Raw genomic sequence first — 72,089 nt, 5'->3', positions numbered from 1 at the left:
AGATTGGAGTAGGGCTTCATGACAATTGTAGAGTATGAGCCTCATTTGCATAAGTTGGATAGGCATGCATCTTCTATTATGAATACTAAGTATGAGAGAGTTTACTGCTTTGTTAGAGGGTTAAGAGTTCCCATTCGTATAGCTACTTAGAGTTTAGTTTTTATGACTAGGTCTTTTCTGAGGTTTCAAATCACTCTAGCGTGATAGATGAGATACACCATGAGGATCATGGGGGACGTGATAAGAGGACTAAGTTTTAAGGAATATTTAGTGGGAGCCATCATAGTTCTGAACCCAGAGATAGTGTCTCTCAGGGTTAGTATCCTCCAAATATATCCTATCAGTCTCAAAGCTAGGCTAGTCAACCTATTTAGGTGGCACTTCAGATTACTAATAGAGGTCAGTCTAGTACTATTAATTGCCCTAGTAAGGGCAGTGGTTAATCTTTGAGAGATTCATCTTTTGGAAATTCTAGTTGTGGTGGTTACTCTGGGTCATCGAATTTATTGGTTCTAGTTCAGCACATGTATCCTATTTTACTTGTGGACTTTTTGGTCACTATTTATGAGATTTCCCTAGTCTTAGGGATACTGTTACTTCTGCTAAAAGTGTTCCCCCTATTAAAGATATTTATCCCTCAGCTAGAGGTAGTTCTCATAGTCATAGAGGTAGTTTCCAAGGTACTTAAGGAGGTTCTCAGCTAGGTAGGACAAGAGGTCGGTCAGGTGACTAGCTGGGTGGTAGGCGTGGTCAGTTATATATAGTACCTTCTATACCTAAGGCTAAGACTTTGAATGTTATAATTATAGGTACTATTTTGGAGTGCCGTCAGTGATACGAGGCCTAGACATCTGGGCAGTGTATGTGGAGGCAGTATAGTTCTTGATTTTGAGGTAGCCATTTTTAGGGTAGATATTCTCTGCATCTATCCTATCAGTCTCAGAGTTCGCCTAGTCGACCTGTTTAGGTAGTAGTTCAAATTACTTATGGTAGTCAGTCTAGTACTAGTCAGGACAGTGGTTAATTTTAAAAAGGTGCATCTTCTAGTCATTTGAGATGTAGTGGTTATTTTAGGTTAGTTGGATCTACTGGTTATGGTTTAGCTCAGGTGTCATTTATAGTTGTAGAGCTCCTGGTCACTATTCATGAGATTACCATAGTTGTGGGGCGTTTATTTCTTTAGCTCAGAGTGTTTCCCCTATTAGAGCAGTTCATCCCTCAGCTAAAGGTGGTTCTTAGAGTCGAAGGGGTGGTTTCTAGGGTACTCGAGGAGGTTCTTTGATAGGAAATATAGGAGATTAGTCATGGGCCTAGCCAGGTGGAGGGTGTGGTTAGTTATATATAATACTTGCTAGAACTAAGGCTGAGTCTTTAGATGTTGTTATTACTGGTATGATTTTGGTGTGTCATAAGTCTACCGTTGCTTTGTTTGATTTGGGTCCACTTATTCTTATGTTTTTACTTATTATGCTCCATAATTAAAGTTATCTTAGTATCCATTATCTATGCCCTTGTATGTGTATCTACTCTTGTTGGTGATTCTTTAGTTTTGGATTGGGTTTTAGATCTTATGCTGTGACTATTAGAAATGTTGATACTCATGCTGATCTTATTATTCTGGATACGGTGGACTTTGATGTGACTCTAAGTATGGACTGGTCATCCCACTATCATGCGTTCATGGATTATTTCTCCAAGATTGTTACCTTAGCCATGCCCGACGTACCCCTAGTCATATGCAGGGAGTGGTTAGCCGCAAGTTGATGGGGATTATTTCTTATGATCATAGAATGAGGCTTCTTTCAAGACGTTGCAAGTTTTTTCTCGCTTATATTTATGATACTAGTGTGGAGAGTCCTTCGCTTAACTATATTATATTGTTTATGAGTTTCCTGATGTGTTACCTACTGACCTGCCTAGTATTCCCTCTTTTCTTGAGATTGAATTTGCTATTAATCTCAAGCCTTGAACCCGACCTATTTTTATGTCACCTTATTACTCAACTTCAGAGTCTTCTTGCTAAGGGCTTTATTAGACTAAGTATGTCACCTTGGGGATCTCCTATGTAGTTTTTGAAGAAAAAAGATGGTTCTATGCGTATGTGTATTGATTATAGGTAGCTTAATAAGGTGATAGCAAAAAAACATTATCCTATTCCTCTCATTGATGATTTGTTTGACTAGCTTTAGGGTACAACATTATTTTCTAAGATTGACTTGAGATTGGATTACCATTAGTTGAGGATTCAGGTTGAGTACATCCCGAAAAGAGCTTTTAGGACTCGTTATGGTCATTATGAGTTCTTAGTGATGTCATTTGGGTTGACTAATTCCCCAACCACGTTCATGGATTTCATAAATTGAGTATTTAGTCCTTGGATTTCTTTTTTATTATGTTCATCAATGACATTATTGTGTATTTGAGGGGTAGAGACGAGCATGTGTAACACTTCAAGATTGTGCTCCAGACTTTGAGAGATCATGTACTTTTTGCCAAATTCTCCAAGTATGAGTTTTGGCTTGAGTCAGTGACATTCCATAGACGTGTGGTGTGTAAGGATGGTATTATGGGGGACCCATCCAAGATAAAGGCGATTTATGCTTAGATTAGACCTACATCACCGACTAATGTCCGTAGCTCCATTAGTTTGGTCAGTTATTACAGATGATTTATGAGGGTTTTGCTACTATTTCAGCGCCTATCTGATGGTCAGAGGAGTGTGAGTAGAGCTTTGGAAAGCTCAAGGATTTTCTCACTTCATCTCCTGTTTTAGCTCTTCCTATTGTGGGTAAGAGATTCACCATTTTTTGTGATGCATTTAGTGTTGATCTTGATTGTGTATTGATGCAGCAGAGTCGTGTTATTGCTTATGCTCCTAGACTGCTAAAGGTGCATGATTGCAACTACCCCACTCATGATATGGCATTTTCAGCAGTAGTTTCGCGTTTATGATTTTGAGGCATTATCTTTATGGTGTGCATTGTAAGATTTTCATCGATCATCGCAGTCTTCAGCATCTTACGACCAAAAGAGAGCTTAATGCTAGGCAGCATAGATGGATAGAGTTGCTTAAGGATTATGATATTTGATTTTGTATCATCTGGGTAAGGAAAATATGGTAGCGGATGCCTTGAGTCTGAAGGCAGCGAGTATGGGAAGCTTTGCTTGTATTTTAGCTTCTCGAAGGTCATTGTCATGTGACATTTAGTCCTTATCCAACTTTATAGTTTGCCTTGATATTTTAGATCCTAGGAGGATTTTGTCTAGTGTGGAAGCGAGATCTTCACTATTTGAGCAGATTTGAGATTGTCTGTTTGAGGATCGCAAGCTTCGTTTCCTTTGTGATCAGGTGCTAACTGGTGAGCCCAAAAGGGTCACCATATATTTTGAAGGTGTTTTGAAATTCAATGGTCGTATCTTTGTTCCATAGACTGATGACTTAATTTGGTTCATTATACATAAGGCTCACAGCTCTAGATATTATATTTATCTCGACACAGCTAAGATGTATAGAGATTTGAGACAACATCATTGGTGGAGTAGTATGAAGAGATATATGGTAGAATTTGTATCTCATTGCCTATATTGTCAACAGGTAAAGACCGAGCATCAGTGACTTGGTAAGTTCACTCAGTGGTTACCCATTCTCGAGTAAAAATAGGAATGGATTACCATGGACTTTGTTAGTGGTTTGCCTTGCACTTCCCATGGATCTGATAGTATTTGGATTGATCATTTGACCAAGTTAGCACATTTCACTCCTATTAAGATATCCTTCAGTATTGAGAGATTAGTCCATATTTATGTTCGGTATATAGTCTTTTGCATGGTGTGCCTGTTTCTATCATTTTAAACTATGGTTCTATGTTTACTATATGATTGGAGAGAGTTTTAGGAGGAGTTGGGCACTCAGGAGGATCTTCGTATAACTTTTTATCTATATACAGATAGTCAGTCCGAGCAGACTATTCAGGCTCTCAAGTACGTGCTCCGAGCTTGTGTTATGGATTTTGGAGGGCAATGGGAGTAGCACTTAACCTTGGCAGAGTTTGCTTATAACAATAGCTATCATTCGAGTATTGATATGGTGCCTTTTTAGGCTTTGTATGGTAGGAGATGTCATTCTCCGTTTGGATAGTTTAAGACCTTTGATATTAGGCCCCATGGTATGGATTTGCTTCAAGAGTCATTGGATAGAGTTAAGGTGATTCTGGATAGTTTGACAACAGCTTAAAGTAGGAAAAAGGCCTATGCAGACTATAGGCTTCGTGCCTTGAGATTTGGAGTTAGTGACTTTGTATTCCTCCGTGTATCGCCTATGAAGGGTGTGATGAGGTTCGGGGGGAAGGGCAAGCTTAGTCTTAGATATATTGGACCTTTCGAGAATTTTTACGCAATGGGTAAGGTGTCTTATAAGTTAGCTTTACCTCTAGATTTTGTCATTGTTCATCCAGTTTCCATGTCTTTATGTTGCGGCGATATATTCTTGATACGTCTTATGTTCTTAGATAGGTCCCAGTTCAGTCAGACGAGTGTTTGACCTTTGTAGAGGATTTGGTGCTCATTTTGGTTAGTGATGTGAGGCGATTGTGCACTAGCCATTGAACAAAGAATCCAAAAAACAATCTTTTATGATAATTTTGATTGTGCCAGCAACTTCAAAATATCAATTTTAGGCTAGGTGTCTTTGGTTCGGGTCCCAAGGCACCCGAGCTCATTTAGAACTATTGGTCAGAAAGTTAAAAATAAGATATAGGTATGGGACCCATATTTGGCTGAAACGACCTCAAATGAAAATTCTAAGTGCGCCATTTCTGGAACATTAAATTTGTTGTGGTTACATAGTTCATTTGTATGTATGAGACTCTGGATAAATCCCGAGGCCTTGGACAAAACTTGGAAGATTCCAAATTTTTAGTCATCAACTGATCCAGCCGTGATTGTATACTTGGGCCACGATCATGGTGGTACGATCAAACATAGGTGTCGTAATCATGACAAGTTGTGAATACCATAAAATGCTGCTATCGCATACCTGCAGGTCGCAATAGCGACTTCTGAAGGCCTAGACTGGTAGAAAAAGGACCCTTCAGTCCATGATTTTTCCCATTTTCACTCATGTCTTGAGAGACAAATACCCTAAAATAGTGTGTTAACTTAAATTGAAGCTTGTGGGAGCTTGTGACGCTAAAGTAACATCTATTTTCATGATTAACATCCGATTTAAGGTAAGAATTCTCTTAATTCATCGTTAAATTTCTTGATTAATTGTTCAAAACCCTAAAACCTTTAAGGCATGATTTAGCCCCAAATTATCTTAGTTTTCACCCATTTATGAGGATAATGATTCCTTGAGCTTGTATGAACATTGGGTTAGTTCAAAAATGCAATTTTTATAAATGGTACCCACATGGGGTTTTTGAGTTAATTTTTGAACCCGAAGCATAATGGTGCAATATGGGTATCAATATTCTCATATTGATGAGTAGAATGTTTTTTGGATAGCTTGGAATCTTAAAGAGTGTTCTCGAGAAGGTTTATAAAATACCCCAAACTTTGGCCCTTGCAAAATTTTTTAAGTCTTGAACCGTATGATCATCATATGATTCACACCATAACTCGTATGGTGTGGTGATAGGTCTAGGGACTGTAATCATATGTTGGTCAGTGTGATATTGGCATAAGAGTCAGATGGTTAAGTTATGAGAAATATAGGTCCCAATCGTATATTGTCTAGTGTCTAGCCTTTGATGTGCTGCCTAGGGTACGACTTGATGATGCTAGTCTTACGGTGATGATATGAGTTGGGCAACAAAGTTGTATTTTGGAAAGAATGTAGTGTCCAACTTTCTGATCAATTGATAATTTGAGGGTACCACTTGTATGATGTGGTTATGAGTTTAAGGGTCCAATTATACCCACTTGCTTTCTTTTTACAGCTTTTAAGCTGAGGATATTTTGGAAAATTCCCACCCCAATACCTTAAGACCCCACATCTTATAACATTATTTGGTCCCTCATTTGATACTTTAGAAGATCAAAACACTCTCTAAACACTCTCTAAAACCTCTTTAGAAGATTGGACTAGGGTTTCTTCAAGGTGATCATCTAGGGGCTTAAGGATAAAAATCTCTCTGTGACTTCCTAACTCAGTCATGTGACACTTCCTTCATTTTTAGTTCACAAAAAAATCATGTATTTTAAACATTGTTATGGTTCATTAATGATGGTTTCGAAAGCCATGATTGAGGGTTGTGAATGCATAATGTTGAATATTATTTTCTCATGTTTCAAATTATGATTATACATGTTTTAATAATGATTTTGCACATGTGGGTGCATGGGAATTGTGGTTTAATGAATGGGGTCATTTTTAACCCTAGACTTAATAATTTTTGGCTTGAATAATGGTTTGACAATGGTATGGACTTAACCTGATTGTGAAAATGTCAATGAGAAGAATCTTGTCACATATGAATTATGTTTGAACTAAGGCATTATCCTATGAATGTTGATAATTGGCAAATGGTTTTATGAAGGCCTTGTTGGCCATGAATTGATTTGAACTGTAACCTTGGTGGTTTATTGTCTAATTGGGTTCGAGTCCCTACATGTTGAATTGAATTGATGTCTTTGCTTAGACAATGGGTTCGAGTTCCAAGGTAAATAATGGTTCAGGCAGGTTGTACGCTTGCAAGTGGGGGTTGGTATAAAGATACCAATGGGAAACCTATGGCAAGTAATTGGATTAATAGTTGTTCATATATGTAATAAATATTTTAAATTAGTCTTTAAAGTATGATGTGTAGTCGGGCCATGAAAGTGGAGTTAGAAGGACAAACACTAGAAACCACACTAGCCGATGCGGGTGTCTATATGACCAGGAGGTTCGAGCCTCCCAAATGAATATATGAACGGGAGGTTTGATTTGTAATACCCCGCGATTTTTTTCCTAGCTTAAACACATCCCGAGAACATCAAGGAGTATTTTTTAGAATGAGTGATGTTTATTTCATGTGGAATTCTTTAGATTCGGACTTTCTATGACGTAGGAAATTTAATTAGATTTCTAACGATATAAGATTCGCCTAAATCTGGTAAATGGGTAAGAATTTATGGTTATTTTAAGTTTCAGTCGTAAAACACCGTGATTTGGATCCTTAGCGCATCGCGGATAAACATAAAAGCATAATTATCAATTTCCAGTGAGACTCCAAGATTTTGTTGCATCGCGAATAGGCCTAATTTCCCGTTTGGTAATTTCCAGTGTCACTCCGTGATACTAGCATGTCACGCTAGTGGTCGAAATGGAAAACTTAGGGGCTCCGCGATGGTGGCGCTTTGTGGAGAACCCAATTCCCACTCGTCCTTTTTCTAGTGAGCCACCGTAATTGTGGCACATCGTGGTGACCACCCAGATCGGGAAAAATATAAGCTTTTCAGTTCCATTTAAAAGTTAAAGGGGGCATTTTGGTAAATTATCCAAACCCCAATCCTTCCAAAAATAGAAGATCTATCAAATTTCAAAGCACTTTACGCTTTATTCATCTTTCTCCTCAAAACAAATCCTACTTCATCATACAGCTCCTCCAAGAAACTCAAAATTCCTCCATTAATCCTCCAAGACAATTGAAGATTGAGAATCCCCAATTTAAGAAATCCAAGAAGCCATCTCCAAAACATCAATAAAGATCCAAGATTCCAGTTCTAGCATCTAGATCATCAAATTAAGGTATGTGGGGTTTGAACAAGGGTAAATCTTTCATCCTTGTGCACAAAACTTTATTTTAAATATAAATTTACTGCATTTTATATGATTTCCATGAGATTCAAGTTAGGGTTTATACCCATTATCATTATTTGTAAGATTATGAGATTTCCCATGATTTACAAGTTGAATTACATGACTTTATTCATATTTCTATGCCTTGTGCAGTAATTTCCAAATTTTAAGATGATTTATGAATGTTTACATTACCAAGTATGAATTTTGAGATGTTTTAACTTGAAACTTATTCTTGGGTCATTGGACCTCATTAAAGATTGTTGTTTTAAGATTGTTTGTACTATAAGCACCCTATGATTAGATTATTTTCAGATTTCAGATAACGAATACACTTTATTTCAGAATAATTGAGATTTAAAGAAAAGCAAAACATAGTTGGCTTTCTGTAGACCTTTGTGTAAATTTTAAAGTGGATTCCTTAAGATTTTGAGCATGAGATTGGGAGTAGTATTTAGCACCAAGATGGGTAAGTTACTACAGTTTCGTACCCCAGAACTACGCGCCAATGTAGGATTTAGATTATTCCTACTTCTACGTGGATGACTGAGATTGTGATCACTGAGATGAGATTGTTCTATTCTGATGGCAAGGGTAGAACAGCCCTAACCTTACGGGGGTTAGTCGTGGGACACCATGGATGCTCACATGGTGTACATGTCGGTCAGAAGAACCTCCCAAAAGATGTCCCCTACTCTTAAATGGTTTTGTTTGATTTGAAGCCTTTAGATACACAGAATAAGTTTTCAGACTTCACTTAGCCTATGTGATTTGAGAAATAGAATAGAACTATAGATTTTAGAACTAAGTGTGATGACTCACAAGATTTAGATTACATGTTTTATTATTCATTCTTTACTTCCAGATTTCAGATTACTCAAGCTTACATGAGTCATTTACATTTAGCATGCATGATTTTATAAACTGTGATGATATTATTTACTTATTGCATACAACCCCATATACTCAGTACATCATCAAAGTATTGATCCACATATATGTCTATGTACTACATTATATCATAATGTAGGTTCAGGTGCTCAATCTTAACAGCGTGATTGATCTTCGAGCATCTTATCTACATCCCTGCAGTTGGTGAGTCCTTATAGTTTGAGGGATTAGTTAATCAGATTTCCAAGTTACTAGTAGATATGTATTTACTCATTTTAGTTAGTTGAGCCAGCTGTGGCCTATCCCAGTGACTCTCTAGATTCAGATAGTAGAGGCTTGTCGGACAATTAGATTCAGATTTAGACCTTTGAGTTAGTACTCAGATTTTCAGCATTTGTTTTATCAAACTTTTGAGATTTAGTATGATTCAGATATACTTAGAAGATTCAGACAGTTTTCCACATATATTATGATTTTTCATCTATATTTCCTTATTTTGAGATTAAGATCTAGAAAAGGCATCCAGGGTTAGCTCAGGACTGCTTGTAGTTTGGAGCACCGTGTGGCATCCCGGGAACTAGATTTTGGGGCATTACATGAGTCCCATATATTGTATACATTGGTTCTTAAGTCACCTTGACTATGCTGGGAGGTTCGAGTCCATCATAATGGCATATACAGTTATGGATATTCTCTGGTTCATGCATCTACACGCACTAGGGCCCTTCCAGCTAGGGAAGATTTGGGCCCATATAGCTCGTGGGTGCCTTGTTATATGATGGTTATGATACACAACCCTGGTTAAGGTTTTTAAATTTCACGCTAAGTCAATCTCTCTATCCCGACACTATATATATATATATAATTGCATATGATGATTTGACTTGGTCTTGAATAATGATATTATTTTATTCCTCTATCCCAGAGTTACATGCTAGCATTCCAACCACTAACCGTCTTCGAATATTGTATCACCACGCGATACAGGTGCCAAAACTTCTTTTTCTTTTCCTATGCAGTGATCAGGTGTTCGAGTTGGTTCGTGAGTTGACATTGAAGTGATGAGCTTCCATACTTTGGAAGGCTTCCTTCATGGTCCATATGTTCTATGTTTTAGACTTTGTTTAGACTTTAGATTTTGGCTATGGCCAGGGAATATCCCGGCTGGATACTCTTTGGAATCGATTAGAGGTTTTGTCAGACTACTATTAGTATGAGCATATTTGGTAGTGGTATCCAAATTGTTATTGTTATTGGCATTAATGACGATACCCATTAGCATTGGTTATGGTTATACATTAATGTCTTTATATAATTAAACTGGTATCTTGTTATAGGTTTAGAATTCATTCAACTCTAAGGTTGTTGTGTTGACTAGGTTAGGTGAAGGTGGTGATCTTCGGTCCACGTGGGACTTGAGATACCCATCATAGCGAGGTCCTAGTTTGGGTCGTGACAGTTTAATGATTCTTTGAGCTTTCTTCGAATCAAGGTAGGCTAGGTATATGTCACGACCCGACCCCGGGCCTAGCCATGATGGGTATCTCAAGCCCACCGTAAGCCAAAGACCACCACCATATCTTGTCTAATCCAAGCATAACCAAATAGCAACAAAGCAGAAAACAACTAGAGAATAAAGATAAAAGAGTTAATGTATCTCAAGATAAGCTCTAAGGGTCAACAACACCATCCAAGCCACACATGTTCACAAAATCCTCTAAATAAATTCGAATATGAAAATAGGCCGGAACATTCCCCCACCATAACAATGATAATGTTTATATGAACTCTTTAATTCTATAGTATGGAAAGAAACCAATGGAATGACCAAGCTTTCTGAAAGGTGGAAGCTCACCCCTTCACCGCAACCTGATAGACGATCACACCACCTAACACTACACAGACCAATAGAAGAAACCCTTAGGACCCTATATCATGAAAGGATGTAGCATCTAAGGATGGTTAGGAGGGTGAGTGCTAGTATGTAACTCAGGGAAGGAGTAAAATAATGCTATTCAAAATCAAATCCAAACACAATGTACATGTTCACTTACCTGTATATATACACCTATATAATGCTAGGATAGGGAACAAGACTTAGCATGAGATTTAAAATCATAAACTTACACTATATATCTCTAACTACCCTAAGGACACCCACAATCTATATGGATCCGGCTCCCCCACCAAAAGGGCTCTAGTGCGTGTTAGCCAAACAAATTGGAGAAATCCAAGGAAGGGCAAGGGAATTCACTACCCCATCCATCCCAGAGTATATATATATAAGGTGTGTGAACTATGCAGACGATGATCAATGCCACCACGTCCACAAACGTGGTTTCCAGTATTAGTCCCCCAGGACCTCCACCTTCCACGACAAGCTACACAACCCCCTTTAAGTCCAAATTAAAACATTTACACATAAGTCATTTATTTATCCAGGAACCATTTATTAAGGTAATCACCATCGGTATCGTTATACCAAAGAGATTGCAAGCTTATTAAATCATGTCATTCTAATCATCCACCAACTTGGGGGAATCCACGACCCCCAAGCTCCAATTTTAAAACCAAATCATGGTCACTAAGGCCTTTCAAAAGCATTTTTATTCCATTAACCATTTATACAATGCATTAGTTTCAAAGTCAGTTAAATTATGCATATAGTCATGTTTAAAAGCCAATTTCATAAGGTGGGTTAAGGTTATTACAAATTCCAATACCCAAAATCCATAAGCTTTGGGGGAATCCACGACCCCCATTCCATTATCCATACTCATGCACCCAATAAGTTTTAAATATCCATTAAAAAGGCATGAAAAAATGCATGTAAACCATGGGAATACCATCTGGATAATAACCATTCAAAACCCTCAACCCAAATTCCAAACCAAACATCAAAACTATATGAATACCAACTATTTCATGCCAAGATAGAACTGCAAGTTTAGGAAAAGAGATACATGATTGAAATACAAAGAATTTATATAATAAAACACACCTTGATCCCTATATAACCAACCCTTGTAAACGTTAGCTTTGTTTTTTACTTTGAAATTTGAGAGAGAAGAGAGTGTTTTTCACTTATTAAAATAATGATAAGAGGGGCCCTTAGGGTGCTTTATGGTTGTGGGTTATAATTGTGAAGGAAGGAAATAAAAATAGTGACCTTAATTAAAATGTAGGACAAACTATCATTATATGGGTGTCATGAGCTCGGGACCATTTACTAGAAGCCAAGCTCGGAAACTACAAAGACTTCAAGCCCGTTTATGAAAATAGATGTGGTTGAGCTTGTTGCGAACTCTCCCAAGGGAGTGTATGCCTTGACATATGAGGTCTGACCTTAGTTGCTCAAAATACACCCAAGGCTGCTCCAAAATACTTCATACCCGCTACCCCTTCATTAAGGGTAAAGGGGTCCTTTTGCAACACCTTTGTAATAGACTATTTAAATATTTTTCCTTAGTCTTATTACTTATTTAGCTTATTCTTGAAATCACTTTTAATATTGAACATCATTTTCCTCTCAAGAAGAGAGTAGACCACCAAACATTTGAACATCACAAGTGAAAGGTTCCACTTGTGTTGTGAAACGACTAGAAACGTGAGTGCTTGAGTGAACCGAGTTCCTCTTGTGTTCGTGTAAGAACTTGGTGCTTGTTAATGTGATTTGTAGATATTTTAGAGTTTGATACACTTTTTAGTTGCTACATTTTGTATTCTTCTTGTGTCAATTTACCTATCTTTATTGTTTTCATTTGTGTTTAATTCTAGTGTCGTCTTGTTGTTGTGGGTTTAGGCGTGTTGTTGTAGGTTATTTGCAGACTATTTTGGTGTTGTAGATACCTTTTGGTATTATTTGGTATTAGAGAAAAGGCTGGACATGTTCTTCCACTACCAATCTTGGGCTCATCTAGTTGAAAAAAAAATGAGAGTTATTGGGTGTCTTGTGTTTGGCAGAGAAGTTGTCTAGATTTAGGTGTTATTTTGTTTATGTTAGTAGTTTAATGTGTTAGATTGTTGTCCACTAACACACTTGAGTCTAAAGTCCAAGATTTGAGTTCTTGTTTAATTGTTGTTAAAGGGTTGGACGGATTAGATATTGTTATTGTTCAAAGTGTTCTTGTTGTTGTTCATATTGTTCTTGAGTAATATCCAACAAAAGACCTTGTTTGTTTTGAAAAGGATAAGAGAGAGGTAAAGTCTTGTGTTTCTCTTGAAATTAGTTTCAAGACAACACCAAAGAGGAAAATAAACAAAAGACCTCCCAAAAGCTTACTTACCAAAAGGGTGTCAAGCCTTTTTCAAAAAGAACCAAAAGAGGAAAGGGACAAAGCTAAGGCAAAAAGGTGTTTTGCTATTTTGGTGCAAGTTGGTGAAAAGTTGATTGAACTTTGTACTTTGGAAAGAGAGTCCCAATTCTTGCCTTTTAAATCCCAAAACCAAAATTATCGCCAAAAAACTCAAGATTGGAAAAAAATAGCAAACTTTAACAACAATTCCAAACGGCCAAAAGAAAAGAAAATGTGGACCACACCAACAACAAAACTCAAGATCTTGGACAATCATAGTTTCTTTCATTGTCTCTACTAGTTTCTTTATATTGACTCCTACACTATTTGGCAACTAAGTAACAACCTACTAAGCTGTCAACTATTTTTTGAGTGCGTCTTTCATGTTAACGTTCCTTGTGGTGCTTTGCTCGTTTATAATTTGTAGTTATTCTTGGTTCAAGTGCGTACAAAACTTCTTTAAGTCCTATAAACTGAAATCCATTCTAACTCAAGAGTAGATTCATTCCCAATTACTCACAAGTTGATAGCCGGCTTACAACACTTGAAGGGCCAAGTGAGGGAGCTGAGTAAAAAGAGTGAGTGCAAGTATTTTTGAACTAATGTTTGCTCGTTTTGTAAGTACATTTGCAAATAAAACCACCACATATGGAACCCAAAACTTCCAATGCAAAAACCGTTGACCATAATGTCATGAATACTCTTGTATCTAGTCTTGAGTCCTTGTCTCGGGATGTGGCTAAAGTGAATGCTATGGTTGAGAAGATGGGAGTAGAAATAGCCTCTATTGAAACCACCACACATGGAACCCAAAACTTCCAATGCAAAAACCGTGGACCATAATGTCATGAATGCTTTTGTAGCTAGTCTTGAGTCCTTGTCTCGGGATGTGGCTAGAGTGAATACTACGATTGAAAAGATAGAAGTAGAAATAGCCTCTATTAGTGGGCGTGTAGAGAGGGTAGAAAGCCAACAGATTCTCGACCCTCAACTCCTCAAACCACATCCCCAACCATTAACCTCGAAGCCATGCACCAAAGAATGTATCCACCAAATGACATACCTCAAGCACCCTATTACCCACAAAGCCGAGACCTTGATGGACCTAGCCATTCCCCAGATCATCAAGTCCCACATAAAGGACTTGGAACCCAAATGCCACCCTTAAATACGAATCCTCTAAACCAAAATCCTCTAATCCAAAGACCTCCTCCACTAAATGCCAATCCACTATACCAAATGCCAAATATCTAAAACCCGTCAATGTAAGAAGAAGGATATGTGAGGGATAAGCAAAGAAGAGGTATGGAATGTATGATGATCCTTATTTGATGGAAGATGGGATAAGAGGTAGAAGGGTAAAACCAAGGAAAAATTGAGGGCTTGAAGGTAGGGGCAGCCAAGGTATTCGGGAAACAGATGTTGGTCTTAACACTATCAAAATGGGACTTTTGATCTTTAAAGGAGAAAATGATCCCGAAGAGTTTCTCGCATGGGAATGTGCATGCGAGAGAGTCTTTCAAGTGAACAATCTCACAGATGAGATGAAGATCTGCTACACCACTGCTCATTTTGAGGGATATGCTACTACGTGATGGGAATATGTCAAACATTTTGGTAACGTATTGATTGAGGGGTAACCCCTCCTTAGTTTTTGTTAAGGTATCTTATGAGGCAAAAATACCTTCCCGAAAGCTATCAACATGAACTCCTTGAAAAATTGTACAACTTAAAGCAAGGAAACAAAAGTGTGGAAGGTTACTATGATGAGTTTCAATAACTCATCTTGAAACTTAATCATTGAGGAGAACAAGTGAGCCATAACATCTTCCGATTAAAAGTCGGCCTAAACAAGGAAATCTCTGCGCATATGACACTTCATAAGTTTGAAACTATTGAAGGGATCTTTCAACCGACTTTGAAGATTCAATGAGAGAACAAGAAAAGGTCAAAATACAAAACCAAATCATACCAAGGGTTCTCAGGTTGGACCAAGGGAAGAGAGGTGGATCCGTCGACTTCAGGTTGGAACAAGTCCAAACAACAACCATCCAAGGCCCCTCCACCCGTGAGCAAAATTGCTTAACCACCTCCTTCATTATTTGAGGGCAAGCTAAATGATTCTTCCAATGTCAAGAGATTCCAATGCTTTAAATTCCACGGATGGGGACACAAGGCTAGTGAGTGTCCTAACTAGATAAATGTGATATTAAGGGAAGGGAAGTTATATTTCTTGGGGGAAGAATTGGGGCTTGAAATAGTTGAAAATAAAGAAGCCTCTCAAGATAGAGAGGGAGGAGAGCCCGAGAGACCTAGTGATGATAAAGAAGAGAAGGTTTCACCTCAAGAAGGTGAAATTAAAGTACCTAATTATGTGGTACGAAGAGTTAAGATTAGCAAAGCATTGGATGATCCTAGCGAATGGGAAAACCTCTTTCATACTAAGTGCCTCATTAAGGGGAGTGTGTGCTCTTTGATTATTGATAGCGGAAGTTGTGGTAATATGGCTAGTCCCTCGATGGTAGATCACTTAAAGTTACCAACTACTCAATATGTGAGTCTGTATAGGCTCCAATGGTTGAATAATTGTGGAAAGCTGAAGGTAACCCATCAAGTGGTGATTCGATTCAAAGTTGGAAACTATGAGGATGAGCTACTTTGCAAAATCTTTCATATGCAAGCTTGTAATCTCTTGTTGGGTTGGCCATAGCAATACGATAGGTCAACCAAGTATGATGGCCACACCAACTACTACTTCTTTGAGTTTAAGGGTCAAAAGTACAACCTCCGGTCACTATCACCATCATAAGTGTGTGAGGCACACTGACAAATTAAGAGTTTGCAAGGAAATAGAAAGAAAGAGAAAGAACCCATTGGAAAAAGTGTGGAATTCGAGAGTGGAAAAGATGAGAGGGAAGAGGCATTTTTGGTTTTAAGGAGTAGGGATTCGATGGTAATGTTGTCCCAAAAGGAAGATCTCTTCAAAGAGTATGATAACACTACTTCCATGCTACTTTTGTCTTATGTTTTGAATGCTAACCTATGAAATTCCCGTATCCCATCTTATATTTCTAATGTTTTGAAGGAATTTGATGATGTATTTCCTAGTGAATTACCGCAAGGAGTTCCTACACTTTGAGGAATTGAGCACCAAATCGACTTTGTTCTGGGGTCACAATTACCGAACAAGCTGACTTATAGGAGCAACCCCATGGATACAAAAGAACTCTAATATAAAGTTGAGGACCTCTTCAACAAAGGATACATCAAGGAAATCATGAGTCCATGTGTGGTCCCGGTGTTACTTATGCCAAAGAAGGATGGGATGAGGTAAATGTGTGTGGACTGCCGAGCCATAAATAAAATTATGGTAAAGTATCATCATCCTATTCCTAGGTTAGATGATATGATTGATGAACTAAATGGCTCTTAATTGTTTTCTAAGGTTGATCTTAGGAGCGGATATCACCAAATCCGTATGCAACCGCGTGATAAATAGAAGACCGCATTCAAGACCAAGTTTGGTCTATATGAGTGGATGGTCATGTCATTCGGTCTTACCAATGCTCCTAGTACCTTTATGTGGCTAATGAATCATGTGATGAATCCATTTATTGGCAAGTTTGTGGTTGTGTAGTTTGATGATGTTTTAGTATATAGTAAGTCCCTTAATGAACGTGTATTACATCTAAGGAGTATGTTTGAAGTTCTCTGGAAATAAAAGTTGTATGCTAATATTGAAAAATGCTCCTTTGGTGTTGATAAAGTTGTGTTTTTAGGATTTTTTGTAAGCTCGAGGGGAGTAGAGGTAGACGAATCCAAGATAACTACCATTAAAGATTGGCCAACCCCTAAAATCGTGGGTGAAGTTTGGAGCTTCCATGGGTTGGAAAGTTTTTATAAAAGGTTCGTCAAAGGATTTAGTACCATTGCAGCACCCTTGAGAGAAATCATTCGAAAGGACCAACCTTTCAAGTGGGGTGAAGAGCAATCTAAGGCCTTTGAGACCTTGAAAGATATGCTTATTTCGGCACCATTGTTCCAATTGCCTAACTTTGACAAGATATTTGAAATAGAATGTGATGCTAGAAAATTGGGCATTGGCACAGTTTTGATGCAATAATTGAAGTTTATATCTTACTTTAGCGAAAAGCTCAAAGGAGAAACTCTAAACTACTCTACGTATGATTTGGAGTTGTATGCCTTGGTTAGAGCATTAGGTAATTAGCAACACAATCTTTAGCCCACGGAATTTGTAATCCGAACAGATTATGAATCTTTGAATCACCTTCGGGCATAAGACAAACTTAACCTTCGAGCTCTTGAAGAGAGTTGTTTGTGAGGAAGGTACACGACGGAGGTCTCATGGGTCACTTTGGAATGGATAAAACCATTGGAAAATTGGGGGAACAATTCTTTTGGCCAAGGATGCACAAAGATGCTGTGAAAGTTTACGGCCAATGCATGGATTATAGGAGTGCTAAGTCTACGCTTCTTCCTTACGAGTTGTACACTCCGCTACCCACTCCATTACATTTTTGGTTTGATATTTCTATGTATTTCGTATTGGGGCTTCCACGGACTCAAAGGGGTCGGGATAGCATCTTTGTTGTTTTTGATCGTTTCTCCAAAATGGCACACTTTATTCCTTGCAAAAATAGTGAAGATGCAGCTAGTGTAGCTTCTTTTTTTATCGAACATGTTGGTAAGTTGCACGGCATCCCAAGGATCATTGTAAGTGATAGGGACTCCAAGTTCCTTAGTCACTTTTGGAAGTCAATGTGGGGTCGGCTCGGTACCAAGTTGTTATTTTCTACGTCTTGCCACCCACAAACCAATGACCAAACGGAAGTAGTAAATAGAATAGTGGATTCTATGCTACGTTCCATGGTTAAATATAAGTCGATGTCTTGGGAAGATCACCTACCACTCATTGAATTTCCTTACAATCGGGTAATCCATTCAAGTATGGTCATCACGCCCTTTGAATGCATCTACGGCTTTAGTCCCATAACCTCCTTGGATATAACTCCTTTGAGAAGTGATGTTGTTGTTAGCTTAGATGGAAACAAGAGGGCTGAAGCTATGAAAAACTTACATGAAAAGGTGAGGTTGCGGCTTGAGAAGAAGAAGCAAGAGGTGGCCAAATGAGTCAACAAGGGAAAAAGATGCCTTGTGCTTGAGCTAGGAGATTAGGTGTAGGTACACCTACAAAAATACCAATTTCCCAACCAAATAAAGTTCAAGTTACTGCCATGATATGATGTTCCATTCTAAGTTCTTGAAAGAATCAACGATAATGCTTACAAGATCGACTTGCCTCCAGAATACCAAGTGAATAACACGTTCAACGTGTGTGACCTCTCACGGATTGATACCATTAAAGATGAAGAACCCGTGAGTTAGAGGTCAAACTCCTCTCAATATGGAGATGATAATATAGGTGTCATGAGCTCGAGACCATTTACTAGAAGCCAAGCTCAAGAACTACAAAGACTTCAAGGCGCGTTTATGAAAATAGATGCAGTTGAGCTTATTATGAACTCGCCCAAGGGAGTGTATGCCTTGATATGTGAGGGATGACCGTAGGTGCTCAAAATACATCCAAGGATTCTCCAAAACACTCCACACCCGCCACCATTTCATTAAGGGTAAAGGGGTTCTTTTGAACACCTTTGTAATAAAATATTTAAATATTTTCCTTAGTCTTTTTCCTTAGTTACCTTACTCTTGAAATCACTTGTAATATTGAACATCATTTTTCTATCAAGAAGAGAGTATACCATCAAACATTTGAACATCATAAGTGAAAGGTTTCACTTGTGTTGTGAAATGACTAAAAATGTGAGTGCTTGAGTGGACCGAGTTCCTCTTGTGTTTAAGAACTTGGTGCTTGTTAATGTGATTTTTATAGTTTTAGAGTTTGATACACTTTTTAGTTGCTACATTTTGTACTCTTCTTGTGTCAAGTTACCTATCTTTATAGTTTCCATTTGTGTTTGATTCTAGTGTCGTCTTGTTGTCTTGTTGTTGCAGGTTTATGTTGTGTTGTTGTAGGTTGTTTGTGCACTATTTTTGGTATTGTAGATACCATTTGGTATCATATCGCTAGTGACTATGGGTCACCTTATAACACGTGGTCATTGATCACGAATCGTCACAAAGACTCATGGCCGGGGCAGAAACACAGGGCCTCCTTACTACTATGGTCACGAGTCCTACCCTACAACTAGTGACCTCACCCTATGACTCAGAGAGTCTAGTAGTTACCAAGACAACAACCTTGGTCCATCTTACAGTTAAGGTCACGAGTCCCTCGCCATGACTCGTGTCATTACCTTACAACTCGTACGGTCCCAGTCGTGACCATGATAGAAACTTAGGGAAAACTTACTAGTTAGACCACGATTAGCTTTACACGACTCGTGATGAGGCTTCATGACTCGTCGCCTGAGTTGTACCCTGAGCAGTAAGCATAATTATAAAGTAAAATTCAAACTTCAAAACCTAGGGTATTATATTACCCCCTCCCAAGGATCATTCGTCCCCGAATGAGAATTTAAGGCACCTTTTATCATGAATACAAGGTAGAAAGCAACCACAAAACCATAAACAACACCCTAAAATGATTAGAATAAGAGAAACACATACCTTACGCATGTCACCCAACCCAGAGAACAACCACGAATACTTGGCCTCATATCCTGTTCAGCCTCCCAAGTAGCTTTTTCCACCTTTTGATTTCTCTAAAAAACCTTCACCGAAGCTACATCCTTAGTCCTCAACTTATGGACTTGCCTATTGAATTTCTCCACCGAGACTTTCTCATAAGATAAGGAATCTGAAACACCAACATTCTCAATAGGCACAATAAAAAAAGGATCACCTACTCACTTCTTCAACATTGACACATGGAAAACTGGATGAATATATCCCAAACTAGAAGGCAAATCCAACTCATAAGCAATATTTTCAACTCCTCTTAAAATCTGATATGGTTCCATATACCGGGGTTGAGTTTTTCCTTCTTTCCAAATTGCATTACTCCCTTCATAGAAGAGACCTTCAAGAATACCCAGTCACCTACATCAAACTCTAACTCCCTTTGTTTCACATTCGCATAAGACATTTGGAAACTTTGAGTAGTCTTAAGTCTCTCCCTAATCACCTCTACCTTCTCAATGGCTTGGTGAACCAAGTCGGGACCAAACAACCTAGTCTCACCAACCTCAAACCACCCAATGGAAACTTACACCTTATACCATAAAAAGCTTCAAAAGAAGTCACCCCAATACTAGAGTGATAACAGCTATTATATGCAAACTCAATTAGAGGTAAATGATAAACCCAACGTCCTCCAAAATCAATCACACAATCCCTTAGAATATCTTTTAATATCTAAATAGATCTTTCTGTTTGCCCATCCATTTGGGATGGAAAACGGTGGTAAGGTTCACCTTAGTCCCCAAATATTTCTGAAATGAATGCCAAAAGTGAGAGGAGAATTATGTACTTTGATCTAAAATGACAGACACTGGTGCTCCTTGGAATCTGAGTATCTCCTCAATGAGCAACTTAACATAATTCTCTCTAGAGTAAGTAATCCTCACAGGCAAGAAGTGAGCCGACTTAGTCATCCTATCGACAATAATCCAAATCAAATCATATTAAGTATGAGACCGCGGAAAAACCATGATGAAATCCATATTAATCATCTCTCACTTCCACACAAGCAACTCTATCTCTTGAAACATATCACCAGGCCTCAAGTGCTCAAGCTTCACTTATTGACATACCATACACTTAGCCACGAAGTTAGCCAAATCTCTCTTCATATTGTTCCACCAATAGATATCTTTCAAATCTTGATACATATTGGTAGAATCTGGATGAATTGTATACCTCAACTTGTGTTCTTTAGTTAAAATCCATCTTCCCTATTGTAATCAAATTCGAATCATGTTCAGACGGTGAAATTTTTTTTTTTTTGACATCTCATTTAGTTCGGCAACACTTTTTTTGCTACTAGCATAGGTAGAAGCAGTCTTTGAACCCTTTGATACTCTCTTAGCCATTTTTATGAACTACAACAAATTAAATACAGTTAACATTAACAGTAATCAACCACGACGTCAAGAACATAAGTTAGAAAATTACATGACATGTACAGAAAATCTTATTATCCACATGAATCGACAATCAAATATGCTAATGAACAAAAATTTGTTTTGAAAAAATTCTAAATTTCTATAGTAGTTAATCGATTAAATTCAAAAAAAAAACTCGATAATTATGAAATCTGCTATAATAACACACTAACAAAAATTTCAGTGTCAAAAACTCATTCTAGAAAAATTATAAAAAGAAATAACACTGATCAGAATAGAAATCCACATTAAAAGAAATAAAACCACCGTAATATGCACCTAAAACTGGTCAGAAGAAGAAGAAGACTCACCTGATAACGACAATTTTGAAGTTGTGACCTTGGGAGAGAAGAGAAATCGAAAATGGCAAAAGAGAGAGTTAGAGTAATTAGGTGATATAGAGAGAATGGGGAAGCGGGTGTTCTAAAAAAGTAAAGAAGACGGAGGAGTAAATATTAGGAGTTGTGTAAACATTAAGAAAGAGTAAATGAACCAAGGTAAAATAAAAATGATTTTTGTTGGACCAAGGTAGCATTTATTAAACTTAATACTCCACCTTTTTTACTTGTTTTACCAATACCCTAAGGGATCGTTTGGTTGGAAAACAAGTTATGTTGGGATTAGTTATGCTGAAATTAGTTGTCATGTGATTACTTATCCTGGTATTGTTTTTTAGTAATTGTTTGATTTGTGGTACTAAAATAATAAGCATTGCATTCTTTCTAAGAATTGATTGTTTGTTTATAAAAATATCTTTCATATATTTAATATTTAAAAAAAAACCTTTTAACTAACACATAAATAAAACTTCATTAAAATAATAATCTATTAAAAATTTGAAGCAAAACAAATATTGTAAAAATCAAACAAAAATATATTTTTAACACTATTTTTAAAACTTTGAACAAATTTGTAACAAAAATATATACATTTATTATTTTAAAAAAATAACTGATTTTAGAAATGGCTTATTTAAGCATATTTTTCAAAATCTTTAGTTATTGAAATGAAAAAAAAAATTATACGTTTTTGAATTTCTTTTAATTTGAATAATTAATATTAATAAATCTACAATTGACATTGTAACAACATGAATTGTTTTGAAAGGGTAAGAAAATAGAATTTAAATTAAAAAAAAAAAAAAAAACTAGCCTAATTTAATTCACCTGCACGACCGCATTCCCTATTTATTCTCCATATCCTCACCAATCACTCACTCACTAATTATCAGTTAATTGTACGAGTACAACCGTTCAAATAAATAATTTGTAAAGTGGCTTAACTTTTTCATTTTCTATCTTCAGTTAAAAACAACTTTCTTGTAGTCTTTACAATCAATTTCTACTTTCACATATGAAGAGTTTCAAATTTTCTATTCTAGTATCAGTAACCTTGTCCCTATGAAGGAACTTACAATTCCAAGATATATATATATATATATATATATATATACACACACGCACACACACATACAACAATTAAAGAATTTAGAGGATAATTTTGTCATTCTATAACTTTTATCCCAAGGTAAATTATGTTGGGTATATTTATACCACCTAAAGGATGAGATAACTTATCCCGGTACTATTTGTTAGTCCCGAAATAAGTTATCCCAAACTTGGCAATCAAATAAGGAAACAAATATTTACCCTGAGATTACTATTTTATTCCAGGACTATTTGATTTAGTACATCAGACCAAACGACCCCTAAAAATCAAATAAAAAAGAAAATGGATGGTTTTTAAACTAATTAAGTTGAGAGTGGATGTCCTAATTTCTCTAATAACCTAGGAGATATATTTTTTAAAGTTGACCCTTTCGCGACACGTAAAAGAAACCTTAGTCGAGATGTTGCTTCTGATTCAACTTTTTTGTTAAAGCTTATATCAACCAGAAATAATATGAAAATTCACTAACATCATACTGAGCTAGTCCTCAACTAATATACTCAAATTTCAGTTTATACGCAAAAGTCACTTTTTTTTTCATTCATCACAGAAAAGTCATTTAATTTTGCTCTGATCATCACAAAAGTCATTATAATCGGATTTTACAATAATTCTATCGGAAAAATAATTTGACAACCTTAATTAGTTCTTAATTTTAATTTTAGAGTATATAATATATTACTCATATCTTGAGCCTTTTTACATGTGTCCAACCCAATTTTTTTATGGATTATTTAACGAAAGAATCTCAATTTGCTAATAAATTAGGCTACCTAATAAAGTCTATTTTCATTAAAAAATTGATTGATTTTTTATGAAACATTTCATAATATTGCATTCATCTGCCAAAAAGGTGTATCGAAAAAGAGTAATAAACAAGATAAATTCTTCAAAAAGCATAAAATAGAAATGCATATATAATATTATTTTTTTAATGATTATTTTAACTCTTTGAAGATAAATCAACATGCTAAAGATAGTTTTAAAATATTATTTTTTTAATTGTGTCATTTAATAAGTATTGTTAAAATTTTTACAAATAGTGTTATTGACAATTGTGTTAATAAAAGCCATAAAATATAAGTACTTTAATAGATAAAGAAATTATTGGATATTTAATTTTTATATATATCTATTGAATTAATTAAACAATATACTATAATTTATCAGAAACTGAATATTATAATGAAAACTTCTAAGAGAACTAATCGATTAGTCAAACAATTAAAAATACAAAGACAAACTCAATAAATAGAGTAGTTTATCATATTATTAGAATATGCCGAATGCAAAGGCCCAAGTGGCAAGAAAAATGTATGAAAAATAATTTTATCAACTACATGTCACAATTTTAGAGGGAGAAAAGTAATTTTATCAACAATATGTCATAATTTTAGAGGGAGAAAAGTAATTTTATCAACTACATATCACTATTTTAGATGAGAAAAGCAATTTACCACCTACATGTCACAATTTTAGAGGATTTTTTTAAAAAATTAAATTACTATAATCTTATCAACTACATGTCATAATTTTAGAGAAGAAAAATAATTTATCAACACAGATCTCAACTTTAGAGGATTTTAAGAAAATTAAAACTATCATAATGCCATTTCAGGACTATCAAATTTTGGTATGCTCTCTTATATATAAGTATAATTATTTCATAAAAATATCAGACAAATTTATTTTATGAAAATAGTATTCACTAAGTAGCTTAATATATTAAGAAATTGGTATTCTTCCGTTATATAATTCATAAAAAATTGAGTTGAACACATATAAAAAGATCAAAATATGGGTAATATATTATAAAGCAAAAGATATAAATGGCCACTCGGCCAAAAAAAAAATGACACGAGAATGACCAATATTTTAAAATTTCAAAATCTAGCCATTTTACTGGTTAATTAGGCGGCTGACTCTTTTTTATTTTGAACCACTGCGGCCGTTTTTAAAAAGGAAAAAAAGTTGCTCCCTATTAATTTTAAAAATAATTTGCTATCTATTAGTTTGGACCACTGATCATTTGCTCAATTTTCCTTCTATTTTATTTATTTTTTGTTGTTATTCCACTATTTTTTATACTGGTTGTTGTGTTTTCTTCTTTCCCCCCCTTTTTGGCTATGCTCATTTTGTTTTCTAAAAAATTAATATTTTTATTTATTTTTTAATTCTACCAATAAAATAATCAAATAGAAATTTATAATATCGTAATCAAACAAAATTTTATAATTTTTTAAAATAAAAATTTATAATATTATAATTAAATAATTGTATAATTTCTATACACATCCTATACTATATTTCGCTACAATAATTATTTAGATATAAATTCTATACAACATTTATGCAGTTTATATACATTCTATACGTACACATATTCTATACAACAATGATACAGATTCTATACAGACTATATATAAGAAGAATATATGTTATACAATACTTATACGTTTGTTTATACATTCTATACAGCAATTATTCAATTTTTATCAACATCTGATTCGATCTTTGTCTACAATTATTATTCAGATACATATTTTATACAACAACTACACAGTTTCTATACACATTCTATGTATACGTATTTTATACAACAACTATACAGTTTCTATGCACATTCTATACATTTTTTATCTATATTTTATACATATACATATTTAATATAACTATACAAATTCTATACATATATCGTATATCGGTATATATTCTTTACAATAATTATACTTTTTTTTATATAATTGTATTTAATTGATATTTTTAACACATTTTGTACAGGTTTCGTACATATATCTTATATTGATACATATTCTATTTAATAATTATACATTTTTATCAAATTATGTTTAATTATTATTTCTTTTAAATAAAAAAGTAGAATTTTATTAGTTAAAAATTTTATACAATTTTTATATACATTCTATACAACCTTTAGCTGGAATTATTATTCGGATATGTATTTTATACATCAACTATAAATTTCTATACACATTCTAAACAATTTATATATATAGAACTATATAATTTCTATACATATATCTTATATAGATACATATTTAATATAACAATTATATCCTTTTTACACAATTATATTTGATTATTATTTTTAAACAACAACAAAAAGTAGAATATTTTTCGGTTAGAAAATTTGTAGCAAAAAAGAATTTAGTAAAGGGCCAAATGGCCTAAGGGAGGGGCCGAAAATGGCCAAATGGCCCAAGGGAGGGGCCGAAAATGGCCAAATGGCCCAAGGGAAGGGCTGAAAATGGTCAAATGGCCCAATGACCATAAAGTGACATTTTTTTCTTCCGGGACACATATGTTCATATGCCCAAATTTGGGCTATTTTTCTTAAAAAATATTACACAATGTCCGTTTTCCTATATTATATTCTCTTAAATTAAAATTAAGAACTAATTAAGGTTGTCATATCATTTTTTAGGTGAAATTATTGTAAAATCCGATCATATTGATTTTTGTAATGGCCGAAGCAAAGTAAAATGACTTTTGTATAATAAATAAAAAAAAATAATTTTTGTGTACCAGACACAAAACTAAATGATCATGAATGAAATTTACTCGGTCCTTGGCCTTTTTGTGGCCGAACTAATATTTTGATGTTTGACTAGTTGTACTATAACTTAGGATACGGGATATAACACTATAACTTTGACAGTGGTTACTCCAGCTCATGATAAGCATAGGATCCATTTGCTCAAGCTTGATCGCCTGCTTTCTCTGTCATCCCTTTACCATTTTGATGAGGGACGCATACTAATGCTGGACAAAGTGTTCACCAAGGAGGAAAACTCCTCTCTCAATGCATAATATAAAGGGCTAGAATTTAAACTGCTGAACATATCTATATCGAACTTTTCCTCTTTGAAATGTCATACTTTCTTTATTGAAAGAAAAATAAATGTATCCGAGTTTAAATCTTACAAAATGCTTTAGGAGAAAAAATCTGACAAACTTTACAGGAATTGAAGATTTGTTAATTATTAGAAACATCCATAGGAATCCTAGGACGTCACATGCACGCACACTTCGGGAAAAATCTTCAGTACAAGATAGAATCCAGCATTTTGTGGCATAGAATGAAGTCACATTGTGACCATTGCACTAAAACTCTAGCCTTTCGGGTAGAGATTTGAATTTGGAGATTGAGCAAGTCGACTAGGCATACATTTCTAAATTAGCTGTTTTTAACATTTATGCACCAATGTAGTATTCATTATTTTCAAAGAATAAAAAACAATAAAAAAATCTAGACTGTTAAAAAGTGGAAAAGGAAAGAGTAGAATGTGAAACAAAGTAGTGAAATATTTTTCTTTGTATGGAAAAGGCAATCAAAGCAAGGTGTCGCTAAAACCTAGATAGTAATATTTGTTTGGATTGAAGGAAAACAAAGAGAGTGTTAATCAACATCATTTTTGATGGTATGTGAAATTAAGTAGTGAAATATTTTTCTTTGTATGGAAAAGGCAATCAAAGCAAGGTGTGGATAAAACCTAGATAGTAGTAACATTTGTTTAAATTGAAGGAAAACAAGAGACTATTAATCAGCATCATTTTTTATGGTATGCTGCTTTTACAGAACGATGTGCACCAAACGAAGAGCAAGGGTCAAGTGCGGTCTAATAAAGCTGATGTCTCCTGTCGTGCCACCATCTCCACCTATAAACCAAAAAAGACAAGAGCAATAAAGCTAAGCCAACACTTCAATATTCCCTTAAAGAGGTTTTGGATGCTATATTTAAAAACGGTCTCAGAAAGTTTTATGCTTGGACAAGAATATCGCAAGTTAAACTGCAAAATAACAATTTACCCCTCATCCCATGTTGTTTCTTTTGTTCAATTTATATTTTAATGCTAAACCGAAAAGGCTACTAGATCTACTTCAGACATAACAAATTATTTCTGTAATATATTTTGCACACGTAGTCACTATAACATTAATGGCTTTAACCAATCAAAATGGTGAATCGGTATTTCAGTATACAAAGGAAAAGTTACCAAAACATTTTTTTTCCTTTTAGCAAATCCATCGTCATAATGTGAAAAAAGAAAAATCTTCGATTTTTGGAACCCTAAGAAACTAGAAGTCATGTTCTTTGGGTGGGAACTAGATAAACCTATTCCAATATAATGGCCCACAAATCACATAAAAGAACGAGCTTCGAATGAGAAGCCTGTTGGTGATGGAATGACTCCAAGAGTCCCATATGGGAAATCAATCACCCAACCAACGCAGCCAATCCTTATGAGTAAACAAAAACAAATTACATATATTCTATTGAAATGCATAATCAACTATATTTTGCACTACGAGGGGATTTGGTGGATACGATGGAGATCCCTTCACGAGTCTTGGATTCAAGCCCAATAAATGGACAAATTTCTAGGATTTTTTACCCTCTTAAATGGTTTTGTTTAGGGATCCTTGATTAATCGAGTGAATGAATTCTAATGTTATACCAAAAAACAAAAAATAAAAAACTACATATATTTTGAAGTTAATTTGTAAATTGTGGTGTTAACTAGTAAATTAGGGTAGGCGACTTACCAGTAGAAATCCCATCTGGGTCGGACTTTATACATACGATTTTCACCATGCGGGTAATCTGATTCAGCCCTCTTGGTGTTTTGGAAAGCACAGCAACCAACGGAGTAAATTCCAATGAGGATGACGAGCATGACAATGTTAAGAACTGAGATCTTTTGCCAATCCCTTCTCATATCTTCAAGAACTCCAGCCTTGCAAGAATCACACTCATAGCACAGCATATTCGGATCATTTTTCCAATGGTAACAATCCACCTCCTGTTTTATTGCTGTCAAACCATAGTTGCATTTTGTTGGTGGCTTGCAACATCCTGACTGCCAATTCAATAACAAATACTATTACTTATTCAACAAGATCTGCCTGTTTATGGCTAAAATTATATTACATATTATATAATTCAGTGAGTTTGTAAAATCGCAAATATATTGGTATTTGAAATTATCCAAAAAAATGATCATTATTCTTCATTGATAATGCGGTAACACTTGATACATACATGCCAGTTTTTGTAAGACATCGCTTCAATAATTGCTATGTTGAAGTCTTTTTGGTGCCTTTTCATCAACGGTGAAATTATAGTAACAACGATGAAATGCTTTATATCTCATGTCATTAACTCACAATGTACTTACATGGCATGACCTTCTCAGATGATGCAACACTAAAATATCACCTAAATGCCTCATGAAGGATGACTTTCGAAGAGCGTATGAAATCATGAGATGGAATTTTATTAAGGAAGCTTTGCAGGGGTATGCCTTTAATCTCCAAATGCTTCTGATTATGATTTGCATCTCCTCCAATAAGTACACCATCAATGTAAATGGAGTGGGATATGGGTAATTTGAAGGGAGAAGAGTACTGTTAAGTCCTTAGTTTTGATGATTGACAAACTTATAGTTTGCGACCTATTTCCTATAGTTTTTGTGATGACAAAGATGTTACCACTTAGGGAATAAATTGGGCTCACCTATTGCTATCACAGTCAACTGTCGCAGCTGACACATAGTATAAAGTTGTTGGGAAAGTTGTTGCCACTTTTTTGACTCAACCAATGGGATCTCTCCTAGGTTTTCTTGGGTCATACTACATATTGTTCATCTTCCTCAACAAGAAAACCAATGCTTCCATATTCATGCAATAAAATATCTTTTGAAGCTAAAAGCAAAAACTACTTACTGCAGCAGGAAATTGATTGTTCATTAAGTTGTATTCTTAATTCCTTGTTGTAGTTGACTCTTTGTATTTTGTTCTTAAATGTTTGCCTATATTAGCTTATGATTGTAGTAGGTGTTCAGGTGCAAACTTTTGTAATCATCTAGAATTAGGTGATTGTTCAAGCTAAAGTTAGCTTGTGGAGTCTAGTTAGAGTTAGCTGGAAGTTAAAGCAGTAAAGGTACTATTTATGTTTCCTTGTAATAGAGTTATTGCTAGAAAATAAAGGATCAGGGGGTTAATCCTTGGAGTCTGTATTCAAGAAGTTAGTGGAGCTTAGAAATCCTAGAGGCAGGTCGTGATTTTTCTCCCTTGAGAAAGGAGTTTTCACATAAAAATCTTGTGTCTTCTGTTTACTTTATTCCTGCACTTCTTGCCTTATATATCTCTTAGTTCTTGTTATGTGAGTGCATCTGGGAATAGGTGCCTGTGCTGAGGAGCTATCCTCTCAACCCTCTATTTGGTATCAGAGCGGGTCTTCCATAAAAAGGCCAATACCTTGGAAGAATCTTGAAGAATGGCTGCTTCTCCAAATCTAAAGGAAGGACAGTCAACCACTAGACCTCCAAGATTCAATGGTGAATATTATGAGTAGTGGAACACAAGAATACATGACTTCATCATGGTTGAAGACTCTGAGCTATGGGATGTCATTGAGAATACCTCTTTTATTCCTACAGGGGAAATAAAGATTGGAGATGTGACCTCACAAGTTCCTAAAACCAAAAAGGAATTTGATGATGCTGATAGACTACAAGGCTAAGAAAATCTGTGTGTGGCATTGGTCATAATGAGTACAACAGCTCTCTGTCTGTCAAACTGCCAAAGAGATCTAGGAATATCTTCTGATAGCCCATGAAGGAACCACTCAAGTGAAATAGTCCAAGGTGGACATGATGACAAACCAGTATGGGACATTCACCATACAGAAGGATGAATCCATTCAGGATATGCACACAAGGTTCAGTCCAAATAACAATTGAGTTGTACTGTCTATGCGAAGTTATTCCAACCGACAAGCAAGTGAGAAAATTCTTGAGCATTTTGCTAAAGAGATAGGAAAGCAAAGTTGATGGTATCACAAAAGCCAGGGATCTAAATAAGATGGCCATGAATAAGCTCATAGGCAATCTAAAAACCTATGAGATGCTGAAGAATTTTGAAAAATTAAAGGTTGAGCCCAAGGCTGAAAAGAATTTGGTCCTCAAGGCTACAAAAGAAACTACCACTGATGAGAATAAGGAGACAGTCTCTATTGTAAAGAGGGTTCTCAAAGCTTTGATAAAGTCAAGAGCATTACCTAAGGGAGGCGATACTAGCAGGGTTTTAAGGAAGGAAAAGAAAGTGACACATGTCACAAATGTAGCAAGCCTGGTCACTATATTAGAGATTGACATATTATTAAGATAGGCTTCAAAAAATATGCTAAACAAGATGCTGGTGAAGAAAAAAGCTAGTTTCAGTTCTTGCAAGGATCAATATGAAGGCTAAAGCAGACAAGGTTGTCAACCAAGTGCTGACAACTTCTTGGGGTGATTCCTTTAGTAATTCAAAACAAGAAGGAGATACCTCCATGATAGTTATGGAAGATAAAATATCAGTATTTGACTCACTTTTTGCTCTGATGGAAGATACTGATACTGAGAAAGATAAATCAGTCTCCCTTCTTGAATCAAGAAAAATCTAAGGGAGTACTCCCTGAGTAAGCTGAAATCTCTTGCCTCTGTGCTGATTGATTCTCTAAATGACCTAGCCTAAGATAAGGAAAATCTAAAAGTCCCTTGAAAAATGTGAGGAAGAAGTAATTGAAATGAGTGTTCAGGTGGCTGAACTCAAAAATGAAAAGGGGATGTTGGAGAAGGACTTGGAAAATGTGAGGAAGAAATGATGGAATTAAGTGTGCAAGTGGTTGAGCATCAAGCCACTTGTAAGACTCTAGCCTATGAAAATAATTTACTAAATAAGAGAGTAGATGAAATCTCAAAGAAGGATTCTAAAGGTAAAGGTAAAGGGAGTAGAATACAGTTTTGGTTGGAAGAAAGAATTAACAAATGTCAAGGCTGATCTAACTGCCTCATTTGATAGAAGCCTTATCCTTGAGGAGGAACTAACTAAGGTGAATACTAAACATGAGAAAGTTCTCAAGTGAACTACCTCCTAGCAAGAAATGACAAACCTTGCTAGCCAAGAATTCAGTAGGAGAAGGGGCTTGGGATACAACAACCTAGAAGATAGATCTAGTGTCTTAATCAGCCATGCGAAGAACAAGAATGTTGTCTCATGTACTCAGTGTCGAAAAGATGGTCACTCGAAATAAAAGTGCTCCTCCAAGACCGCAGCTCAGGTGGAAAGGTGAAGCTCCACAACACTCTAAAGGAGGAAACAAAGACTGTCTAACTGGACAAGGAAAAAGTAAATCTTTCCTCGATTTTCTTTTAGGGAACTCGGACTCAAATGGGTTCTAAAATCTAACAAGTAATTGATGATGCAAGGAAGGGCAGGAGGGAGAAACCAACACAAAGTTGATGATAATGGTTGTTCAAATCATTTTAATGAAATATTGAAGATTACCTCTTGCTGAATGTCCTCAGTGGAGATATGTCTCCGTAACAACGGAATTAAAAATGAGAGTATGATGGTATTATGTTTCAATCTAAAAGGGGGATATCACAAGCCTTGAAGGAATTATCCTTGGTACATCTCTGATGAAGAAAAATAGGGAACTGGTCAAGTATCCCTAGAAAGGGAAGAGGTTGTTAAATCAATATGAATGCAGAAAACTCTTATGATCCTCCACTCATGGCTATGAATTGGTGAGCAGGTATCCGGGCTAGATAATGTCTTATGTCTAATTCAGTGTTATATCTTTGTAGATATACACCCATGGCAAGGAAAGGAAAGATATGAAACGAGTGGTAAGACAACACATAGTCATTGAATTCTGTTATCGCTTAGGGACCAGTTTCCTAATTAGGTTAGTAACACTTATCATTCCTAAATAATGACCATTCTTAATATTTAATGATTGTTCCACATCACTCTCATGCCTTCTTAAAAATTTGTCACTTGTACTTTAAACCCAACAGATGCGCCCATCTGATCGGACACGTCCCATCAGACGTATCGCATTCTTCAATATCAACCATTCCCTCATGCTATATATATAGCCCAAAATCAGATTATTTTTTCCTTTATTTTGAAAATTCTCTCATATCAAATCTCATTAGTTCCCTAACCATTCTAAGATTTTTCTCCTCTTGTCATTCACAGATATTCCAACTCCAAAACTCCAAAAGAAGAATTTGATTCAACCATGAGTAAAAAGGTAAGAGCTCAAAGCCAGACTGCCTCAAGTACTAAACCTCCCAATTGGGAACCTCCCTCACCAATTTTGTCCACCAGGAGGCAAAATAACTCCCTTGAAAGTACTTATGATAATGATATGGTACTTTTACCCATTCTTGATCTATCATATCACGGTAGAGGTAGCATGGAAACCACTGAAAGAAGAGGAATTCTAGATAAAAACAATATAGTCATATTTGAATCAGCTGCTAAACGGGGAGTAGACATTGAAGAGTCAAACAATGATACTAAGAGCATATTCAATGATAGTGAGGTTAACGAGATAGAGCATATGTTTGAAGGATTGAGTGACTATAAGGATGAGTCACTTGATTTTGATCATGAGAAATACACTACTGGTGCAAGGGAGAATGAGAGAAGGAGATAGGATGCAGTTCTAAAGAAAGAAAAGGGGTTGTTAGTTATGAAACCAGTGTCCACTATTTTTGGTAAGAGAAAAAGATCAAAATAGATTGCTAACAAAGCGCCAGGTTCTAGCTCAAGCATATCCAGATAAGCAAGGAAAGAGATGCTTAAGAATTAGGAAGTCCCAGGGGGAAGATTTTTGACCCTGTAATGGCTGATATCCGGGAAATAAGAGAGTTATTTGACTTGGTAAAGTTTCAGAATTGGGAGCACTTATTTGAGTTGGTTGTGCCTCATTTATATGAAGAAAAAGTAGGTACATTTTATCATAACTTAGAAATTTCAGACGATAGCCTGTATCTAACTTCTCAGGTCAATGGTGTGGCTATGGTATTATATGAAGACACTCTCTGAAATCCTTAGTTCTCCTATTGTAGGAATCAGGTCCATAAAGTCAGAGGGGTCTGTTAAGTTTTTGAAATTGTACGGTACACTTGATGACGTAAACGCTAAAAATTTTGACAAAAGGGTTCTCAAGGGAGAATTTCAATTATTGTGTGAGTTTGTGATAGGGGCACTACTTCCTATATATGAAAAAGGAATCATTAAGATAGGTCCTGTTTCTAATGAAAATGTTGTTTAATTACAAGAAGATTAACCTACCAGCCATTGTCATTGAGTATATAAGCACAGTAATCAATGCCAAAGCTGGAAGGCATGGGCTACCCTATGGTTTTTGGCTGAATATGGTGTTTTCTTATTTCAACATTGAGTGTGGAAAGGTGCAAGCTGATTCAGTGAAGCAAGTGCTTAACATCTCAACTATTGAGGAAAATAAATCTATTCTTAAGTTGAGTGATAAAAAGTCCAAGTCTCTGGTGTCTGACCTAATGGATGAACAAAAATGGTTGAAGAAAAAGAGGGAGATTCTAACTGCTCTACTTGCTCTAAGGGATGTGGAGATAGTTGTGTTAAAAGTTGCTTTTGCAGAAGGAAGGTAAAGTGGGAACAAACTCAGAAAAGGATATGTGCACTGTAAATGCTACTCTGCAGGAAAGGATGGAAGAGCCAAAAACTAAGAATTTTTATCTAAATCTCCTTCCGAGAGTAAAATCCTACCTGGTTCCCTCTTTTTTACTTCTTAGATATCTCTTCAAGTTCTATCTACTTTTGTTCTCTTAAAGCTTTGTGTATCTGACTCTTATTTTTCTTCGGGGATGTAATTGGCATAATTTTTTTAATATTTTTTGGTTATTATTTTTGTGCATGGCTTTTCATCCTAATCAATGGGTGACTGAATTTCTTTATCTCTATGCTATCACCTTTCTTACTTTCTATCTAATCTTCTCTTGCTCATATAAGTGTTGTGTAACACCTCGCATTTTTGGGCTAGAATTTGAACCGTCGTTCTTATGTGTGTAAACTCTAATCCCATGATTTGTATTGGAATACATGTGTCATGAACTTTATCCTAGTGTGTGAAGTGCTTAAGAGGTGAAAAATGTTCATAGAAATCACTTAGAGCAACGTTGAGCTAAGAGCCTTTGATTCAACCAAATTGTGGTATTTGATTCTACAAAGGTTGACTTTGAACGTGTATAACTTTTGACATATGTGTAATTTTGCATCTCAAGACCCACCAATTGATAGATAATTGAGTTAGCTTTCCAATGATACCAATTTCACCTTAATCTGATATCCGAGCAAAAAGTTATGACCATTTTCGTGAGAAACAATAATCCTCCAGATTAAGACCGCGGTGCGTTGGTCTCTCCCTCGAAATAAGGTACGCGGCACATTGGTCTCTCCCCCCAAAATAAGGGACGTGATGCAGAGGTTATTCTCGAACTGTTTCAGCTTCCTAAGGGACAAGTGGTAATTTGGTCCTTTCCTCTCAACCCCAATCATACAAAACATGATTTATAGCACCAAAAAGGACATTATTTGCCCATCATCCTCAAAACAACTCAAGTAAAAATTCTCTCTTTTCCCAAGAACAATAATACAAGATCCTTCTCTTAATAATTCAAGGATTCAAGCTTCAATTTCAATATTTCTTCAAAAAATCATTCAATTAAGGTATGTGGGATATTCATCAATGGGTTCCTTTCACCCATTAAACCTAAAAACCTTCTCTTTGATAAAAGTACGAGTTTTTCTTCCATTAAGGAATTTCATATGTTCAAGATGAATTCAATTCATGCTTTTCCTTAGTAAATTGAATTCAATCCATGTCCTCTTATGATTCCATGTAAATTAGGAGATGTAATGCTTCAAATGTCGAGTCCTTATGTATATTTTTATTGAATTTATGTATTCATGAATTTAAAATATGTAAGCATGTTGTTTTTCCATGATTTACATCTTCACATGTTCAAATTCATGTACTTCAGTGGTTATTGAAATTTACTACCTTTGGATCTCTGATTTATGATTTTCTATTACCGTTTAAATATTGTTTTCATATTTTTGTAATCATTCAGTGTTAGTGTGTTATAAGCACCCGATACCTATGTGTCTTTACATGATTTTTGTTTTCAAGTAATGAGTCGGTCAGACCATCTTACCGGGGGTCTTGAGCCGGGGGTCTTTCGGAAACAGCCTTTCTACTTCATCAGAGGTAGAGGTATGGACTGCGTACATCTTACCCCCCCAGACCCCACTAAGTGGGAATACACTGGGTTTGTTGTTGTTGTTGTTGTTTGAGTCAGTCAGACCATGGTTTTAATATCATATTCAGAATGTCATGTTCATGCTGAGCACTTACAAGTACAATACCATGTAATGTTAAACAACTAATAATACCAGTGTCTTTTAGTTAGGAGTAACACTTAGCACTGCGTGAACTTAGGGATGACGACTCCCCCGTCAGTAGAGGAATGAGCCGTTTGTATAAATCCCTAAGTTTTATACCTACGGCACCATCATAGATTATGAGGGGTTCCCCGTCAGTAGAGGCATGGCGCCCTCGTCCTTCAGGACATCAGCCTTGTTGATCCACATCGCCATTCATGTGTTGGTACCCCTGGTAAGGCACCAGCACCCTTCCAACTGGGGTAATCATTCAGTGTTAGTGTGTTATGAACACCCGATATCTATGTATCTTTACATGATTCTATTTTCAAGTAATGAGTCAGTCAGACCATGGTTTTAATATCATATTCAGAATGTCATGTTCATGCTGAGCACTTACAAGTACAATACCATGTAATGTTAAACAACTAATAATACTAGTGTCTTTTAGTTAGGAGTAACACTTAGCACCGAGTGAACGTAGGGATGACGACTCCCCCGTCAGTGAAGGAATGAGCCATTTGTATAAATCCCTAAGTTCTAGACCTACGATGCCATCATAGATTATGAGGGGTTCCCCGTCAGTAGAGGCATGACGCCCTCATCCTTCAGGACATCAGCCTTGTTGATCCACATCGCCATTCATGTGTTGGTACCCCTGGTAAGGCACCAGCACCCTTCCAACTGGGGTTACAAATTGGACCCCGATAGCTCATATAGGGGCATGTCGGTTATAGCTAGCTCCCACAGTCTTAGTTCAGTATTCAAACTATGTCAATTCAGGTTTGCATGACCAAGTATTCAGACATTAGTTATTCAGATCATGTCAGCACATGCTTTGCTTGGTCTTGCATTCATTTTACATGTTCATGTTTTCATGCTTGGTATCCATACATGATGCTCAGTTCAATTTTATAGCATGTCCAGCTTTACATGAGATTTACATACATTATTTATGATTTACCGCTTCCCAGCTTCAGTTCCACTCATTCTTCAAAAGTAAAGATTTAAGAAACCAAGTGTAGTGATTCACCAGCTTATCAGATTATATTTGTTACTCATGTTTTAAGATACTTTAGCTTTTAATTTATCTCGGTCTCTTAGTGAGTCTACTTGCACTTAGCATGCATGTTTTAAGATTATGTATGTACTCAGTTTTACTTAATGCATTCACCCTCACTTACTCAATACATTCCAGAAGTGCTAATCCACATATACATCTATGTGCCACATTGCCTTATGATGTAGGTACAATTGTAGCCCACACATCATAATCAGACAGTTCGCAGCTTCCACCCAACAGGTGATAAGTTATATTATTTCGGGGACTCCAGTCAGTTGTAGCTCATGTACTATATTATTCTAATTCTTATGTATTGATTTGTGGTAGTTGGAGGCATGTCAAGCCACCTATAGATAGTATAGTAGAGGCTTCATAGATAGTTAGTCAGAGTTACTCATGTAATTTAAGTTCTTTCTTCAGATTTATTATGTTGTAAACCTTTTTAATATCGCATGTATTCAGATTTTCCCAAGATTATGCCTCCTTTCAGCAAATTTAGCTTATGTAATTAATTTAATTCAGATGCTCAAGTATCATGCCAGTTCATGGGTTAGCTTGGGATCACTTGTGATTCTAAACACTATTCTATAACTAGGGGATAGTCTCGGATCGTGACAAACATGGTATCAGAGCCCAGAGTTCAAGCGTCCTAGGGTGTCTATAAACCTGTGTCTAGTAAAGTCTTGTGGAACAGTACAGAGACGCCTGTATTTTTCTTTGAGAGGCTACAAGGCATTTAAGAAATGTTTCCCTTCTTTTATGTCTCAGATCATGCAGTAGAAGTGTTCTCTAATGAACTTATGTATATTCTTATGTTACTCCATTCGTTCCAACTCCACCTTATTCTTGAGGCAACAGAAATAACCAAGCTAAATCCTTACAGATAGAGTTTTCTCAGACAGTCCCCATAGACAGTTATGGGATTGCATACAGACTCGAAAGTATCCTATCAATACCTTTATGTTCTAAAGTATGAAAGATTTCATTCACGATCATGAAAAATCATGCATTGAGCCGAAGTCAGATATGCCCTCAAATTCCTTCTGAGGATCCTATGATAGCATATAATCTAGAATTAGAAGCATGAACCCAGAAGTTCAGCAGTAGTAAAGTGGGGATAGTGTTATCTAAATTTAGTAGATTATGTATCAATGGGGCTAGTTGTATGAAAGATGAACCAGTAGGCTTAAAACAATGGATGCAAAAATTTAAGTTTATTGATTTGAAATTTAGTATGATGGTGTAGGTGTGATTTAGAGGTGTGCCCAAGGTGAGATGGGATTGTATTATTTCTAAGTTTTAGAGTATGTATGCTTAGATAGTATCCTTGAGTTGCTAAGTGCAAAAGAGGCTAGTTATGTAGTATATGATGTTCTTACTAGCTAAGTTATGGGTTATGGTTGTTGATGTAGGATGTTCAGGTGTAATGGTAATTCTCATAATTTAGGGGAAAATATAAGTTTAGAGATGTTATATTAGTAGGCTATGAAAGAAGTTAGTATAGTTCATTAGAAGTTTGGGAATATCCATGTTAAGGGTTAGAATCTTAGTTTGAATCTTGGATAATTGAGCTAATAAGAAGAAGAATGAAAATTCTAAATGGTGTGAACTCATGGTATGGTGATACTCGTGAAAATTCTAAGTTAGTGAGTGTTTCAGTTGTTATATGATGACTATTGGGGCTATATGAAGTTAAGAGTTCTATCTCAGAAGAAAGTACCAGCAGAGGGTTGTACGCTTTCAGGCGTAGTCTTTTAGGGTGAGTTTATTATATATGTGTATTGCTATATCTAGGAATCTAGAGTAAAGTGGTTGCAGTTCAATTTAGAGTTTATTAAATAGGTCTACAGACTTAGAATAATGGCTTAAAGCTAAGGGGGAGATGATAGAACAAGGAACCAAGTCAGGGTCGCAGATTCTAATAGTGATGCCAGTAGCTTGTAGAACAAAAGTAAGGGGGATGATGCCCAACCCATTCTTATCTCAGTGCAAAGTTTTGTACATCAGTCATCACGATATCTACTCATGCCTAACATGTCAGCTCCATGATCATAGTTCATATTCGTGCACTTTCCATAGAATCATGTGCGCTTCCAGTTCCTAGTACAAGGAGTTCTAGTTCACTCAGTAGTACGAATTATATTTCCTGGAATTATGAACTCCAAACTCCGATCATACAGCTCATAACTCATGTACTTATGTTTTACAGTATGCTCAGTTCCCATAACTTATGGTGCACTCCTAATGACCAACGAAATTCAGATTATGCCATGAATGTCCTCAATTTTTGTCTTTGTAATAAATTTATGTCATTGATACTCTATTCCTCAGGCCTCAGTAAGTGTCCAAGTGATGCACAGTATTCTTTCATGCTTCAGATCCTCATGTTCTAACATTTTAATGACCTCTCCTTAGTTAAGATAATGGTGATGAACAATTTTTTTAGATGGGAGAGAATAAATATTTTTTGTTAAGGAAAGATTTTTGTAAGCTTGTTTTATATAAGGCTATAAATGTGAAGTGAGACTGAGGCCAAACTTTTGGTATAGTCATGGTTAGTTGAAAAATTTTGTGTGTCTTCTTGGGGATAGTGTATGGAAGTTGTTATTGACAAGAGGTGTTAGAGAAAGTTGTAGAATTCTAAAGTGGGTTAGTTGACCAAAAGCTTATATGTGGATATAATGATAGGCTTGAATGTTATGTTGGTATATAAGTGGATGGGTGTTTTTGTGCTAGTGAATTTCTAGTAAGAGGTTGAATTCAGTTGCTGAAGTGGTAAGAAGAATTATTCTTGAGATGAAAGATGTAAAACACGCATAGAGTATTGAATTCATGGTTTATACTAGTATTATGATGTTATGTGTTGTACCTTGTGATTTCAAGTTAGGTTTGAGCATGGCAAGAGTATGTAGTTCAACTCAAACTTTGGCTAGAGTAGTTATATGTACCCCATGTAAGGATTATAAGTTGAATCAAATAAGTATAGTATTCAAGAGGACAAGTATAGTTGAGAGAGTATTTTAGAAGTGTGGCTAAGTTTGAAAGTTAGCAGTTGCATTGATTAAGGCGTAGTAAGTTTTATAGTCCTATGTTCAATGTTATTGAGTTATAGCCATGTTGCGATTCCTTATTCAGACATCTGATTCAGATCATACCCAAAATTCTTTAATCCTTAATGTTATTAAAGCTTCTTAGAAAGAGTGTTGAAGAAATAATCTAGTTGAGTATAAGATTTTAATATAATTTAGTTTGTATAGCCAGCAACTCAGTGTATCAGTTAGACAAACAAGTTCCTATAATTTTCCGTCTTTTCATCTAGTCTTACTATCCGAAGTTCCATTAATATGTCTATTCCATGAGGTAATTTGTTCACATACAAGTAAGTTGCGAATTCAGTTCAGTTCATGCATCATGTTTCAGATTCCGTTATTTACCCATGATTCAATTCATAAATTTTTAGTGAATGACCTCAATTTTCCAAGTATTCCAGCGCAGATATTATGATACCCCTGTACGACCCTGGTCTTGTTATCTCATGATTCGTGCTTACATAATGTACTTGGTGATGCCATGGGTCCCTTTTCTTTTGGTTTCGATATGTGTTTTGTTTAGGGACAATCCCTAATGAGAAATTACATACCTTATTCCATACTTAGTAACTCTTGGAATTATATTGCATCAGTTATCACTTCGTAGTTCTATATGTATGATTGTATCATGAACATTTCAAGTGAGTTCTAAACTCTCAGCATAAATCAGCTCCTTACAGTCAATAGAGTAAAGTCAGCTCAGAAAACAGATTCATGATAAAGTTAATAATGTTTTAGTTCAGCTAAATCCTTTATTACCAGACATGTCATGTGTACATTATTCCATACTTCTAAGACTTCAACAAGTTCCTATCCATCATTCGAGGACGAATGATTCAAGGGGGAGAGAATGTAACACCCCGCACTTTCAGGCTAAACTTTGAACCATCGTTCTTACGTATGTAAACTCTAATACCATGATTTATATTTAAATACATGCATCATGACCTTTATCCTAGTATGTGAAGTGCTTAGGAGGTAAAAATTATACATAGGAATCACTTAGAGTAAAGTTGAACTAAGAGTCTTTGATTCGACCAAAGTTTGGTATTTAATTCTACAATGGTCGACTTTAAACATGTATAACTTTTGACATATATATAATTTTGGAGATCAAAACCCACCAATTGATAGATAATTGAGTTATCTTTCCAACGATACTAATTTTGCCTTAATCTGATAACCGAGCAAAAAATTATGACTATTTTCATGAGAAACAGTAAACCTCCGCAATAAGCCTGCGGCGTGTTGGTATCTCCCCCGGAATAAGGTGTGCGGTGCATTGGTCTCTCTCCCGAAATAAGAGAAGTGACGCAGAGGTTATTCCCACACTGTTTCAGCTTTCTAAGGGCCAAGGGGTAATTTGGTTCTTTCCCCTGAACCCTAATCATCCAAAACACGATTTATAGCACCAAAAAGGATATTATTTGCCATCATCCTCAAAACAACTCACGTAAAAACCCTCCACTTTCCAAAGAACTATAATCCAAGATTTTCCCCTTAACAATTCAAGGATTCAAGCTCCAATTTCAAGATTTCTTCAAAAATTCTTTCAATTAAGGTATGTGGGGTATTCATCAATGGGTTTCTTTCACCCATTAAGACCAAAAACCTTCTCTTTGATAAAACTAAATTTTTCTTCCATTATGGAATTTCACATGTTCAAGATTAATTCAATCCATGTTTTTCCTTAGTAAATTGAACTTAATCCATGTCCTCTTATGATTCCATGTAAATTAGGTCATGTAATGCTTCAAATTTTGAGTCCTTATGTATATTTTATTGAATCCATGTATTTATGATTTTAAAATATGTAAGCATGCTGTTTTTTCATGGTTTACATCTTTCCACGTTCAAATTCATGTACTTCAATGGTTATTGAAATTACTACCTTTGGATCTCTGAATTTTGATTTTCTATTACCAAATTAAATATTGTTTTTGTATTTTTGTAATCATTCAATGTTGGCGGGTTATGAACACCCAATACCTATGTGTCTTTACATGATTTTTGTTTTCAAGTAATGAGTCAGTCAGACCATGATTTTAATATCATATTCAGAATGACATGTTCATGTTGAGCACTTACAAGTATAGTACCATGTCATATTAAACAACTAATAATACTAAAGTCTTTTAGTTAGGAGTAACACTTAGCACCGAGTGAATGTAGGGATGGCGACTTCCCCACCAGTAGAGGCATGAGTCGTTAGTAGTAGTCCCTAAATTCCAGACCTACGATGCCACCGTATATTATGAGGGGTCCTTCGTTAGTAGAAGCATGACGCCCTCGTCCTTCGGGACATCAGGCTTGTGGATCGACATCGCCATTCATGTGTTGGTACCCTTGGCAATGTACCAACACCCTTCCAACTAGGGTTACAGGTAGGACCCCGATAGCTCAGATTGGGGCTTATCAGTTATAGCTAGCTCCCACAGTCTCAGTTCAGTATTCAAACTATGTCGGTTCAGGTTTGCATGACCAAGTATTCAGACATTAGTTATTCAGATCATGTCAGCACATGCTTTGCTTGGTCTTGCATTCATTTTACATGTTCATGTTTTCATGCTTGGTATCCATACATGATCCTCAGTTCAGTTTTATAGCATGTCCAGCTTTACATGAGATTTACATACATTATTTATGATTTACCGCTTCCCAGCTTCAGTTCCACTCATTCTTCAAAAGTAAAGATTTAAGAAACCAAGTGTAGTGATTCACCAGCTTATCAGATTATATTTGTTACTCATGTTTTAAGATACTTTAGCTTTTAATTTATCTCGGTCTCTTAGTGAGTCTACTTGCACTTAGCATGCATGTTTTAAGATTATGTATGTAATCAGTTTTACTTAATGCATTCACCCTCACTTACTCAATACATTCCAGAAGTGCTAATCCACATATACATCTATGTGCCACATTGCCTTATGATGTAGGTACAATTGTAGCCCACACATCATAATCAGACAGTTCGCAGCTTCCAGCCAGCAGGTGATGAGTTATATTATTTCGGGGACTCCAGTCAGTTGTAGCTCATGTACTATATTGTTATTATTCTTATGTATTGATTTGTGGTAGTTGGAGGCATGTACAACCACCTACAGTCGGTATAGTAGAGGCTTCATAGATAGTTAGTCAGAGTCACTCATGTAATTTAAGTTCTTCCTTCAGATTTATTATGTTGTAAACCTTTTTAATATCGCATGTATTCAAATTTTCCCAAGATTATGCTTACTTTCAACAAATTTAGCTTATGTAATTAATTTAATTCAGATGCTCAAGTATCATGCTAGTTCATGGATTAGCTTGGGACCAGTTGTGGTTCTAAGCACCGTGCTACGACTAGGGGGTAGTCTCAAATTGTGACATATTGCCTCAATGACCATGAATTAACATGTATGATTATCTATGTCTGGTTTACTGCTTCACCTCTTTGATGATGTCAAAAGGGGAAAGTTTTGATGTGTAGCATGTATTTATGGTGTTTTGATGTGTAGCTTGTATATGCATAAAATTGATAGTAGAAAGTGGGATGCAACTAGGCTATAATATTATTGATGTGTGGTTGGATTGTAATAATGTGTATAGAAATTCTCACTTGGGAGGAACTTGATGATCCTATACAGGGGAATAAGGTGTAGGATGCGTATAAACTTATAGGCATCACTAATAGGGGGAATTGGTTGGGAAATCTAGGGCAAAGGTTGTTGCTTGGGTTGCTGAGGTGTTGATTATGTTGAGTAGAAGTTTCTTGAAGATGTTGAGTATGTTGATTTGCTTGTATGGGTTTTTCATCATCAAAGAAGGAGAAATTGTTAAGTCCTTAGTTTGTATGACAAATTTATAGTTTGGGACCTCTTTCTTGGAGTTTTTGTGATGACAAAGCTGTTACCGCTTGGAGAACAGGTTGGGCTCACCTAATGCTATCACAGTCCTAACTGACACATAGTACAAAGTTGGTGGAGAAGCTGCTGCCACCTTTTTGCCTCAACCAATAGGATCTTTCCTAGATTTTCTTGGGTCATACTACATATTCCGCATCTTCCTCAATAAGAAAACCAATGTTTCCATATTCTCACAACAAAATATCTTATGAAGCTAAAAGCAAAGACTACTTACTGCAGTGGGAAACTAATTGTTCATCGAGTTGTATTCTTACTTCCTGGTTGTAATTTAGTCTTTGTATTTTGTTCTTAAGCATTTGCCTACATTAGCTTATGATAGTAGTAGGTGTTGAGGTGCAAACCTTTTGTAATCATCTAGAGTTAGGTGATTGTTCAAGCTAGAGTTAGCTTGTGGAGTCCAGTTAGAGTTAGCTGAAAGTTGAAGCAGTAGAGGTACTGCTTGTGTTTCCTTGTAATAGTGTTATTGCTAGGAAACAAAGAATTAGAACTATACTCAAGAAGTTGCTTGAGTATAGTGGAGCTTAGAAATTCTGGAGGCAGGTCGTGGTTTTTCTCCCTTGAGCAAGAAGTTTTCATGTAAAAATCTTGTGTCTTCTATTTACTCTATTCATGAACTTCTTGCCTTGTATATCTCCTAGTTCTTGTTGTGTTTGTGTATTTGTGAACAAGTCCTTGCGCTGAGGAGCTATCCTCCCAGCCCTTCAAGTACTTAAGCAAAAACACCTAATATCCCTTCTATTGTTTGCATTAGTGATGAAACATTTGTTTAGAACTCTTCGAGAATGGGTGAACTGCATGGCTTCAACCTCCACCCAATGTGTAAGCCTACTAAACTGATTCATTTGGTATATGTAGATGACCTCATGATTTTCTATAAGGGTCAAAAAAGCTCTATAAGGAGGGTGGTGGAAACGCTCTCTCACTGTAGCCAGGTGAATGACTTGGAAGCAAATATGAAAAAATCAAATTTCTTTGAGATTAATGGTCCTTACAAGTTTTTCTAAAGAGTCCCTTCTTATTAAATATCTAGGGCTACCACTAAATTCCAAGAAATAGAACTGGATTGATTGTTGGGATTTTTTGATCTAATGCAAGGAGGTTACAAGTAATTAATATTGTGTTATACACCATTTAGAACTTTTAGGGATTAATGTTCATACATCTCATCAGAGCATATCGAAAAAAGTGGACCAGATCTATAAGGACTATATTTGGGGCAGTTCAGAATAGAAGAGGAAAATAACCCTGGTATCATAAGGACACAATTTGTAAGCCAAAGAAGTATGGAGGCCTAATTGTGAAATGTTATAAGCAGTGGAATATAGTTTCAATAGGGAAGCTGTAATGGTTCTTTGCTTGTAAGGAGGACCTACTTTGGGTTAAATGTGTGAATGGTGTTTACATGAAGCAAACTACTGATACTTATTACATAACCACCTATTCACTGTCGTTGGTACTAGAAGTTAAATACAATCAGAATACAAATGGTGCACTAGTATATGTCTGGTAGCTAAAATAATTTGCTGAGAGTTATACAATTAAGGAGAATGATCTTATTGAAATTCTTTACCTATGCTTGGACAAAGATTCATCCTTTTCTTATCCAATCAAGGTACATTACTGTCCAAGGAGAGATTACAAAAATTACATATCCCCAATATTGATGATAATCTCTACAGATTATGTAATGATGATCAGGTGAAAATTCCAACACACATTTTTGTTAAATACAGTTAGATACTTGGAATACATTGAGAGATTAGGAGATGGACAGACATTGATCATGGACAGACATTGAAAATTCCACAGCACATTTTTGTAAAATACAGTTAGATACTTGGAATACATTGAGAGATTAGGAGATGGACAGACATTGATCGTGTCTAGACTGCAAGCACACCTCAAGCCTTACGTTGGATTAGTAGCAGACACTAGAGGCAGTTTTAGACGGAGTTGATCGTGGTAATATGGAGAGCTTAAATCCACCATACATGGAAGGCAAAAAATTGAAATATTTTAAGAATATACATGTACAGACAGAGACAACAGTATTACAAATACAGACTAAGATAAAAGAGATTTTGGATCAATTGAAGGGTAAGAAGAGAGTTCTTAATTGTAGGCATCTGATTCAGAATTGTGCATCTAGATTATTATCTTTGAAGAGTTTGTTTTCTTTTTTCTATATATATGTATCTAGCAATTTCTATTTGCTAGAAGTTGAGTAGGCTTGATACTCTTTCTGGAAGATGGTCAGATTTACACGATGCTTTTTAGGTGTAAGTTGTTAGTTGTTTAATGATAATATTCACATTTTACTATCCAAGAAAATATATAAAATGCTTTCTAAAAGATGTAATTTGGAACTTAGAAGAAACCTTGTGAAAAAACAACGTAATTATTTGTGTACATCAAATAGGAATGATAAAACGTCGTAAAAATAAAGTATCTTATACTCAGCTTAGTCAAATTGTAAATAAAATTTCAAACAACAACGACAACAACAACAAACCCAGTGAATTCCCACCAAGTGGAGTTGGGGAGGGTAAAATGTACGCAGTCCATACCGCTATTCCAAAAAAAGTGGAGAGGCTGTTTCCGATAGACCCCCGCTCAAGATTAAATAAAATTTCAAACGCTGACAATTTATATGGATGATAATATATGCAGCCCTCCCCCCGAGAGTAGAGAATAATGGAAAAAGCACTAGTGACGAGGAATGAGGTAAGAGCTTTGTCTTCATCACTAAATGATCCCTACTATAACTCAAAAGTTCAACAGAAGAGAACACAACCACCAGAACATAAGAATAAAAACAAAAAACACCAATGAAAATTTCAGTTGTTTAATGGATATATGCATCCTCTACTAGTTGTTTTATGAGCTAATTTTTTTTGTAAGGTTAACCAAAGGCTAAATGGTTTAGTAGACCTCCGTACTTGTAGAATTTTGTATTATGAATTCTTCTATTCATATCTTTGCCAACTGAGTCCTTAAATGCCGTAAAACACAATATTTCAAGCTCCTCCAACCGCTGACCAAACTTATGTGGCTTTAAAATGGCTGAGTTGGACATAGAGTGAGTGTGTGACTACAAAAAAAAAGGAAAAAAAGAAAATCTTCTTCTACCCCCACCTTCTTCTTCAGCCTCCTCTGCCCCACCCCCTCCCCCCACCCAACCCCAAACCCCTTTTAGTTTCTTCCTCACACCCTAATAAATCCGTCTTCTCAGTATACCCCACACCTTTTTTCATCCCCCTCCCCAAATCATTCTCTATTTTAGCCACTTTCTTACTACTATTAAATAATAAAATTTTCAAATATTTTTTTTGAGATGCGAACAAGTTTAATACCATTGACAGACTAATACCCTGTTGACAATAGTGATCTGCTGCTACAAATATTGAGGATGAATAGACACAAGACTCCAACTATGAACACTCAAGTATATGTTTGACTAATCATAAAAACTGTTGGAGATACTGGGCCGAAGTTTTCTTTTCCTCAACTCTGGAACATTCAACATTGGGCCACAATAAATACAGAGGCCCAGAGAATAATAATTTTGTAGATTTATACATTTAGGATAGAATATAAGTAGTTGTTAGTTTGTTACAAGAATCTTTCGACCCAACATAGGCTCTTGGTTATGGATTTGGGTATAAAGAAGAATAGAAAGAGGAGGAGTAAGGAGTGTAGACCTATAATTAAGTGGGGCGGCCTGACGCCAGTGAATGCGTGGGAGATAGGGGAGAGGTTGGCGGGAATGGGGGTGTAGGAGTGTAGGGGGGACGTGGATAGTACGTGGGACAGGGCGGCAAGGTGCATCAGGGAGAATGCAAGTGAGGTGTTGGGTGTTTCTAGGGGCCGGGCCGGGCACCATCGGGGGGATTGGTGGTAGAATGAAGAGGTGGAGAAGAAAGTGGGGACCAAGAAAGGGGCGTATGCTAAGTTGGTGGAGAGTAAGGACGAAGAGGAGAAGCGGGTAAACAGGAAAGAGTACAAGCTAGCGAGGAAGGAGGCTAAGTCAGCAGTCACGGCAGCTAAGACAGCCGCTTTTGAGAGCTTGTATGCAGGGTTACAGGGGAAAGGAGGGGAGAAAAAGTTGTTTAGAATCGCTAAGGCTAGGGAGAGGAAGGGTCGTGACCTCGATCAGGTGAGGTGCATTAAGGGAGAGGACGGTAGAGTGTTGGTGCAGGACGGCCACATTAAGAATAAATGGCAGTCGTACTTTCATAGGCTCTTGAATGACGAAGGGGATAGAGCTATTGTGTTAGGGGAACTGGAGCACTCAGAGGAGTGTCGGGATTTTAGCTATTGTAGACGTTTTAAGGTAGAAGAGGTTAGACAGGCTGTTCGCAGGATGCGAAGGGGTAGGGCGACGGGGCCGGATGAGATACCGGTGGAGTTTTGGAAGTTCGTTGGAGAGGCTGGTATAAGGTGGTTGACTGGATTGTTTAATGAAATCTTCAGGACGGCAAAGATGCCCGAGGCTTGGAGGTGGAGTACCATGATCCCTCTCTATAAGAATAAGGGGGACATTCAGTGTTGCAATAACTATAGGGGGATTAAGTTATTGAGTCACTCTATGAAGATCTGGGAGAGAGTGGTCGAGGTGAGGCTGAGACGGATAGTGTCTATTTCGGAAAACCAGTTCTGATTTATGCCCGGCCGCTCGACGACGGAGGCAATCCACCTGGTACGGAGATTGGTGGAATAGTATAGGGAAAGGAAGAAGGATCTGCATATGGTGTTTATCGACCTGGAGAAGGCTTACGACAAAGTTCCCAAGGAGGTGCTTTGGAGATGCTTGGAGGTGAGTGGAGTACCGCTGGCATATATCAGAGTAATTAAGGATATGTATGATGGAGCGAAAACCCAAGTGAGGACGGCGGAAGGAGACTCAGAGCATTTCACTGTCCTGACAGGATTACACCAGGGATCTACTCTTAGTCCCTTTTTGTTTGCGTTGGTGATGGATGTGTTGACGCGACGTATTCAAGAGGAGGTGCCGTGGTGTATGCTTTTTGCAGACGATGTAGTCCTGATAGATGAGACTCGAGGGGGTGTGAATGACAAATTAGAGGTGTGGAGGCAAACCCTTGAGTCTAAAGCGTTCAGGGTGAGCAGAAGCAAGACAGAGTATGTGGAATGCAAGTTTAATGACGTGAGGCTGGAGAATGAGGTAGTAGTGAAGCTGGAAGCACAGGAGGTATGTAAGAGGGATAATTTCAAGTATCTTGGGTCCGTGATCCAGAGTAACGGTGAGATTGATGAGGATGTCTCGCACCGTATTGGGGCGGGGTGGATGAAGTGGAAGCTCGCGTCGGGGGTGCTGTGTGATAAGAAGGTGCTGCCCAAGCTTAAAGGCAAATTCTACAGGGTGGTAGTCCGCCCGGCCTTGTTGTATGGAGCGGAGTGTTGGCCAGTTAAGAACTCCCACATCCAAAAAATGAAGGTGGCAGAAATGCGGATGTTGCGCTGGATGTGTGGGCTGAATAGAGGGGATAGAGTTTGAAATAAGACTATCCGAGAGAAGGTTGGTGTGACTTCAGTGGAGTGCAAGATGCGGGAAGCCCGATTGAGATGGTTCGGACACGTGAAGAGGAGGGGAATGGATGCCCCGATCCGTAGGTGTGAGAGGCTAGCATTGGATGGTTTTAGGCGGGGTAGGGGTAGGCCGAAGAAGTACTGGGGTGAGGTGATTAGGCGGGACATGGAGCAGTTACAGCTCACCGAGGACATGACCCTAGATAGGAAGGTCTGGAGGACGCGAATTAGGGCAGAGGACTAGGGCCAGTTTGGGTCGCTAGTGTAGGGAATTACTTGGTGGGGGGTTTATTTCTGTTATGATTTTGTGTTCCGTGTTCCATGTTTTAGTACGAATCTGTGTGCTTTCCTCTGCTTTCCTCTGCTTTATATTACTTATGGTGGACGTATTTATGTTATGTAATCTGCTTCTATGCTTTACTATGTGTTCTGGGTATCTCGTGCCTTGAGCCGGGGGTCTATCGGAAACAGCCTTTCTACTTCTTTAGAGGTAGAGGTATGGACTGCGTACATCTTAACCCCCCCCAGACCTCACTAGGTGGGAATACACTGGGTTTGTTGTTATTGTTGTTAGTTTGTTACAAGAATAGACAACTGCATACACTGTAGGCAGTTTCTATTTTTTTGGTCCTATAGCTAATTCTATCTTGTATAAATCATGACATAAAAACAAACAAATCACTCAGAAAATTCTCCTATACTTGCTCTTCAAGTTTCTACATGGTATCAAAGTGAGGTTAATCTTTTGAGTCCAAATTCTTTTCCTTTTCTCTTATCGTGCTAACCACTCAAACTCCACCTGTTGCTCCTGTTTCCACTGCTCTAAATCAGAGCAGCCCCTTCTTCTTGCACCCTTTTGATTCTCCAGGGTTGCTTCTCATTCAAACTCCTTTTGATGGGACTGGTTATGGAGCTTGGAGGAGATCCATATGCATTGCTCTTTCTGATAAAAATAAGCTATGCTATATTGATGGATCTTCCCAGGTTCCTTCATCTCTTTCTCCTGATTTCAACCTTTAGACTAGATGTAATGATATGGTAACCTCTTGGCTACTGAACTCTTTGTCCAAAAACATTAATGGAAGTGCATTGTATTCCAGTTCAGCTCAAGCATTATGGACAGATCTTGAAGATAGATTCAGACAAACTAAAGGAGCTCAACTCTATCACCTGAAAAAACAAATCAATGATTTAAATAAAGGGACCTCAGGTATTCCAGGTTATTTCACCAAGTTCAAAATGCTTTGGGATGATATTGACTCCTTGTATAACAAGGTTACCTGCACCTGCACGTGTACTTGTGCAGGAAAGAAGAAGATGTTGAAATCTCAATAGGATGAGAGGTTGATTCAATTCCTCATAGGGTTGAATGATGTGTATGTACCTATGAGAAGCAACATTCTTATCATGAACCCGTTTCCCAGTGTTAATCTTGCTTATTCTTTTATTCTTCAAAATGACAAACAGAGGGAAACATACAGGAATCTATCTTTTCCAGGAGAACCCTCTTCATACTTGGATACTCACCAGGTCAGTCATCAACGTGGCACAAGGTTCTCTTATCCTAAATCTACCCAATCTGTTGACTCAAAGGAAAGAAAGAATTTGTTGTGTTTCCTTTACAAGAAGCCAGGACACACACTAGAAAAGTGCTACAGAATCATAGGATTCCCAGCAAATTTCAAATTCACAAAAGGTTTCGGGGCACATTGGACATTAAGAGGGAATATTGTGATAACCTCTGAATCTGTCCTCATTTCAGATAACCCTTCTCAGGTTTTTTATATCTCTCAAGATCAATTTACCTAGCTTGTCAAGCTTCTTCAAAATATTCAAATTAGTGACACAGGGATCTCAGATTCAACTGTTCATGCTAATGTCCTCCAGTGTGATGGTAATATCTTTTATAACCCTATAGCTTATTCAACTTATGTTAATTTCTCACAATGGATCATTGATTCTGGGGCTTCATAATATATGTCCTTTGATCCTACATTTTTCACCTTTCTCACTCCTTTATTTTCACTAATTTTTGTCAATTTACCTAACTCTTTCAGGGTAAAGTTCACACATATTAGATCTGTTAGTCTATCTCCTGACCTTGTTTTATATGATGTACTTCTCATTTTTTCATTCAAAATTAATCTTATCTCAGTACAAAAATTTTGCAAATAGTTGCTTTGTCATCTTACATTTTCCCCCACATGTTGTGTTATGTAGGTCCTTTTAATAAAAATCCCTCTAGTGCTTGGTGAAGCAAGAACAGAAGTCTACATCCTTCACACAATAAGTTCTTAATCACAATTTTTCTTCAAGTCTCAATTAGATCCTAGTTCTAGTATTTCTAACTCTGTTTCTAACACTACTTCTGGACCTGTAAAATGCCCTTCTATTTTGGCATTATGGCACAATAGATTGAGACATGTACCTTTTCATGCATTGAAAAAATTGAGCCTTATTTCTTCTTTAATCAATGAAAATTGTTCTTGTGATGTGTCCCCTTTGGCTAGGCAATCCAAGCTACCATTTCCCCATAGTTCTATTAAAACTTCAGTTCCGTTTGATTTGATACACCTGGACACTTGGGAATCTTACAAATTACCCACTCATGATGGTTATAGATACTTTCTCACCATAGTCGATGATTTTAGCAGAATGACTTAGACATATCTTTTAACCACTAAAAGTAATGTTTTCCTTGTTTTAAAATCTTTCATAGCTTTAATTAAAAGACAATACAATGCTAAGGTGAAAATTGTAAAGTATGATAATGCTTTAAAACTTGGGGGTGGTTCTCTTCTTGCTGAATCTTTTTACCACTGCTGGTATAATAAATCAGACTTCTTGCACTGCTTCCCCTCAACAAAATGGAGTTAATGAGAATAAGCATAGACACCTCCTAGAGACTTCTAAAGCCCTACTAAATCAGTCTAATCTTTCCATATGCTATTGAAAGGAATGTCTACTTATTACTACCTTCCTAATTAACAGATTTACCTCATCTATTCGTCATAACAAAACACTTTGAGCTATTTTTTGGAAAGCCACCTACATATGATCACCTTAAAAGCTTTGGTTGCCTATTTTTTTCTTTTACCCTTGCACATAATAGAGCTAAATTTGCCCCCAGAGCTATCCTTTGTGCTTTTCTAGGCTATCCACCAGATAAAAAGGGTACAAATTACTGGACTTGAAAACTAGGGATATGTTTGTTTCCAAGGAAGTGAGATTCTAGGAAAATGTGTTTCCATTCCTCTCACATTCCACACTATATATTTTCTCAACACCTCCTTCATCTCCAACTGATGACTTACCCTCTACTACTATGTCACCATATTCCATACAACCTGATATAGCTTCACCTACTCCAGATCAACAACCTCTTGATCCTATTCCTCCCACTTCTTCCCAAACTAATCTACTTTCTAGTTCCAACTCTTTTACTCATGTTCCTACTGACCTAACCAAAAGATCAGAATCAGTCACCTTAGCCTTCTTTACCACTTCTTCTAATCCTACTGTTCTTTCTTTTACTGTTTTATCTACCCTTAATCAGCATTTCTTAAACTCCCTCTCTGGCATTTCTGAACCCCAGAATTTTAACCAAGCCATCATGCACCCTGGTTGGCAGAAAGATATGGAAGCTGAGTTTGAGGCCCTTGGGTCCAACCACTCTTGGGATGTCATTGAATTACTAGTTGATAAGAAGGCATTGCCATGTAAATAGGTCTAAAAGGTCAAGCACAGGTCAGATGGCTCAATTGAGAGATTGAAAGCTAGACCAGTGGTTCGAGGTGATATTCAAAGAAAAGGGATTGAAATTAGCGAAACATACTCTCCTGTGGTCAAAATGACCATCATTAGATGTTTTCTGGCATTGGAATTTAATAAAAACTGGGATTTAAATCAGCTTGATGTTAATAATGCTTTTTTGCATGGGGATTTGCAAGAAAAAGTTTATATGAAATTTCCCCCAACATGTCCCCTACCAGTCCTAATCATGTTTGCAGGCTAAGAAAGTTATTATATGGACTGAGGCAAGCCTCAAGGCAATGGTATGCTAGATTGGCTGCAACACTACAACTCAAAGGCTACACTTCTTCCTTAAATGATTACTCACTATTTTTTAAATATAATGGTAATCTGATCTTTATCCCAGATGTGTATGTAGATGACAAACTTGTCACAGAGAACGATACGCAAAATTACACAGTTTCACGCTATTTCTTAACACAAAATTCAAAATTAAAGATTTGGGTACCTTACATTACTTCCTGGGTATGGAAATCCTTCAAGAATCTCAAGGTTTTATCATTTCCCAATGCAGGTTCACCCTTGACCTCCTATCAAAATTCAAATGTGACTATTTGCCTCCGGTTTCATCTCCTTTGGACCCTTCTTTTGAATTAAGTGTTGATTCAGGGGATCTCTTACTCAACCGCACCATTTATCAAAGAATAATGGTTGTCTGAACTATCTCACCCACACACAGTCAAATATTTTCTTTGTCATTCAATATGTCTCTTAGTTTATGCACTCTCCTTGTACAACTTACTATAGTGTTGCTCTGCGGGTTCTTCGGTATTTAAGCCTTAAACCTGGTCAAGGTTTGCTCATGTCGTCGTCTCTCTCTTTTTCTCTACTTGCATTTTGTGATGTCGATTGGGCATCGTGTGTTGACTCTTATTTCTCAGTCAAAGGATTTTTCATCAGTCTAGGGGGATCTCTAATTTCTTGGAAATCTAAAAAGCAAGTCTTATTTCCCTTTACTCTGCTGAAGCAGAGTATAGGTCTATGCGTAGATTGATCTCTGAGCTCACTTGGCTTCATTGTCTGCTTCGGGATCTTTCTCTCATACCTGAGCTGCCTATACTAATTCACTCGGACAACAAATCCACCCTTCATATAGTTAAAAATCCAGTCTTTCACGAGCACACAAAACATGTGGAATTTGATTGCCACTTTGTTAGTCAATAATTTTTTTCTGGTATCATTTTCTTAAATTTTGTGCCCTCTTTTTTTCAACTGGCAGACATTTTTACCAAACCATTATCGGGACCTTCTTATTTCTCTGTACTTTCCAAGTTGGGGCTTCCTTCTACAACCTTCAACTTAAAGGGGGTGTTGACAATGGTGATACTGCTGCTACAAATATTGAGGATGAAGAGACACAAGACTCCAACTATGAACACTCAAGCATATGTTTGACTGATCCATAAAAACTGTTGGTGATATTGGGCCAAAGTTTTCTTTTCCTCAACTCTGGGACATTCAACATTGAGCCACAATAAATACAGAGGCCCAAAGAGAATAATAATTTTGTAGCTTTCTTGCATATACATTTAGGATAGAATATAAGTAGTTGTTAGTTTGTTATAAGAATAGAACAATTGTACATACATTGTACGAAGTAGACTGTAGGAAGTTTCAATTTTTTTGTCCTGTAGCTAATCCTATCTTGTATAAATCATGATATAAAGAATAAACAAATCACTTAGCAAATTCTCCAATACTTGCTCTTCAAGTTTCTATATGTAAAGAATGGATCTTAGGCCTAATTCAATCTCAAAAGTTAGCTCATGAGGAGAGGATTGCTCAAGTCCATATAAAGAGACTAATTACCTATCCCTTTTCCAATTTAGATACTTAACACTCACCCACACGCTTAACTAGAGTGTGAACAATATAATGTGGGGGCCCAACATCGGTGAACAAAGATTTGAGATGGGTTTGTCTCTGATACCATATAAAGAATGGATCTTAGGTCTAACTCAACATCAAAAGCTAGCTCATGAGGGAAAGATTGTCCAACTCCATATAAGGAGACTAATTACACATCCCTTTTTCGATGTGGGATAATTAACATACCCACTTCAGAAAAAGTTTAATTTTTAAAAGTTTTGAAGCAAAAGCAAGAACCCAATAGCAAAAAATAATTTTTTTGGGGATGTAAACATGCTTAACACCATCAACTAACCAATACCCACTTCAAAAATAGTTTAATTTTTCAAAATTTTGAAGAAAAATCAAGAACTTAATTGAAAAAAATTAAAAAAAACTAATAAAGTAGCAGCATCTAAGAATACAATCGTAATATGTCATGAAACAGAGCCTTCAGCAAAAGTGTGTTTTTGGTAAATTCAGAAAGAGCTTAAACCCTAAACTTTAATTTTCTATATGCCTTTTTTTTTATATGAAGACAAATTTAAATAGAAGAAAAAGAGAATAAGGGGGTCTAGGTGATAGTGACCGTGGTTGTGGGTTGTGGGAGGTGGATGAAGGTGAGAGAAATAGAAATTTACTTTAAAAATAAATTAAAAAATTATTATTATGCTTTATATCTAATATTTTGATTAATAGAGATAATTATGACATGGCATTAATTTATGTAATGTAAATCATACATGTCATCTATTTAAGGGTGAATGAGCTACACACTTGATAAGAGGGGTTTAAATTCTTCTTTTGTTTGAGTTTAACTATTTTGTTTGAATTTAAGTGTTCAACTGATAAAATAGTGAGTAAAAAGATTCAAAATACAAAATCAAACAAGTACAGCTGTAAACTGTACAAAAATTTATTAGACCGATTTGCCTTAAGAAAATACATCCACCCTATTCCTGTTTCTTTACAAAATTTCAAGGGAGTAATTCTTATTTCTTTTTTCTTTTTCCTCCTTGAGGAAGTGAAGGAAAAGGGTAGGTGTAAAACCTAATTGTTTGGAAGAGCATACGTTTTCAAAAAGAATAAAAAGAAAGAACACATATCCATGTTCTTGATAATTTTAAGGGAAAAAGCATAATTTCTCCCCTGAGCGTATTGTTAAAACTTACTTTAGCACATTAATTTTATCGATAATTATTTATCCCCTAAATAACTATTGCATGAATTATATTACCCCTTAAGGGGAACGTGGAAAAAAATAAAAAATAAAGTGCATTTTAATTAAAAAAAGTAAAAATAAATAAATAAGTGGGTCCATCTTTATATTTTCAACCACTCTCTTTTCATAACCCATCACCCCTCTCTTCTTTTCTCCATTTTTCTTCACTACCATCATCAACCAGCTCCAACAAAATGTACGTCAAAAATATTTTTTCATGTAAATTTCGATAGTAAGTTCAGTTTTCATAAAAAGAAGTTTAAGAAAATTTAATTTATTCAATCACAATCAATTTTTCTCAATAACTAAACTAATTTTAAATTTATTGAATTCTTGTTTTGATGAACAAATTAAAAAATACTCAAAAAAAATACTGAAAATTTTGTATTGAGATTGAATCGAAGAAGAAAATTTCAAAAAAAAATAAAAATCAAATCCAACAAAATTATTCTAAAAAATGTGACAAGCGAACTTGACAAAAAAATTCAACATATTTTTTATGGGTTAAAATTGTTTACACCCCCGAACTTTTTTGTAAAAATCAAACACCCCCCTCAACTTTGAATAATAATCATTCTCCTTCCTTTTTCCTATTTGATTTTTTAAAATACCTATTTTACTCTTATATTTATATCAACATTTGTATCTCTTTTTAAAAAGAAAATTTTTTTATAAAAATATATTTTCTATAAAATTTAAAAATTATTTTTATGATAAAAAATAAAAGTGAGAAATATTAATTGAGTATATAATCTAATGACAAACTATAATATTATAAATGAGCAAAATAGTAAAAAATAATTTTATTAAAAATCAAAATTCTAATATATATTTATACGTGAAAATCATAAATAATTATAATTTTATAAATATATTTCAATGTTGGTATACAAAAATAATTAATAGTCGAGGGTCTTTCGGAAAGAATCTACCTCTCCGAGATAGTGGTAAGGTTTGTGTACCCCTACCCTCCTCAGGCCTCACTTACAAAATTTCACTAGATATGATGTTGTTGTAGATATATATTTATTATAAATCAAATGATTGTTGTTGATGAATTTTAAATTATTATTTAGAAAATAATTCATATTAACAACCAAAACTCGTTTATCTATATAGACATTAAAGAATAACAGAAAATCAAAATATGAATCTATATACATAATTACATACTCACATACATACCTAATACATATAAATATAAAAATTTTGAATGTAAATAGTACCTTTAGATTTTGTAATTAATTATAAAAGAATTTACTAATAATGTTAAAAGGTGGGCTTGAGAATTTATATACCTACATTGAAATATATTTATAAAATTATAATTACCTATTATTTTCACGTATAAATATATATTAGATTTTTGATTTTTAATAAAATTAATGTTTATTATTTTGCTTATTTATTTCATTATAGATTGTCATTAAATTATATACTCAATTAATATTTCTCACTTCAATTTTTTTATCTTAAAAATAATTTTTAACTTTTATAGAAAAATATTATATAGATTAAAAATATATTTTTATAAAAAAAAAATACAAATATTGATATAAATATAAGAGTAAATATGTATTTTAAAAAATCAAATAGAAAAAAGGAGGGAGAATGATTATTATTTAAAGTTGATCGAGGGAGAGGGGGAGATTTTTACAGTAAAGTCTGGAGGTGTAAACAATTTTAACCCTATTTTTTATTTCTAATTCCTTTTACCCTCAAAGTGAAATTCTCTGCTATTACAATTGTAATTTTTCAAAAATCAAATTTCAAAGATTTGGATCTAAAATAAAGAAAAAGAAAAGAGTTAAAAGAAGAAAGAATGACAGGGGCAGGGGGCGGGAGAGTTTTGCAGATTGTAGGGGTTGGGGGATGGGGCTGGACAAGAGAGAAAATAGGGTGGGTTGGCGGGGGAAGGTGGCATCAGTTGGTAGGGTTGTGGGGTGAAGAAGGAAGCTTGGGGAGAGAGGGTGGGGTGAAAAAGATAACTTTTCTTTAATTTATATTATTTTTTTATTTGGTTTTTTGCGTGGCAACGACGAGCTGTTGACTTAGGAGTAGAGTGTGTTACACTCTTCATTATGAGAGTGGAATTACATTTTCGATGTGGTATATAATTCACCTGAAAATTATTAAGGAGATAAATAATTACCTACAAAAATTAAAGTGGTAAAGTAAATTTTGACGACAGGTTCAAGGGTATTTATGCCTTTTCCCTAATCTTAACTAATAGTCACCCAATATTTACACTATCATGTAGGTAGATAATTTATTTGATTTTGAAAATTATAAATTTTATTTTTCGCGGAGGATTACTTGAATATACATTTTGGGTGCCTCTAATTTTTATTTTTTTTAAAAGATAAGTTGAACTCATAAAAGATTTCACTACCAGAAATTTCACTATCAGAAATTCGCATTTTTCCAACTACAAAAATTCAGGTCGCTATTTTACCGTCTAATAAGGGGAGTGTCTTTGAGTTAAATATATATATATATATATAAAGATATACCTGGATAGGAGTCAAGTCTTTGGTAAGATAATCATAGGGTGTCCAAGTAATAACAGTAGCACAAGTCTTGGAACCCAAAATACAAGCCCTAATAGTGACCCAATACTGAGGATCCTTAATCCTCTTCCTCAACAATGGTGAGTAGTTCTGAAGATCATACTCTTTATACACTTTGCCAGGCACATCCACTTCACCACCTGGGCTTGTTACCACAAAACCAAACACAGTTAGCGCCATCAATGCCCCTATGAGGAACAACATGACAAACAGGTAGAGCCAAAGTGCCCATGCAACATGGAAACAAGCTCCTATGAAACCTGCCAATGAAACTATGAGGATTATGAAACCTATGAACAACAGTGGTGTTTGGAGGAATTTCTCGCATGTTGTACTGCTCCTTGCCATCCACAATCCAGCACCTATGATTGGAATTGATGCTAAAAGTGTGAATAGATTCAAGAAACCTATCACTGTGTTGCTAAATCTATACATTTTTTCTTCACTTACCTACTTCACTAGCTTTTCCTTGAAACTATCACTCACAGCATATTTTTCTTTTCTTCTACAGCTTTCTTTATAACTAGCTTTCAAGAAGGGACGAACTACTTTAAATAAAAAGAAGAGTTAAGCATGGCCATTGGATTGATTACTTTTTGGGTAATAAGGAATATTTTTATTTGGGATAAGTGGGTGACCATAATTGAATTTCTTAGCCATTAAGCAAATATCCTCTCAAAAAATGAATTGGTAAATCATTGATAAAATTGCCACGTTGAGACCTACACGTGTGAAGAATATTTTCCTATGAGGCGCGGACAGTTTCCAAGCCATTGAAAAAACCTGTGACATACTAGAGAGTAGCAAGAAATAAAAAGGGCAATTCGGTGCACTAAAGTTATCGTTATGTATGGTGTTTGGAGAAAAGTCCTACCATAAGGGTGTATCGTACGCAGTCTTACTTTATATTTTTACCAGAGGCTGTTTTCAAGGTTTAAACCCATAACCTCCTGATCACATGACAATAACTTTACCAATTACTCCAAGGCTCCCCTTCAGAGAGTAGCAAGAAATAAAATGATAATTTTATTTTATATATATTTTTTAAATATGATAAATTTTAAATTTAAAAAATCCATTAAAAATGATTATAAATAATTATTTCTTCGTTTATAAATATTTATCTATCTTTAACTTGACATATATTTTAAAAAATAATAATAAATGAGTGATTTTATTATATCATCCTTTGAATTTAATTACTTTTTTGTTTTGAAAAATACAATAAATGATATAGTGTATTTAATATCAAGAGTAAAATGAGTAAAAATAGGTGAATTATTCATTATTTTTATAAACTGAATAAGTATTATTGTACATCTCAAATTAAAAAAGTGGACGAATAAAAATGACCGAAGAGAGTAATAATAATTTCTTTTGTCCAATAATACTTGTTTACGATTGACTTGGTTCAGGTTAAGAAATAATAAATAATATATGTAACTTTATTATATCTCGTTTTGAATATAATATATATAATGCATTGAGAAATACATTAAGTGATGAACATTATTTATAGAAAAGGTAAAATGGTTAATAAAAGGATAAATTATCTATTGAGTTTTTAAACTGAACAGGTATTGTTAAACATCTATAGTTAGATAATACTCCCTTCATCGATCTTTACTTGTTCATTTTTCTATTGAAATAATTATTTTCATAAACTTTTGAACGACGAGGGGGACAAAGGTTTTGTGCTTTGAGACTTGGAGATATCTGAGGAGGGTCGCGATTATAGTTATTGTAGGCGTATCAAGGTTGAGGAGATCAAGGGAGCTATCGCAGGTTGCGGTGAGGTAGGACGACGGGACCAGACAAGATTCCAGTAGATTTTTCGAAGAGCACTAGCGGGGCAGGTTTGGAGTGGTTGACAATGTTTGTTAAGATTATATTTAAGGCAACTAAGATGCCTGAAGGTGGAGGTGGAGCACAATGATTCATATGTATAAGAACAAGGGAGACATTCAGAGTTGCAACAACTATAGAGGTATTATGTTGTTGAGTCATACTATGAAGGTTTGGGAAAGGGTGGTAGAGTTGAGGATGAGGAGGATCATGACGATCTTTGAGAATCAGTTCAGTTTCATGCCAAGTCACTCGATCACTGAGGCCATTCACATTGTGAGGAGATTAGTGGAGCAGTTTCGAGAGAGAAAAAAGGACTTGCACATGATGTTTATTGATCTGGAGAAGACATATGACAGAGTTTCCAGGGAGATTCTGTGGAGGTTCTTGGAGACTAAAGGGGTTCCCGTGGCGTACACTAAGTCAATTCAGTATATGTATGGTGGTGTGAAGACTCGTGTGAGGACGGTAGGTGAAAATTCAGAGTACTTCCCAATTTTAATAGGGTTGTACCAGGGATCGACTCTTAGCCCATTTATTTGCCTTGGTGATGGATGTTTTGACGTGACATATTCAAATGGAGGTGTCTTGGTGTATGTTATTTGCAGATGATGTGGTTCTGATTATCGAGACTCGGGGTGGAGTTAATGATAAGTTGGCGATTTGGAGACAGAAGCTTGAATCTAAAGGTTTTCGGTTAAGTAGAATTAAGATGGAGTACTTGGAGTGTAAGCTTAGCGATATATCACAAGAGGATAAAGAGGTTGTGAAGCTGGACTCTCATGCCATTTAGAAGAGGGAGAGTTTCAAGTATCTAGGGTCTATAATTCAGGGTAATGGTAAGATTGATGAGGATGTCACGCATCGTATTGGGGCAGGGTGGTTGAAGTGGAGGCTCGCCTCAAGAGTCCTCTATGATAAGAAGGTGCCTCCGAAGCTTAAAGGTAAGTTCTACAGAGTGATAGTCCGGTCGGCTATGTTGTATGGAGCGAAGTATTATCCAATTAAGAACTCTCACATCCAAAAGTTGAAGGTGACGGAAATGCGGATGTTGCGATGGATGTATGGACATACCAGGAAAGATAAGGTGAGGAATGAGATAATTTAGGAGAAGGTAAGAGTTGCCTCTTTGGAGGATAATATGCGAGAAGGGAGGCAACGTTGGTTTGGGCACGTGATGAAGAGGGGCCCTGATGCTCCAGTGCGAAAGTGTAAGACTCTGGCCATGGATGGTTTTAGGCGGGGTAGAGGTAGACCGAAGAAATATTGAAGGGAGGTGATTTGGCATGATATGGAGCAGTTACAACTTATAGAGGACATGACCCTTGATAGGAAAATGTAGAGGATGCGGATTAGGGTAGAGGGTTAGGGGGTGGGAGCTCGTCGGTAGTAGTAGGGAAGCGCTCCTTTGCGGCTGAAGTTTCTGGTTCGTAGTGTTGTGGTTGTAGTTTTATAGTGTTGGTTTATTTTGCATCCCGTAATAGTCTATTATGCACGTATCTTTTGTATTTATTATACTGTTAGTTTGTTTTGCGTACCATACTAGTTTATATACACTTACTTTTTATGTTTGTTAAACTGTTATTAGTCCTAAGCTGGGGGTCTATCAGAAACAACCTCTCTACTTCTCCTGAGGTAGTAGTATGGTCTGCGTACACTCTATCCTCCCCAGACCTCACTAGGTGGGAATACACTGGGTATGTCGTTGTTATTGTATTCTTGGAGTATAATAAATTTAATATTTTGTGAAATATATTAGATAATAATCATATTTAATGATAAACATAAAATGAGTAGAAATGGATAAATTATTTATTGATTTTATAAATTGTGTAAGTATTATTGGATATTCTAAAATAAAAAAAAGTAGACAAGTAAAGATAGAGGAAGGAGTGATAAACAAGTAAGATGGACATAGGAGGTATAAGTTAGGAAAATGCATGAAAGATGTAATTGATACTTCCTCCATTTTGTATTATTTAACCTTCTTTTTAAAAATATTTATAGTATATATATATATGTGTGTGTGTGTGTGTGTGTGTGTTTATTTTACCCTTGATTGGAATACTAGATACAACCACAGTTTTCAAAATTATTGAATAATGCATAAATGATCTCAATTTCCAAAATCAAAATTAAATGATTAGTACTAGTTTCAATTACAAATACGAAAACAATCTCTCTACTTCTTTAGAGGTAGTGGTATGAATTGCGTACACTCTATCCTCTCCAGACCCACTATGTGGAATATAGTGGGTTTGTTGTTGTTTTTGTTGTCAATTACAAATACTCGATATTATAGACATAATGCATGGAATGGAGTATATATTAAATTTTAATATTTAATCACATTGATTATTGCACATTAAAACGCATGCAAGGATAAATATGTAAAGTGCATCTCTATTTATTGATTTCTTAATGGGTGTGTCAAGTCTATAGAAACCAACAAATATGAAACAGATGGAATACATTATTTCTTTGTGTTTAAAACTTAATAAGTACTCCCTCCGTCTATCTTTACTTGTCCACTTTTCTATTGACACGAAAATTAAAAAAGTAAATGATAGGAATAATTTTATCATACTATTCATTGAATATGATAAATTTAATATTTTAAAAATACATTAGACATTAATTTATATTTAATGTTAAGGATAAAATAAATAAAATAATTAAATATCTATTAATTTTATAAATTAACTATGTATTATTAGACATTTCAAAATAGAAAAATAAATATTTATATTTAATCTCGTGGACGGAAAGTATAATTAATATTCTCTAAAAAGTATTCACAGACGAAAAATGAGAATTGATGTCTGAAATTAATGTTTGTTCCTATATTCTCGAAAAAAAAAAAGAACTAATCAAGAAGGGAAAAAGTCAAGAAGGCATCACTTCACTCAAATTGTTCAAGGCAAGGAAAGCATAAGGGACCATTCAGTCACTTCAATCACTAAAAGCTCCTAATAAGGGCCCCCTATTATTGCCTCGGCCAAACAAAATCGCCAGATCCATCAATTTGGTAAGATTTTTTATTTTGACACTTAAATTACGCTTTTCACTTTAAACACTTAAATTAATCTTAAGTGAAAATTATATTATTGGAAAAAGACATTATTTTCACTCCAAACTATACAAGAAAAATTTAAGTCGTACCTAAACTATCGAAGTGACCTATTACACACCTAAACTATATAAAAGTGATACTATTACCCCCTCGCAACACTCATGCCCAAGTTTAATGAGTGGAGTGCACTCCACTTGCCCTCTTGTGATGTTACGTGTCTAATCTAATTTTTCTATTTTATTAAAAAACTAATCCGACGCTATTACTCTTTTCACCTATCTAACCTGACCTGACTCAACTCTAATATTTTACCCTAACCCGATGAAAATGAAAGGCCACACAAAAAGTTGCTCTCCGATATAAGATTCTTCACCTCTCTTTTCTTTTCATTTTTTTAGCAAATTTAAACCCGATAAAAGAGATAAACAATAATTTTGTTGTGTTTTTCATTGTTGACAAGTAAAAATTGTTTTTATCTCTTTTTATTTGAAGTTGATTCGGTTGATTTCGACGGAGTGGTACGATCTAGGATAAACACTATGGGTTACGATCGTTTATGTAGGAACTACTGATTTTCAGTTAAAAGGTTAGCTTTTTTTCGTTCCTAAATATAGTAGATCTAGGATTTATTTTCGTTCCTAAATTAGATCTAGGATTTTTTGAGTTAGAATTTTGTCGTCTTTAATCTGTCCAAATTAATTTATTTTAGTTTATTTAGATGCTCCATATGTGATAATATAACCCGTGACATTTATAGTTCGATTTTACTAGGGTTTTGACTAGGATTTTGAATTAGGGATTTTTGTTGTCTTTAATTTATCTTCAAAATTAATGTGTTATAGTTTATTTATGTGCTTCAATGTGTAACAATATGAGTTATGAGGCTTATTTTGTGTATATGATTCAATATGTGATAAATAACCTATGAGACTTGTAATTGTTGCATAAATACTACAATTTTTTGCTCGTGTACTGTGAGACTTGTATCTTTATTGTGTTTTTGTGGTCAATGATTTCAGGTTTATAAAATGAGTTTTCAACTAATCACTTTGAGATTTTACCATGTTGGAGAATTTAATAAGGGTAAGATAAAGGGAAAAAAAGGAAAAAGATATGAGGGTGGACAAGTTACTGAATTTTTAGATATTGATGTAGATAGACTATCTTATTTTGAATTTAGGGATTATGTAAGGTATTTAGGGTATGATCTGGGACAATGCTTACTATATGTTAGACTACCTTTAGGGTATGATCTGGGACAAGGCTTACTATATGTTAGACTACCTAAGTGTTCTAATTTAAAAGTAATTAGGTCAGACAAGGACACAATTAAGATTTCAAAGAAATTGGGTAATGGGCAAATTTTGAAAGCTTTTGTGTGTCATAGGGTTGGTGAACTTAAGTTGGCCCCACCTTTTTTGGAATTTGTAAGTGATGGGGAAAGACATGCGGAGGGGAAAAGTGGTGTATCTTTTAATAAAGACACTGAAAATGACATTGAGAGTGTTGATAGGGCATCTAAAAATAGTGAAGATGCCCTTTTTTTTACCAACCTACTGCTCATACTTCTTCTCCTCCTACTGTCCTACCTACTGCTCATAGTTCTTTCCTTTCTTTTGTCCAACCTATTACTCATACTTCTTATTCTCCTACTGTCCAACCTACTGTCAAATCTACTGTTCATGTCTCTTCTCCTATAGTTACTGCTCCTAGTAGTTCTACTACTGCTCCTACTAATTCTACTGTTGCATCTTCTGAATTTGTTGTAGATCCAAATATAAAATCTATTGATGGAGGTGTAGAGATTGGTAGTGATATGGATAAATATGTGGATGGAGGGTTAAGAGATCTTAGGAAAGAAAAGAGAAAAAGAAAGAAGGAAGAGAGACCAGTCATTTCTGAACATATTAAGTTAGGAACTGGAAAAAAAGGACCAGATATTGGCTATGATGAATCTATAGGTGGTGATAGAAATAGTTTGGAGGGTAAGTTAGCTAGTGATGAACCTTTTTACCCATCAGATGAAGCTGCCAACTTTGAAATTGATTCAGATGATGTAACTGATAAAGAAGATGAAGTTGAAAAGGTTAAACATAGAGATAAGGCTAGAAGGAGGAAAAAAGTTAATATAGTTGTATACAGTTTAGACTCTCAAAATATTGTGTGGGAGTTCAGACTATTTTTTGAAAGTTTTAATGAATTTAGAGCTGCTGTTACTAAATATGTTATTGATGAACATGTTGCAATTGAAAAATGTGTTAATGAACCTACAAGGATAAAGGTTAGGTGTACAACTGGTTGTCCATGTCTTCTTTATGCTAGCATTGATTCTAGGTCCATGAACTTTGTTGTGAAGACCTACAATCCAGTTCATAGGTGTGATCCTATCAATAGGAACAAACATTGTACTACCAAGTTCTTAGCTAACCACTTCAATGAGAGGTTAAAGGAACAACCAGATATTAGAATTTTTAAGTTTCAACTGCTTATTAAGAAGGAACTAAATTTACATATTGGAAGAATAGTGTGTAGGAGAGCCAAAAATAAGGTGATTGCAGAACTGATGGATGACTATAATATAATATTTGAGAGAATTTTAGATTATAGAGATGAGTTATTAAGATCAAATCCAGGTAGTACATGTGTAGTAAAGCTTCATGATGAAGTATTTGAAAATGGTAGAAAAATGTTTCAAGACTTTTACATATGTTTTGATGCAATGAAGAAGTCCTTCCTAGCTGGTTGTAGGAAGTGCATTCATTTGGATGGATATTTTTTCAAAAGAATGACAAAAGGACAATTATTAGTTGATGTGTGTAAAGATGGTAACAATCAAATGTTGCCACTGGCAAGGGTAGTGGTTGAGATTGAAAATAAGATCACTTGGAGTTGGTTCATCAGAATTGTAAAAGAAGATCTTTAGCTGAGAGATGGGACAGATTTGATAGTGATAACAGACATGCAAAAGGTAAAGAATTGATATTTTTGCTTCTATTTTTGTTTCTATTTCTATTTATGTTGTAACTGTTTCTGTTTATATTTTTCTTATAGGAATTAGAAATTGCTGTAACTAAATATTTACCAAATGCTGAACATAGAATGTGTGTAAGACATGTCCTTACAAACTGGTCAAAAAAATCCTATATGTAGAGGCATTGAGTAGAAAAAATATTTTTAGAGGTGTGCAAGATCTATTTTTGAGGCTGGGCTTAGGGACAACATTAGTTATATGAAGATGTTGGGAGGGGGAGAAAGAAATACTAGATAAGTTGATGTAGAGATGGAGCAAGGTTTACGTTAGCTTTGGAACAAAGTGTGATATTGTAGACAACAACATGGCAGAATATTTTAATGGATGGATATTAGGAGTTAGGCACAAGACAATAATTATAATATTATATGAGATAAGGGTAAAAATAATGAAAAAAGTGGGACTGATGAGGGATTTTTGTGATACTTGGATCAGTGACATTTCTCCAATGGCTATGAAAGTACTAAATGATAATACAACAAGGTCTATAAAGTGCAGCATAGAATAAAATTCTGATACAGGGTATAAGGTGCTTGATAGAGGATATAGACATATTGTGGATCTTCCTAGACAATATTGTAGTTGTAGAGCATGGATTTTGAAGTGTATACCCTATCCTCATGCAGTGGATGCTCTTTACCACAAAAAATTAGAACCAGTAAACTATATCTCTCACTGATACAATATGGAAACTTACATGAAATATAGTTTCTTCATTCAAATAGTTTTGTATATGAAGATGTGGCCACAATCATAGAATATCTTTGTTATGCCACATCCTGTTAGGAAGATGTCAGGTAGGCCTAGAAAGAATATGAAGAAATAAGAAGGTGAAACCAAAAAGAAAACTGAAAAGCTGTCCAAGAGAGGGATTGAGATTTCATGCAGCACTTGTCATAGAAAGGACCACAATAAAAGAAAATGTCCAACAGGTGCACCTGTTGTTGGCACTAATGCAAATCCTAGCCCAATTTTATCTGTTGGTGTAGTTTCAAGTGCAGGTCCAAGTACAACACCTACTGTTGGAAAAGGGAGAGGTTCAACTGAAAGAGGAAGGGGTAGACCAAAGGATTCTATAGAAAAGGTATTGCATTTAATATGTGTGTTCAACTGGAAGAGGAAGGGGTAGACCAACGGATTCTATAGAAAAGGTATTTTATTTAATATGTGTGTTGTAAAATAATCATGCTTACCTTATACTAAATATCTTTTTTGTTTCTTTAGTGTGTTGGCAGACCAAAAACGGTTGGAATGAAAATACTTCACACACAAAGTGGATGCACAATTCTTAATATATGTTTACTACTACATTTACTATTGGTCCCTTTATTATCTAAATTTTATTTACTATAATTTATATAAATGTTAATGCGTTTTTAATTTGAGCAGTCGGGAATGCCTAGTGAGAGATTCAAAAATGCCAAGTCTTTAGCAGTTGTGACTGGAAATCTCGGATATAGACCAAAAATTAGTGTGAAACAGAAAGAAAAAAATCTATGACCTCCAGGCAACTACAAGAAATGAAAGGTAAAAAACAAATAGAGACAAAGTCCAAGGCTACACACTTGAGTCAAGAAAGCTTCAATGTTCAATCTCTATAAGAAGTTGGTGTAGACTGATAGTTTTCCTTGTATAAATGTTGGAAGTTGTGACTATATTTAAGACTATGTTTTTGATAATTCATTGATGTTGGCAGTTGAGTTGGCAGCTGTGACTGCATTTAAGGCTATGTTTTTGGTAGTTCACTAATGTTAGCAGTTATGACTGCTTTAAGAATAATTTATTGGTGGCAGCTTTGACTATATTTTGTAATTGTAATTAGTTTAACAGTACTGATTTTTTTGTAAATGTATTTGGCAATAAGATGTAATTGCACTCATTTTTGTTTAATGATTATGCAACTGTAAGTTTATTATTACTGAAATTTGTGTTTGTGCTTGTGTAGCAGCTGTGACTGCATTTTTTCTTAATGTTAAATTTATGTTATGATGTTGCTAAAATTTATGTTTGTACTTGTGTAGCAGCTGTGACTGCATTTAGTGTTGTAATGTTGCTGAAATTTGTATTTGCGCTTGTGTAACAGTTGTGACTGCATTTAGTAATGTGATATTGTATACAAATTGTAACACAAAGAACCACAAAAAATAAAGCCAAAACTGTCAAGTTCAACCTTGCAATTTTATTACACAATAAGTTAATTACACAACCTGGCAGTTTTGTCTAAGGTAGAACCTAAGAGTTGATACAAATTTCAGCCCCTTAAAACATAACAAAAATAAAGCAACTTAGTTTAGGGCAGTCTTCTTGGAGCTCCTTTCAAAAACATGAATTGAAATAAAAAACTAACACCCAAATACATACACAAATGAGTGTAGTCCAAAGTTGTTTTTCCCTTTTCTTGGACTTAGCCAACTTGATCTTCTATTTCTTCTCATTTTCTTTTATCATCTTCAAATCATCCTGAAAATTGTCCATTTGCAACTCTATTTTGTTCATGTCTATTTTGCTCTCCACCGATTTTGTTGTCCTAGTAGTCTTGCCATCAACTATTTTGTGTTCATAAAATGCACAATTTGCCAAAGATTTAACTCTTTCTTCAAGCTCCCCAATTCTTTCTAACAATTTAGAAATAACAAATTTGGATTGTTCATCAATAGAATCATCCTTCCAAAGCCAAAAATTGCATGATCTAGCATTCTAAAATGAAAGCAATTAGATTCATATACATTATTCAAGATCAATGTTTGAAGGAAAAACTCACTTACCCCATAGTAAGGACAAGTCCAATATCATCTACCCGGATTTCTTGAGGTCCATGAAGTCATCAAAGGCAAAAAAATGTCCATGTTTGCATCGAACCTCGTCCAACTCATGATCTTCTTCTTGCTTACAAAATCTACTCAAACTTATCTTAGCCATTAAAGTATCTTGATTAAGAAAACAAGTTTTAAGAGAGGTTGAACAAACACTTGAGGAAAGAAAAAATTATCAAAATTGCAACAAAATTACGGCAAAATAATCATTAGTATAGTAAGAAATCGAACGATTAAAAAAATTTAGTTACCATTTCTTCAAATAAATGATCTTCAATTTTGATTTTGAAAGACAAATTTGGGAATTAGGATTCTTAGTTTGGAGCCCCAAATTAGCTTAAATAAGAATTAGGGTTCAATAGATCCTTTGGAAATTAAAAGTGTTGTACTTTAATGTTTTTAGCCATTTATTTTTGTTATTCAAAAGGTTGGACGCGCCTAAAATAATTGTAAGAAACGTGCCTTAGAATGAGTGTTGTAGGGAGGTAATAATATCACTTTTATATAGTTTAGGTATGTAATAGGTCACTAAGATAGTTTAGGTGTGGCTTATCCTTTTCTTGTATAGTTTGGGGTGGAAACGATATATTTTCCCTTATATTATTTTAACATTTTTTTGTATAAATTTGTAAAAGCCCCTAACGTATAGATTGCAAACACTTCCAACATGAATTAAAAAATTAATTAATTTATGTTAATTTATTTTAAATTACCACATTATTAGATACACTCATAATTTTTTTAAAACAAAAAAAAGACAAAAACACATGATAAAGTGTCTAATAAATTACTAACACGTGATTTTTTGATCATTTAATTAAAAAAAATACTTTGATCAATTCCCACCACATCATCTTTCCCACCCAACCACAGACTTCTTCGAGGTTAAACTCCATTAATGGAGGTTGAATTTTTCAAGGATGGTAGACATATTTCCTCATTCTCTAAGGATGATAGATCCGCATTAATAACTTCATAAATTTCATAGTTATGAGTAAAAAAAAATATGGAGGAGAGGAGTTCAATGTTCAATTAGAAAATTAATTAATAGGAAAAAACATAGTAACTTTTGGGAGTTGTATTTATAGGTTGGGTGTTGGGAAGAGAATTTTGCATAACAAATTGTATTTTAATGATATTTTCTTAAGTCTTAAGTCATCGACGGTCCCTTAAACTTGTTTCAAGATTTCATTTGGACCCCTCAACTGACCTTTGTACCTATTGAACACTTCAACCCCAGTGAATTTGAACCATATGAACAGTTTTTATCAATCAACTAAAATTATAAAGCGTGTGTAATGAACTTGTGCTGACCTGGGAATTTGATGAATAAAATGCTGACATGAGTCATGTGAGTCAAAAATTAGTTTAAAGTGTATTACATAATTTAAAAAAAAAAGAAAATTATTTTTAAATTAAAACAAAACCATTTGTAACTCACTATTGTCTTCTTTATACACAAAATCCATTGGAACACAAAGTCGTTCTCCATCTCCATTCTCATTTTTTGTTCTTTATATCAGTACATATAGATGGCTTGATAGGACCTTCAAAAGATGATGATTATTGATTAGTAAGTAGACAGTTTTTCCCAAAGGAATTATTCTTGATAATTCTGTGTTTTGGGAAAGAAAAGAAAAGGGGGAAAGGATAAAATTAAGGTCTGATGATGCACCAATTCAGGGTTTTCAATATTTGAATTGCAAGAGAAAAATTGGTTATCGTCTTCTTCGCTATCTCTTAATTCCTATACTTTTTTTGGTTCAAAAAATGGTTCTTTTCTACTACTTTATTTCTTTTTAATTTTTGTAAAAGTAAAAAGATTTTTGAATCTATTTTTGGCCAGCTCCGAACAAACATCGTCACTCAAATTAAAATGTTAATACATATGTTTATCAAAAATGATATTATAGAATTCAATAGGATTAATTTGAACCCTCTTAATTCTCTCGCCTATATCAACTTTGAAAGAAAAGACAATTGGGCAAACGAAAAAAAGTAGCGATGATGACACAGGAGGGAAAGCAGCGATGGTGGCTTACTGGTGGTATGGATAACTTTAATGGAATGGAGGCAAGTAAGAAGAAAGATTTTTTTTCCACAAAATGCCTAATCATAGAGGCAGGGAAAAAGAAGAAACCTTTATTTCTCCACAAAATGCCTTTCTCATGCGCCTCTTATGCGTACATACACATTGTGCCACATTATCAACAACAACAACAGCAACATATCCAGTGTATTCCCACATAAGAAAAAAAAATTAAATGGTTACAATGTAGGTAGTAGAGGTGTCCAATAGGTACAAAGGTTAATTGAGGGATTCACGTGAAATTTTGAAACAAGTTTAAGGGGCTATCGATGACTTAAGCCTTTTTAAAGTTAATTATCTTATTGATACAATATTTTATTCTTCG

At 35.4% G+C, this 72,089-nt stretch overlaps 1 protein-coding gene and 1 long non-coding RNA gene across 2 annotated transcripts; both read right to left on the bottom strand.

Annotated features, from left to right (window-relative positions):
• Nucleotides 1-26,985: 26,985 nt before the first annotated feature.
• Nucleotides 26,986-59,583, bottom strand: LOC107850373 (tetraspanin-6). Its single transcript, XM_016694856.2, has 3 exons — nt 58,857-59,583; nt 28,135-28,448; nt 26,986-27,245 (listed from the first exon to the last, which is right to left on the bottom strand). Exons 1-3 carry the CDS (start codon nt 59,346-59,348, stop codon nt 27,206-27,208), a joined length of 846 nt encoding a protein of 281 aa, XP_016550342.1. The 5' UTR covers nt 59,349-59,583; the 3' UTR covers nt 26,986-27,205.
• Nucleotides 50,236-57,478, bottom strand: LOC124889400. Its single transcript, XR_007048357.1, has 2 exons — nt 50,741-57,478; nt 50,236-50,630 (listed from the first exon to the last, which is right to left on the bottom strand). It is a non-coding gene; the product is annotated as an uncharacterized LOC124889400 (long non-coding RNA).
• Nucleotides 59,584-72,089: the final 12,506 nt, after the last annotated feature.

Source organism: Capsicum annuum, chromosome 12 (assembly GCF_002878395.1).
Source record: "Capsicum annuum cultivar UCD-10X-F1 chromosome 12, UCD10Xv1.1, whole genome shotgun sequence".
NCBI classification, from domain to species: Eukaryota; Viridiplantae; Streptophyta; class Magnoliopsida; order Solanales; family Solanaceae; genus Capsicum; species Capsicum annuum.
The sequence above is the reverse complement of the archived record's forward strand: the minus strand, read 5'-3'. Positions and strand labels throughout refer to the sequence as shown.

Coding starts and splice junctions, on each gene's coding strand:
- LOC107850373 (XM_016694856.2), bottom strand. CDS start 59,348: ATGTATAGATTTAGCAACACAGTGATAGGTTTCTTGAATCTATTCACA. Junction 28,449..58,856: donor AAGACTTGACTCCTATCCAG/GTATATCTTTAT, acceptor TTGAATTGGCAG/TCAGGATGTTGCAAGCCACC. Junction 27,246..28,134: donor CCCAGATGGGATTTCTACTG/GTAAGTCGCCTA, acceptor TTTGGTTTATAG/GTGGAGATGGTGGCACGACA.